This window comes from Equus caballus, chromosome X (assembly GCF_041296265.1).
Source record: "Equus caballus isolate H_3958 breed thoroughbred chromosome X, TB-T2T, whole genome shotgun sequence".
NCBI lineage: Eukaryota > Metazoa > Chordata > Mammalia > Perissodactyla > Equidae > Equus > Equus caballus.
In genome coordinates, this window is record NC_091715.1 from 100,096,457 (window position 1) to 100,168,545 (window position 72,089).

At 40.6% G+C, this 72,089-nt stretch overlaps 1 protein-coding gene across 20 annotated transcripts; it reads left to right on the forward strand.

The window, feature by feature from the left end:
• The first annotated feature begins 7,375 nt into the window (after positions 1-7,375).
• ARMCX4 (armadillo repeat containing X-linked 4) lies at positions 7,376-43,364 on the forward strand. Of its 20 annotated transcripts, none has more exons than XM_070258261.1 (8): positions 7,376-7,589; positions 8,889-8,978; positions 9,323-9,406; positions 9,696-9,786; positions 20,739-20,925; positions 22,442-22,535; positions 23,211-23,318; positions 41,445-43,364. In XM_070258261.1, exon 8 carries the CDS (start codon positions 41,584-41,586, stop codon positions 42,958-42,960), a length of 1,377 nt encoding a protein of 458 aa, XP_070114362.1. In that variant the 5' UTR covers positions 7,376-7,589; positions 8,889-8,978; positions 9,323-9,406; positions 9,696-9,786; positions 20,739-20,925; positions 22,442-22,535; positions 23,211-23,318; positions 41,445-41,583; the 3' UTR covers positions 42,961-43,364. The 20 variants fall into 20 exon arrangements, with proteins under 20 accessions (XP_070114362.1, XP_070114356.1, XP_070114360.1 ...); XM_070258255.1 differs by lacking the exon at positions 22,442-22,535 and adding an exon at positions 40,121-40,281 and having other exon boundaries at positions 7,459-7,589; XM_070258259.1 differs by having other exon boundaries at positions 7,459-7,589; positions 8,889-8,966.
• Positions 43,365-72,089: the final 28,725 nt, after the last annotated feature.

Consider the following 72,089-nt stretch of genomic DNA (forward strand, 5'->3'; position numbering starts at 1 on the left):
CATAGTAAATAGAAAAAGTAAAAACACGTGACAGGAATAAATCCAAATATATCATAATCACAATGTGAATTGGTTAAATCACTTAAAAAGAGACAGAGATTCTCAGACTGTGTTAAACATAGAAATAAAACTCCATGGCCTGCCTGGTGGTGTAGTGGTTAAGTTCGCATGCTCCACTTTGGCGGCCTGGGGTTCACAGGTTTGGACCCCAGGCGCAGATCTACACGTTGCTCATCAAGCCATGCTGTGGCAGCATCCCACATACAAAATAGAGGAAGACTGGCACAGATGTTAGCTCAGGGGCAATCTTCCTCAAGCAACAAGAGGAAGATTGACACAGATTTTAGCTCAGGGCCAATCTTCCTCACACACACACACACACACACACACACAATCCACCTCTATGTTGTACTAAATAAAAAGATAAACCAGGCAAAAACTAATAAGAAGAAAGCAAATGTAGCATTATCAATATAAGGCAGAGTAAATTTTCAGACAGAAAGGACTAAAAGGGTCAAAGAAGGATATTTAATATTAATAAGTATGGTTATATTACCTAGAAAACATAGCACTAATAATCTCTTGTGCAATTAATGATATAACTTCACAAATGCAATGCAAAACGATATAAATATAAAGAAAAATTGCTACATACACAATTATAGTCGAAAGCTTCTCATACGTCTTTCAGTAATCCACAGATTAGCAAGTATAGAGAGGATTTGGATTACACAATCAACGAACTTTCACTAATCTCTCAAATACAAACAACTTTGCACACAACAGAAAATAACATTCTTTTCAAATGCGCTTGATTTATAAAATTTGTTCATGTATTAGAACATGCTCATTCAACAGTTAAATCCCACCAATTTCTAAAAAAAAATGTAGAAATAATAATCATAGGGTTCACATTTATTGAACATAATTTATTTATTCAGCAAATATTTATTGAATGTCTACTGTATTCCAGGCCTGTTTTGGGTACTGAAAATGTGGAGATGAATATGAGACAATGTCCCTCTTCCCAAGGAGCGTACATCCTAGAGAAAGGAATCAAATAATACATAAACAAAAAGACAGGTGTTAAGTCCTTTAATGAAAATTAAACTGGATGATGTTATAGAGGCTGGAGGGCTATTTTAAACTGCAAGATTAAGGAAGGCCTTGAAGAGGAGGTGACATGACATGATGAAATAAACTTAAACATTAATACAAAGAACTCCCACCCAATCGAAAATGAAAAATGACTTTTCTAAATGACTCTTGGGTTAAAGAGGAAATAAAAGTCATCACTTCTAATTACGTAGATGAGAATAAAAGTGACAACGCCAGATGTAAAACCTGTGGGATGTGGTTAGAGAAATTTCAAGAGGGTAATTTATAGACTCAAATACATATTAGGAAACAAGAAAGATTTAAGATAATAGAACTAAGCGCTCAACTAAGAATGCAGGAAAAGAATAATAAACTGAATCCCAAGAAAATAGAGGGAACGAAAAAATAAAGATAAAAAAAGAATTGAAAACGGGATAAGAAACAAAAAACATCACGCTACAATTGATTGATAAAACCTGAATTTATTCTTTGAGAAAAAAAGTTTGCAAATCTGATCAAGAAAAAAAAAAGAGAAAATAAACAACACTGGGAATCATAATTACAAACACAGAAGACATTTGGAAAAAATACAGGAAAACACATCACATTTTTTACCACTAAATTTGAAATTTCAGACAAAATGGATGATATTTTAAGAAAATATCTTATCAAAATTGGCTCAAGAAGAAGTAGAAAACTTGAATAAACAAATAACCAAGGAAGAATGTTAAAAGATAGTTAAAGAGCTACTGCTTAAAAAAAAAAACAAAAGGAAAAAAAGACATTTACTGTTCTCAGACATTTTCTAGCAAAGTTCTTCCAATCTTCAATGTGTAGAAAATTCTCTTATTATATAAACTATTTTCAGAACATAGAAAACTTGACAATTCATTTTATAGGGCTAGTATAATCCTAATACCAAAAATTGGAAAAGGATGGTGCACAAAAAAGAAACCTATGAACTGATTTCATCAACAAACGTGCAAAAATGGGAAATCAAATATAAGCAAATTGAAATCGAGCACGGTATTAAAAAATAGCCATCATCATGTGAGATTTATCCCAAGGATTCAAGTGTGGTTCAATATTTGAACAGTTTTATTGTAATGCACTATATTAAAATAATATTAAAATCATATAAAAATATGATCATCCTAATTGGTGCTATAAAATGATTTGTTGAAATTAAACATCCATTACTGATAACAACCCGTAGCATTCTAAGAATGGAGGAAGTTTCCTTAACTTGGCAAAGAGTTTGTGGCAGAGATGTACAGAAACATTGTGCTTGATGAAACACTAAGTATTCCCATTATAGTCAGGAGCTAGACCCTGACTATAAAGATGTCTGTTATCACCTTTACTATTCAACATTATTCTGAAGTTCTTGTTCCGTGCATAAGCCAAAAAGAAGAAATAAGCAGTATAAAATAGCAGAAAGGAAAAATATTAAGCTGTCATTTACTGACAACACAATTGTCTCTCTAGAAGATCAGAGAGAATGAACTGACAAACTTTTAAAACTATTAATAAAGATTACTATGGTGGCCTGTTATCTTGCACCAAAAATGAACAGCTAGAAAATGGATTAGAAGAAGCTTCTGTGCTGGAATAGAGGAAAAGACACCGCCTCACAGAATCTTTCCTAATACTTAACAAAATGCAAAAAAAGAAAAACGGAGCAAAAAATCAGTGGGTGTGGAGTGGGGGTCATCATCAGCAATCGAAGAAAGAATAGGGCACATTTCAATTACACAAACTTCAAAAAGTCACAGGCAAGTAAAGAAAAGGAGATTCCAGCACTGAGCATAGTGGTACAGGGTGGCCAGGTTCTTAACCTTGCCCAGCCCCTCAGAAGCCACATAAGATAGATTATGAGAAAGACAAAGAACCTAAACAAGAAGAAAACATACCTCAAAGCACAGAAGGAAATTTCCAAGTACTTTAAGCTATAGAAGAACTTAATAAGAGTATAGATTTAATAAAAAAAGAGCTCAAAGATGAGATGATAAACAGCAGAATTAGATAAAAAGGAAGACTGCAAACTAAGAAACCAATTAGGCCCAAATAACATTACCATAGAAGTAATAAATTATAAACAGCTGAAGTAGAAAAACATTGCTAAAAGTTGGATTATGGACAGAGAAGGGGCTTGAGATAATCACATTGACTGGAGATGAAAAAAACAGAAGAAATTAAAGGAAATAGGGAGATATTATATCTATATTTGCACACACATATTATGAATATATATATTCTTAAGAAAGAATGAAGTGTTCAGATCTAAAGAACATATAATGTTCCACGAAGTTTGATTGTTCTTTGAAAGTTTGATGGTTATTTCACAGTGCTGGAATCTGAGTGATATTTTATCTTTCTTCATTGTACTTTACTGCATTGCATTGCTTCTTGTAATGAGCATGCATGATTTGTATAAAAACTGAAATTATTTTCATAAAAAATGGAGAAAGAATATTATGTGCAAAAAGCCACCATTCTCAATATTAACAAAAACTATGAAATATTTGGGAATAAGAAACATGTGAAATCTACATGGAGAAAACTGTACGATTTTATTGAAGGGCACAAAAGAAGATGTGAATAAATTTTAAAAATACTACATGACCTTGTATGAAAATAATAATTTATTATGATGATTTTAATTATTCCCCAAGTTAATCTATAAATTCAATGCAATCCTAATAAAAGTCCAAGAGGATTTTTTAAAAATAAAACTTGGAACTTTACTTGAAATGCCCAAGCATATCCAAAAATAGTTTGATAAAGTGGAGCAATGAAGGATACCAAAACTTGCTACAAAGCTGTACCAATTAAAAGCATGCTATTGAGACAGTCATATATACATACGTCAGTGGAACAGAAAAGTCAATCCATGAAACATATCTGAGCATAAGTGAGAATTTAACACTTGATAAGTCAGCTTTTTGAATTAGTTGAGGAGTGCTGGACTGTTATATGAATAGTACTGGAATTTGGCCATACATTTGAATACATATATACGCAGATACATATGTATTGTACATACATATATACACATGTACATGAGATATATATATATGTATATGTATGTCTGTATATATATATACAGAATCCAGAAGCCATACAGGAAGAAGTTAATATATTTGACTACATCAAAATGTAAAAATTCTGAGTATAAAAAATATCATAAAATTAAGATGTCAGTGACAGATTGGGAGACTATATGTGTAACCTATATAGCAGAAAAATATTATGTAGATATGCATAAGGAACTACAGATCAGTGAGAAAAATACTGCTGAATAGAAAAATATTGAAAGGATATTAACTAATTCTTAGAGAAAAAATGCAAATGACTAATAGGCATATGACATGATGCTCAAACTTATAGATATTTAGGAAAATGTGAGTTAAAAGGATGATCTCATACCTTTTTTTATCTCTTAGATTGGCACTAATTGCTAATTTACAGTGTGCATGAGAACATGGAGAAGGGGGTCCTGTCACGTGCTTGACAGGAGTGGAAATTGCCCAGCCTCTTGGAGGGCAATTTGGTGGTCTATCCATTAACTATACAAAAGCTCATACCCTTCTTTGGGCGGTATCAAATGTATAAAATTTCATACCCTTAGCTGAACAATTCTATTTATAGTAGAATATCCTAAGGAAATTTTTCCCCTTGTGGGCAAAGCTGTATGCACCGGGTTCTTCATTGTAGCCTTGTTTTTCTTAGCCCCAGATCCAGAACAACTTTAGTTCATCAATCGGCAAGGGGTGGTGGTGGAATGGGATTAAATAAACAATAGTATAACCAAGCTATGGAATAGTATGTAGAAAAAGAACAAAGCAGCTTTAAATGTACTGGCATGAAGAGTTCTCTGAGATATAAGTTTAAGTGAAAAAAAAGTTGCAAAACAGTATGTTAAATATGATCCCGTTTATATATTTTCATAAGTCGTGTATGTGTATATAATGTACAGAAAAGCATTTAACAACAAATTTATAACAAAGGAGGATAATTGTACTTTGGATGAGGATAGTGGAGTCAAACCAGCACTAGTGCTTCTGAGTTTGAATCCTATCCTAGAATGTATTCTCATGAAATTTGTGTGTAATTACAGAAAATAAACAGCAAATAATAAAATGCCCTAAGTATCTTTCCATCAGGATACATAGAGCTAAATCTTTTTTTAATCAGCCTTATTGTATAAATTTAACATAATGTATTTAATCTTTCCCCTGTCGATGGACATTTCATGTTTCAGTTTTTTTTTTTAAAGATTGGCACCTAAGCTAACAACTGTTGCCAATCTTCTTCTTTTGTTTCTTTTCCTTCTTCTACTCTCCAAAGCCCCCCAGTACACGGTTGTATATTCTAGTTGAAGGTCCCTCTGGTTGTGGCATGTGGGATGCTCCCTGAGCACGGCCTGACGAGCAGTGCCATGTCCACGCCCAGGATCCGAACCACCGAAACCCTGGCCCCGAAGAGGAGCGCTGGAACTTAACCACTTGGCCACGGGCCGGCACCGTGTGTCAGTTTTTAAAAACTTTACAGGTAGTACAATAGATATGTAAGTATATAAAGATTTTAAAAAGTTGTTTTATGTGAAACTGTGTTGGTATATAGCCTTGCCAAATTCCTAGGAATAGAATTGCTGGGTCAAAGAATTCGTGAGATATTATAATTATTGTTTAATAGAATTTGCCAAATTGCCCTCCATAAAAAGGTTGCATCAGAGTATCTGCTTCCAACAGTGTGGGAGTGCCCGTTTCTCCACAAACCAGTCAACAATGTTATCAAATTTCTAAATTTTGATAAACTCCTAGGTGAAACGGTAAGACATAGTTGTTTTGATTTGCATTTCTTTGAAGTTGAGCATCTTTTTGTATGTTTATTGGTCATTTGTATTTCTTTCCTGTGAACAAATCCATTCATGTCTTTGGCACCTTTTTCTATCGGGTTGTTATCATTTTATTAATGATTGTAAGAGTTTTTACAAATTAGCCTTCTGACATCTCATGCTTATGGTTTTTTTGTTTGTTTACCTTAAAGTTTTAAATGTTTATGTAACCAATATCTGAATCTTTCTATTTAGTGGAGAACAGAAGCTGGTCACGGGCAATTGAGTTCTGAAAAGCCATTAGTGAGGTTCTATGGCTCTCTGGGCTCTCTGGCTCCTCCTGAAAGGGCCTCCTGCACGCAGGGGCCCCTCACCCAGGGAGCTTCCTGCTGGGTGTCATATTTCAACGTTCTAACAAAGAGGCTGCCTGAAGGGTCTATATTTAGAGTAACTCCCCAGCCGGAACAGCTGGATGTCTGGGGACTAATTTCTGCATACTTTGTTCCTGAGTTCTGGGATTATTCTGAGGGGCTCGGGGTGCAGTGAAATTGTGACAAGGCAGGGAATGAAAAGGCTTCTTTCTCCTGGTGACTGCTTGGGATCCTGTAAACTGTGCTTTTTGTGAGGGAAAAATGACATGGATCTCAGGGGTGCTGCAAGGATTCACAGTCACCCACAGACCCGCACCACTGTCTCCGCTGGAAGATGCATCATCTACGAAGTTCTCAGACATCTGACATGAGGTCATAAGTTCAGCCAGAACTTCAAAAGGTTGTAAATCACTTGTGGAAAACTGCCAAGATTAGAAAACTGAATGTCTTTCCAAAGATTAACTTACAGATCACATTGAAAACGTGCGGTCTCGTATAGCAAAATTTTGTGTTTAAAATGTCAACAATTACTAGTCTGTTTTGAAAGCTGTGAAATAGTTTATAGCAACTAGAAAACATTTTTTAATGTGGCAAAAAACACTGTAAACAAATGAGTCTTTTGTTATCTTTACCACATAATTTTTCAGTGTTGAATGAAAATGGCTTGGCTGCATTTCCCAACTACAAAAACATTGAATGCGATGCTAAAAGAAAAGAAAAAGGAACATAAGAAAGTTAAGCCTCTACATGCACTCTCTACTTTCTTTCCTGACATCCCTTCCCCAGCTCATTTTGACGCAGCAAGGTACCCGATGGTGAGCTTTGGTCTTATAGCCTAAGAAAGAGAGAATTCCTCAAAATAGCAGCAGAAAGCTTGGAGCTAAGACCTGGGGGTGAGTGAGATGCAGACCCTCCCTGGTAACCAGAGAAGGGCAGACCCCAACCACAGGGCGGTGAGGCCACTTGGGGGCCCTCAGATTGGAGAGGACCGAGCTGAGTGACAGGGCGCTGCGCGCTGGGGCCTCGTGCACAGACGGGTGGTGGAGGAAGTCGTATGTGCGGAGGTGGCGAGGGGGCTCCTGTTGAACTCCCCGCCGGCCCGCCGGCCGGCCGGTGGGGGTGTGGGAAGGAGGGAGAGCTCGGCGGTGACGCGGGGCCCTCACGTGACCGGGAGCTGCAGAGCGACGCAGCCTTCGGAGCAGTCGTCACTCCCGTCTGGGTACCAGCTCCCCGCTGCCCTGCGCACGGCGGGCTGGCATCAGGCCCGGGAAGCGGAGCAGGTAAGCGTCCGGGCGCCCGCCGAGGCCAGCGCGGCAGCGGACGGCCGACCCTGTTAGTGGTCCGGGGGTCGGGGACTAAGCGGGCTCAAGTTCTAGGAGCCTTCGCCCCTGATTCTCCCGAGCTCCCCTCCCCCTGCCTACGTCTGTGCAGGGCTTTGACCGGGCGGATGCTGGAGGGGAGAGTCTCAAGAGGGAAATACAGAGATTGTATCTCTCTCTGACTCTAATCGCTGACCTCACAAGTCTACTCAGCTTCCTGCTCATTTCAGTGGAAGGGACATGCCACAGTGGCGTTTGCGGAGAAAATGGTGGGCCTTGGGGACTGGACGGCGGGATGGTGGGGGTGGCATGTTGGAATGCGGGGAGGGACGTTTGATAACCTGGTTCCTGAATCCAGAAGGGCGTGTATTGGGATCTGTGTCCTGGGTGATGGTCCAAGCAGTCAGTGCCTTTACTCTCTCCTGTCTGACGGACAGTAGTTCGGTGTGGCACTGTTTGTTGCGAGGCGAGGGAAGAAAGAGAGGAGAAAACTGCACAGGATCTGTGGAGGTTAGTGTGAGCACGGGCCCTGTCTGTGAACTGTTGAAGTTCTATGTGAATTCTCTATGACAGGAACTTAGGCGCCGAGGCTCGGGATATGGGGCGGGGCTGGCTAGGGGACTTTCCCTAAACTGCGTTTACTTACCGAGCTTCGGATTTTTCACTTAAATTGTGTTGAAGACCAATAAAGACAGCGAACTTTGCTACAGATGCTGTTATTTGCACTTCAGATAATGTTGAGAAAGTACAAATTGTTGTATCAAAGAACATTACTATTTTTTTTGAGATAGCCTTTGCAAGGGAAGGATAGTGATTTTGCAGAAGCAAAAGCCTTCCCCCACACCTTGTCTCATCTGCTGGAGACGCCTATGAATTGGTTTAAGGGGAAGTGGATGGCAGTAGGCTATGAATCTAGAGTATGGGATCTGGGGGCCTCCATCTATCTCGCAGTTTTCCAGTTTTCCAGATTCCTCCCGCCTGTCTGATCATCTTGGTGAAGGAAATAATGGACTTTTGGGAGAAGCTCTAGAATCCTACAGGTTGTTTTAAAACAATTTGCCTCTGTCTCCACCCCCCCTTTATTTTTCCTGCCTCCCTTTCCCACCCTGCCCGGTTCAGTGCTGGGGAAGCCCCAGGTTCTGCCTGCCTATGAGTGGGTCTTTAAATCCAGTAAGACAGACACTAGGACCTGTGTCTTAGATGCTGGGATGTCACAAGCACTCAACACTCACCTTCTCCTTTTTCTCTGTTTGTTCCTAGTTCTTCCCATGGGCCTACCGTAGGGCTGTTTACCAGTGGAAGCAAGGGAAAGGGGGAGACTGGCCTGGAACCATGAAGGTTGGTGTGAAGGTGGGCAGTGCCTGGGGACGACAGAAGAGGGTGGGCACAGAAGGTGGCAGAGACTTGAGAGGATCTCAGTGAAGGGTACTTCTGCCTCTCCTATACTCTGCCGGGTTTCCACAGTGTTACCATACTCCCTACCAATTTCAGGGCAGGAAACAGTAGGAATGTTGGGGTAAAGGTAGGCTGAAGTGTGACTGAGAGAAGACTTGGGGGGGGACCACAAGATGGGACACATTAGCAAACTGGACATGGGCTCTGGCAAGGCAGCTACTGGGGTCGGGGATCAGGGTGCCTGTCTGTTCTACGAAGGACTCGGTCTCTTAACCTCCTGTTTGTTTACTTGTCCATAGATCTACCTGCAGGTCTGCTGTAGGGCTTGAGATCACTGAAAGCAAACAAATAAGGAAGAAATTGCCCCTGATCTGTAGAGACGGGTAAGAAGATGAGGACTGCCTGAGTAGGCCTCTGGGGTGTGTTGGTGGAGACCAGCATGCATCCAGTAGGGCCAGTGTCTAGTCTGGAGGATCCTCAGCCTCTCCCTTTCTCAGCCATCTTGCCCGCCATTCCTGTCACTTACCCTACACCCTCACCTTTATTTTGGTACAGGGAGTGGGGTGATCTGAGGGGGATAGAGAGGTAGTTTGCTAATAATATGCCTGTCACATCAAGAACAAAATCTCCACTCCCATCTGTCCCTTCATCAGTCTGTCTGTCTGTCTCTAGGTCCGCAGATCTCGTGAGTTTATAGATCTACTTTAGGGTGTGTCACCAATCAAGAGAAGGAAAGAGGAGGGAACTGCATCCATCATTACAGGTTGGTATGAGGGTGGGGGCCTGTGGGAGTGGTGACCAAAGTAGGTCCAGTAAAAATCATGGTCTGAGGGCTTCTCAGTCTCTCCTATTCATAGTCAGCCCTCTCACTATCCTATCCACTGTTCTTTTGGTGTAAGGAAATGTGTACGGAAGTACCTAGGGGGAAAATTTTGAGGCACTGGGGAAGATGGGGAAGGGATAAAATAAATGGATGGAGAGAGAGTTTGCTAACCATCCTTTTCTTCCACCAAGCGCATCATTTCTACGCTTTCCTGTCCTTCTGTGTATCTATCTGTATGATGCACAGAATTAGAAGAGAAATTTTAGTCCATTTCCTTCCTCCACTTCTAGGTCCACCTCCAGTGGCAGCCGTAGTGGCCTTTGAGTTGCTGAAGACCAACACCCTCACAGGCCTACACCCAGACCTACTACCCTCTTTCCCCAGCCTGATTGAGCCCCCCTGTACCTTGTTCGTGCCTTCAGGAGGGGTGATTACATGGGTCGCATTCAGGAAGTGGGCTGGGTGGCTGCAGGACTGGTGATCTGGGCTGGTACCTGCTACTACATTTACAGATTAACCAAGGGAAGAGCCCAGAGTGTGAGGAGACTTGCCAGAAATGGGTCCAGAGTCAAGATGGAGACTGTGGTTGGTGTGCAGAACCAGACCTTGGCCGTGAGTGAAGCCATGACTAAGACAGAGATTGAGACTAGACCCAAGTCCAAGTCTGGAGCAGAAACTGGAGAAGGAGGTGGGGTTGGACCTGAAGTAGGGACTAAAGCCACTGCTAAAGCCAGACCCAAAGCCAGATTTCAGGCCGAGGCAATGGCTGGGGTGGAGACAGAGACCCAATCTGAGGCCAAAACAGTAGTCGGAACAGTGGTCATGACAGAGCTAGTGACTCTGACTGAGGCCAAGGCCAAAGCCAAGGAAGTGGCCATGAAAGAGGCAGTAACCCAAACTGACTCTGAGGCTGGGAGAGTAGTCAAGAAGGAGGCAGTGACCCAGACCAAAGCTAAAGCTTGGACATTGGTTGCCAGGGCAGAGACCAAGAAAGAAGCAATGACTCAGACCAAAGCAGAAGCTCGTATATTGGCTGAAAAAGAGACAGAGGTGAACAGAGTAATGGTGACACAGGGTAAGGCCTTGGCAGTGACCAGGGAAGTGGCCAAGATGAGTGCCATAAACAAGACTGAAACTGTGGCTGAGACCAAGGCAAAAGCCCTGGAAGAGACTATGAGTGTGGCCAAGACTCAGTCTGAAGCCAGGCGTGGTACCACAATTGATAATAAGGGAAATCCTAATACCATGTCCAGGACAGAAGCTGGAGTGGATGTGAGGTCCTGTGCACCGTCTCATACTGTGGCCAAGATTCAGGATGATGACATGCCTGGTGCTGAGGTTGAGGCTAAGGGGAATTGCAAAACTTTGTCTCAGGCAGGGTCTGGGGCCGACATGAGGCCTTCTGCCCAACCTCAGATTGTAGCCAAGGCCCAGGCTGAGGCCATGTCTGGGGCAAGGGGTGATGCTGGGAGTAATACCAATGCCATGTGTAAGGCAGGGGCTGGGGCAGGTATGAGAGCTTCTACACAACCTCAGACTGTGGCCAAGAAACAGGCTGAGGTAATATCTGGTGTCAAGGTGGATGGCAGGGAAAATACTAGTGTCACATCTAGAGCAATGATTGGAGCTGACATGAGGGCTGCTGCTGAGCTTCAAGCTGTAAGCAGTCCTCAGGCTGAGGCTATACGTGACGCCAAGGTTAAGGGTAGAAGCAATTCCAATGCCATGTGTAAAACAGGGGCCAAGGCAAACGTGAGGGCCAATTCCCAGGCTGAGACCTTGCCTAATGCCAGAGATAAGAGCAGAGGCAATCTCAATGCCATGTCTAAAGTGGGGGCTGGGACAGACATTGAGTCCTATGCACAGCCTCAGTCTGTGACCAATGTTCAGCCCGATGCCTTGCCTGATGGCAAAATTAAGGCTAACAGCAATGCCAACACCATGTCTAAGGAAGGGACTGGGACAGACACAAAGACACAGTCTCAGGCTTCCACCAAGAGCCAGACTGAGGCTTTACCTAGTACTAGAGGTAAGACTCGGGGCAAAGCCAAAGGCAAGTGTAAGGCAGGGGTCGGGACAGACACAAAAATCTGTGCACAGCCTCAGGCTGGGGCCAAGACCCAAGCTGATGCTTTGCTTGATTCCAGGGTTGATGGCAGGGGTGATTCTAATGCCATTCCTAGGGCAGGGGCTGAGGCAGAACAGAGGGTCTGTGGTCAGCCCCCAGCTATGGCCGATTCCCAGGGTGAGGCCTTGCCTGGTGCCAAGAATAAGGTCAGGGGGGGTCCCAATGCTGTGTCCAAGGCAGAGACTGGGTCAGATACAATAGGCTCTACGCAGACTCAGACAGATACAATGGGCTCTGCTCAGCCCCAGGCTGTGGCCAGCTCCCAGGGTGAAGCTTTGCCTGGGACTAAGAACAAGATCAGTGGCGATCCCAGTACTATGTTTAAGGCTGGGGCTGGGTCAGATACAACAGGCTCTGCTCAGCTCCACACTGTGTCTAATTCCCAAAGTGAAGCCTTGCCTGGTGCCAGGAAGAAGGTCCGAGGCAATCTCAATGCTGTGTCCAAGGCAGGGGCTGGAGCAGATAAAGTGGGCTCTGCCCAGCCCCAGGCTGTGGCTAATTTCCAGAGTGAGGCTTTGTCTGGCACTAAGAATAAGGTCAGGGGCAATCCCAAAGCTGTGTCTAAAGCAGGAATTGTGCCAGATACAGTGGGGTCTGCCCAGACTCAAACAGATACAATGAGCTCTGCCCAGCCCCAGGCTGTGGCCAATTCCCAGGGTGAAGCCTTGTCTGGTGTCAAGAATAAGGTCCGGGGTAGTCTCAATGCTGTGTCTAACACAGAGACCGGAGCAGATACAATGGGCTCTGCCCAGCCCCAGACTGTATCTAATTCCCAAGGTGGAGCCTTGCCTGGTGCCAGGAGTAAGGTCCAGGGCAATCCCACTGCTGTGTCCAAAGCAGAAGCTGGAGCAGATACAATAGGCTCTGCCCAGCCCCAAGGTGTGTCTACTTCCCAGGGTGAAGCCTTGTCTGATGCCAGGAAGAAGGTCCGGGGCAATCCCAATGCTGTGTCTAAGGCAGAGACTGTAGCAGATACAATGGGATCTGCCCAGCCCCAAGGTGTGTCTACTTCCCAAGGTGAAGCCTTGTCTGGTGCCAGGAAGAAGGTCCGGGGCAATCCCAATGCTGTGTCTAAGGCAGAGACTGGAGCAGATACAATGGGATCTGCCCAGCCCCAGACTGTGTCTAATTCCCAAGGTGGAGCCTTGCCTGGTGCCAGGAAGAAGGTCCGGGGCAATCCCAATGCAGTGTCAAAGACAGGGCCTGGGCCAGATACAGTGGGCTCTGCCCAGCCCCAGTCTGTGGCCAGGTCCCAGGGGGAAGCCTTGTCTAGTACTAAGAATAAGGTCAGGGGCAATCCTAATGCTGTGTCTAAGGCAGGGGCTGGGCCAGATATAACAGGCTCTGCCCAGGCTCAAACAGACAAAACAGGTTCTGCTCAGCCCCAGGCTGTGGCCAGTTCCCAAGCTGAGGCCTTGCCTGCTGTCAAGAATAAGGTCAAGGGTAATCCCAATGCTGTGTCTAAGGCAGGGGCTGGGCCAGATACAGTGGGCTCTCTCCAGCCCCAGGCTGTGGCTAACTCCCAGGGTGAAGTCTTGTCTGTTACTAAGAATAAGGTCCGGGGCAATCTCAACGCTGTGTCTAAAGCAGAGACTGGGCCAGATACAATGGGCTCTGCCCAGCCCCAGGCTGTGTCTGATTCCCGAGGTGGAACCTTGTCTGGTGCCAGGAAGAAGGTTCAGGGCAATCCTAACGCTGTGTCTAGAGCAGAGGCTGGAGCAGATACAGTGGGCTCTGCCCAGCCCCAGGCTGTGGCCATTTTAAAGGGTGAGGCTTTCCTTGGTACTAAGAAAAAGGTCAGGGGCAATGCCCAGCCTCAAGCAGATAAAACAGTTTCTGCTCAGCCTCAGGCTGTGGCCAGTTCCCAGGATGAGTCTTTGCCTGGTGCCAAGAATAAGGTCAGGGGGAATCTCAGTGCCGTGTTTAAGGCAGAGGCCAGGGCAGATACGACAGGCTTTGCCCAGCCCCAAGCTGTGTCTGATTCCCAAGGTGAAGCCTTGCCTGGTGCCGGGAATAAGGTCCGGGGCAATCCTAATATTGTGTCTAGGGCAGGGGCTGGGCCAGATACAACATGTTCTGCTCAGACTCAGACAGTAGGCACTGCTCATTCCCAAGTTGTGGCCGGTTCTCATGGTGAGGCCTTGCCTAGTGCCAAGAATAGGGTCTGGGGAAATCCCAATGCTGTGTCCAAGGCAGAGGATGGAGCAGATACAATGGGTTCTGCCCAGCCCCAGGCTGTGTCTACTTCCCAAGGTGAAGCCTTGTCTGGTGCTAGGAAGAAGGTCAGGGGAAATGCCAATGCTGTGTCTAAGGCAGGGGCTGGGCTGGCTGCAACAGACTCAGCCCCGCCCCAAGCTGTGGCCAATTCCCAGGTTGATGCCTTGCTTGGTGCCAGGAGTAAGGTCAGGGGCAATCTCAATGCTGAGTTTAAGGTAGAGGCTGGGGTAGCTATGATGGACTCTGGCCAGCCTCAGTCCATGGCCCATTCCCAGAGTAAGACCTTGCCTGGGACAGCAGACAAGGCTATACCTAAGTCTGAGGCAGAAGCCACAGGAGAAGATGAAGCCTATGCAAAGCCCAAGGCTAAGGCCATGTCCACGTCTGAAAGTGAGGGTGGGACAGACACTCAGGCCTGCAGAAAGACTCAGTCTAGGGTCCATGACTATTACTGGAGTGGGATTGGTATTGAGGATTGGATTGCTTCTGAGCGATGGATCAAATTTAGGTTTCAGGCCAGGGATGGATACTGGGAGAATAGCATGTCCTGGGCTGATGATGAGAATGAAGCCAGTATTGAGTCCTGGGGTGGGGCTTGTGATGAGGTCAGCATTAAGTCCTGGCCTGGGGCTAGGGCTGAGAGTGAGGTTAGTATTGGATTCTGGGCTGGAGCTGGGGACCAGGCCAGTGGGGGTATCTGGGCTGGGAATAAGGCAAGTGAAGAGTCCTGGGCTGGGGGCAAGCCCAGTGGGGGTTCTTGGGCAGAGGTTGGGGGCAAGGCCATTGGAGGGTCCTGGACTGGGGCTGAGAACCAGGCCAGTGGGGGGTCTTGGGCTGCTACTGGGAACCAGGCTACTGGGGAGCCCTGGGCTGGAGGTCAGGCCAGTGAGGGTTCCTGGCCTGGGGGCCAGGCCAGTGGAGTATCCTGGGCTGGGGAAGAGGCCATTGGAGGGTCCTGGACTGAAACTGAGAACCAGGTCAATGGAGCGTCCTGGACTGGGGCTGAGGAACAGGTCAGTGGAAGGTCCCAGGATGGGGCTGGAATTCAGGCTAATGGAGGATCCTGGGCTGAACTTAGGGCTGGGAATGTGGCTAATATTGGATACTGGGCTGGAGTTGTGGACCAGGCTAGTGGAGGGAGCTGGATTGGGACTGGTGATCTGTCTGGAGGGGGATCCAAGCCTAGATTTGAGGATCAGGCCAGTGGAAATGTGTCCTGGGCTGGGGCTGGTGGGCAGGCCAGTGGAGGGTCTAGGCTGGGGCCTGAGAACCAGTCCAGTGCTGTGTCCTGGGCTAGAGCTGGGGAACAGGCCAGTCGAGGGTCTAGGCCAGGGTTTGTGGACCAGTCCAGTGTTGGATCCTGGGCTGGCACTGGAAACCAGGCCAATGAAGGATTCTTGGTTGGAGCAATGGGCCATGCCAGTGGGGGCTCCTGGGCTGGGACTGGTGATCAGTCTGCTGGTGGGTCCAAGCCCAGATTTGAGGATCAGATTACTGAAGAAGGGTCTTTGGCTGGGGCTGGTGGCCAGGCTGGTAGAGTGTTCAGGTCGGGGCCTGAAGATCAGTCCACAGGAAGGTCTTGGTCTGACTCTGAGGACCAAGCCAGTGGAGGGTTCTTGGTTGGGGCTATGGACCAGGCCAATGGAGGGTCCTGGACTGGACCTGGGGATCAGGCTGGTGGTGGGGCAAAGCCTAGATTTGAGGATCAGGCCAGTGGAAGAAGGGCTTGGGCTGACAGTAGGGACCAGGCTGGTGGAGGGTCTAGGCTGGGGCCCAGGGACCAGTCCACTGGAGATTCCTGGGCTAGTACTAAAGACCAGGCCAGTGGAGGGTCCAGGCTGGGGCCTGAGGATCAGTCCAGTGGATGGTTCTGTGCTTGCAGTGGGAGTCAGGCCAATGCAAGAGGGTCCTGGGGTGGGGCTGGTGGCCAGGCCGTTGGAGGGTCTAGTCTGGGGCCCTTGAACCAGTCCAGTGGTGGGTCCTGGGCTGACACTGGGAGTCAGGTCAGTGGAGGGTCTTGGGCTGGGGCTGGGGAGCAGACTGGTAGCTGTCTCAAACCTGGCTTTGAAGATCAGGCCAGTGGAGGAGGGTTCTGGTCTGGTGCTGAAAATCAGGCTGTTGGAGAGTCTAGTTCAGGGCTGACAGATCTGTCCAGTGGTGGGTCCTGGGCTGGCACTGGGAGTCAGGCCAGTGGAAGGTCCTGGGTTGGGGCTAGGGATCAGGCTGTTAGCTGTTCCAAAACTGGGTTTGAGAGTCAGGCTGGTGGAGGAGGCTCCCAGGCTGGCACTGGGGATCAGATTGGTGGAAAGTCCTGGGCTGGGTCTAGGCTGAGGCCTGAGGACCAGGCAAGTGGAGGATCCTGGGCTAGGGCTGGGGACCAGGCCAGTGGAAGGTCCCAGATCAGTGCTCGTACAGAGGCCAATGAAGGATCCTGGTTTGGGGCTGAGGGTGAGGCTAGTACAGGGTCCTGGTTCTGGAGAGGGGAAGAGGTTGGTATTGTATCCAGGCCTGGAGCTAAAAATGAGGCCAGTGTTGAATCCACATCAGGGGCTGGGGAGGAGGCCATCATTAGTTGCAGATTTGGGGCTAAGGACAAGACCAATATTGGGTCCTGGATCAGATCTGAAGAGATGGCCTGTATGGATTCCTGTGTGGGGCCTGAGGCTGGGCCTGTGGCTGGGGCTGAGGCCAGGAAAGAGTCTTGGCTCTGGGATGGAAATGCAACCACTACAGGTTCTAGGCTTGGGGCTGGGGAAAGGGCTGGCATGGGGTCCTGGACTTTGGCTGAGGATGTAGATGAGGATGAGCTAAGTAGAGCATCCAGCCCTGATATTGAGGAGATCAGTTTAAGGTCTTTGTTTTGGGCTGAGAGTGAGAACAGTAATGAGTCCAGATCCAAGAGTGAGAAAGATATCAATTTTGAGCGTAAGGCTGGCATCAAGGATAAGCTTGAGGCTGCTGGTGGAGTTGATGAAAGGTCCTGGTTCCGGGATGGTAATGAAAACAGAAGTGAGGACAAATCTACACCTAACACTAAAGCCAAAAAGTCAGCTGAGTCAAGAGGCACATATCCATCCATGGTCCCAGGGGCAGGAATGGGGTCATGGGCAGGAGCCATGATCTGGACGGAAATGAAATTTCCATACCAAAATGAGTCCTGCTTCCCACCTGAAGATGAGCTCAGAAAGCAGATCAGGTCTGGGGAGAAAACTCAGCCCTGGGCCTGCCGCTGTAAACGCGAAGCTAACATGGATCCAAGAGAGCTTGAAAAACTCATTTGCATGATTGAGATGACTGAAGACCCTTCTATTCATGAAATAGCCAATAATGCTCTCTATAACAGTCCTGATTATCCATTTTCCCATGAAGTCATTCGTAATGCAGGCAAAATCTCAATTATTGAAAGCTTGCTCAATAATCCCTACCCCAGTGTTAGGCACAAGGCTTTAAATGCACTGAATAACATCTCAGTGGCTGCTGAAAATCATAGGAAGGTTAAAACATACTTAAATCAAGTATGTGAAGACACCGTCACTTATCCCTTGAATTCAAATGTGCAGCTGGCAGGACTAAGATTGATAAAGCACCTGACTATTATCAGTGAGTATCAGCATATGGTTACAAATTATATTTCAGAATTTCTTCGTTTGTTGACTGTGGGAAGTGGAGAAACTAAAGACCATATTTTGGGAATGCTTTTGAATTTCTCTAAAAATCCATCTATGACAAAAGATTTGCTAATTGCTAATGCACCAACATCACTGATTAATATCTTTAGCAAGAAAGAGACAAAAGAGAATATTCTTAATGCTCTTTCTCTATTTGAAAATATAAATTACCATTTTAAAAGAAGAGCAAAAGTATTTACCCAGGACAAGTTCAGCAAAAATTCCCTTTATTTTGTATTCCAAAGGCCTAAAGCATGTGCCAAGAAACTTCGAGTCTTAGCGGCAGAATACAATGACCCTGAGGTGAAAGAAAGAGTTGAGCTATTATTAAGTAAACTCTGATTAGTTTTGTATTTCCAAAAAATTTGAGTAATATTTTGGTTTTGCAGCCTGGAAGTAATGCACATTGTAAATTGCATTATAACTTCAAAACTCATGTTACTTATGATGGTCTATAGTTGGACCATTTTATGAACACCAAATGAATTCAAACTTGTACTGAAAATACATGTGTTGATTTTTACTTTGTCTGGATTGAGATATTTTTAGTATGCTTCATGAGCAGGAACTGAACAGATTCTTCATAAGTAAGGTAATCTTTGGTCCTTTGTGTGGACTTATGTTTATACATTTGAGACTTTATTTTTATGCCATCAATAAAGTTGTGTGTTTTAAGCATAAAAAAAGAGACATGTCTTTGTCCTTGAGTTGATGATGTATTTGAAAAGACAAGATGTATGGAAACAAGAAGATATCAACAAAACCAGGAGCCTCTGATCACGGCCAGCTGCTTCCTATTAGTGCTTAGGGGTGGCAGAAACTTCCGTGGGCAACAGGGCTCAGGGAAAGTTTTACAGAGGCGGGGACACTTAAGCAAGCTGGGCTTGAAGGACTGGGGAATAACGGGCAAAAGGGCATTGGAGGAGGGAGGAGTGGTGGGAAGAAAGGCATGGAGGTGGGAATCCTGCTCCAGAGAGGAGGCTGGCCTGCCTGGAGCACAAAGTGTGGGGAGGGGAGTGGTGGGAAATACAGTCTGGCAGTTGGAGTGAGTCCCATTCGTGGAGGACCCCTGATTGCTAAACCGAGGTGTCTGCATATTATTCTCCAGCCCTGGGAGACCCCAAAGGCTTTCGTGACCAGAGAAATGACAGGATGAAAAGAAAACGATGTGGTTGATTTGTGTGCAGGATGGGTCGGAGTTGGGGTGGGGACAGGAGTGACCACTGGAGAGTGGAACACCAGTTAGGAAGTTACCAGATGATAAAGGCATGAAATTTGAGTGCTGGCCATGGGAGTGGTAAGGGGAGGGAGGAGGTGAGAGGCCCTTTGAAGGAAGAAGTGCTGAAACCTATTCTGGGGGCATACAGTGAGGGACAATTTTCTTTTGGGGTCCTGGGGGCATTTGATAGGAAAACATCCTCTTTCTTGGCCAACTCTGGTGTCCATGTAAGTGAATACGTTAGTTACTATTTTGAAATAATAAAATATACTAGAAGAATGAATAATTTTTAGTGCTTCTATCAGATTACTTTCATAAGGTTGGTTGGGGCAGGACTTTTACGGAACCATCAGGAGGGCTGTTGGTAACCTTACTGGAGAAGATCCATGTCTCTCCCAGAGGGCGGTGAGGGTGTGGGGGGAGGGGCACTCTCAAACTGTGCTGGTGGGAGCCTACACTAGGACGAGGTCCACTTCGACACACGTTTCAAAAGCCTTCAAGATGTGCATGCTGTTCGACTCAGTAATTCCACTTGTAGAAATTGATCCTTAGGAAATAATCAAATAATTGGCTTATACAAGGCTGTGCATCTTTTCACTGTTTTGAAGACTGAAAAATCGTGAATGACCTAAGCGTCTCAGAATAGGCACTTGGCTAAGCAAAGTAAGGTATGTCTGCACATCGACACATTGTGCAGCTCTTAAAAATGTTTATGGGTATCTACACCTATTTACTTGGAAAAAATTCTGCATATAATCTTTTTTTTAAAGATCTTACTTTTCCTTTTTCTCCCCAAAGCGCCTCAGTACATACTTGTATATTTTAGTTGTGGGTCGTTCTAGTTGTGGCATGTGGGATGCCGCCTCAGCATGGCTTGATGAGCGGTGCCAGGTCCGCACCCAGGATCTGAACCCACGAAACCCTGGGCTTCCGAAGCGGAGCGTGTGAACTTAACCACTTGGCCATGGGGCCGGCCCTGCATATAATTTTAAGTGAGGAAAATAGGCTGCCAAAGCACATGCTATACTTTTTGTGAGGAAAAAGTATATATTTAAATTATTTCTATGTATACACTTTGGTGTATACACTGAGAATGTTAATAGTTTCCTATGGGTGTTAGATTAATAGGTGATTTTATCTATGTTTTACTTATCTCTATTTTCTGGTTTTTATATAATAAACCAGGATTTTTTTTTTGCATAATTTACCAAAAGGAAATGGATGGATTCAGGCTAAGCAGGCCTGTCAATAGCATTTCAGGGGACTAGAGAAAAAGTGTAAATGGAGGCTCACATATTTATGTGTAAATATTTGGAAAGTATAAATGAAAATGCTAAATAAAGCTGTAAATGTTTGAAAATTTAAATCTTATTAACTATTTTAAAAGTAAAGCTGTTCTCAATTCTAGCATTCAATGGCCACCAACTTTCCAGTGGAAAAAATGTCAAACTTGTGATGGATTCTGCAATCTGCTGCCATAATCTCCCTTCAGGAATAAAGATATTATTATTTCAGTTGCTAAGAGAGCTCCCCCAAGGTCATACCCCCTTCTTGGGGTACTTCCCATCCAATGACTGATCGACATGGCTTTCTTGCCCCAAATGGGAGAGCTTAACTTTTCCCTCTGTCCAATCCTTCTTCGTTCTTTTCCCTTCCACAGGTGTTGATCCCAAGATCATTCCCTAATCAAAGCCCTTCATGCTGAACTCTGTCTCTGAGTCTGCTCTCCAGGAAGCCAACCTACAACAGTTGGTACAAGAAGTGGTTCAGGAGAGCATACACTGTGATGACATTTTGGAGATGGATCACCTGCTGCCCAGCTGGCAATGAGGACCCCATCATTGGTGGTAGGTGAAGTAGACAGGCAGCTAGAACAGGTGGCAGAGGAATTGTTAGGGCTTTCACTGTTGGTGAACTGGGATGGCACTGGTGGAAGGGAATGCATTCACTGGTACCCGGTAGCAGCTTTGAGAAATATATGGGAGATATTAAATATAAAGAAGCCTGGAAAATTGGGTGGCTATGGCTGAGCTTGATTGATCTTCAGAAAAAAAATAATGAAAAACTGAATTATATTAATCAACAATTAATTAAAAGCTATGTGTGAAAGCCAGAGGGCTTTATTCATAGCATATAAAGAGGTCCTCATCTTTTCCAGGTAGAGGATAGAAAAATCTGAAGATCAGGCTGAAGACTTATTGAAAGCAGGCTTCAATAAATGTTAAAATCCCAACCAAGTCAAATCTGCTATGCCAAGATGAGGGTCCTAGTTAGGAAGGAATGGGGATCCTGACACATGGTATGGGAACATCTGAATTGATGTCCCTAAAAATCTTGTATCCTGAGATTTCCCTGAACCCCTTGAGCATTCAGAAGTGTCTCACTCCTTCCTATTAAGGGCTAGAGCTTCATTTTGCTTGAACACACAGAGGTCTTTCCCTTGTAAGATGATGTATGTTTCCTTCAGAATCTGCCTCCACCTCCCCTCCTGGCCACTGGGCCTTTATCTAGGGTTAAGTCACAGTGTAACCTCACTGGGGATGTGCTGGGCCTAATAAGGAAGGAAAGGGATTACCCCAAGAAGGAGTCGCAGGTCCTAGCCAGCACGTACTAGCAGGTGCTGAGGGAGTAAGCATGGGGCTGAGTTCTGAGGGCCTTCATCCAGGGAGCTGGATTATAGAATTGGATAAGAGAGAATTAATTGATGTGAGAGTTCTCTCCCAAGATACAGGATTTAACACCCTGGGAAACCACAGGAGATCATATGAACTTACTACTACACCATTTGCCAAAGGTGTAAGGAATGCACTGGTGAGAGGGGCACCAGCCTCACTAAGAATTTCACTGGTGGCTTGCTCTTCAGGCGAGGGCTCAGAGTAGGAGAGGATGTTACAGGACGAGGATCACTGATAGAAATGGTGGTGGCCCTGAAACAATAGAGGCAGGATGACTGCATTCAACTGTCAGAAGTCAGGTGGATGCAAATACCATAATGCACTGCAGGCTCAGAGTGGCAGGCGGGGAGGCCTGACCTGCAGAGAGCTGTGGAGATGATTAATAGAATACAGTGCCCCTGGTGAATAGATGGTTAAGAGGTAGCTGAGAGAATACAGGTGGTTAATATAACACAGCGCCTTGGGGAAAATAGGCAGCCAACAACCTGTACAGTCAAAGTAAATCAAAGATGATCAGGAGTCTGAGGGAAGTTGCCTCAATAAAAAGTCAAAATCCCCCACCCAGCTTCTGGTCCTAAGTCAGTTTTTGATCTAGAATGCACTGTTTGAAGGAGAGGCTGGGTGCTCGGGAAGAAGGACCCTACAACACATACATAGTAATGATCCTCCTCTTTTTCCATTTACTCAGGTGACTGTGCACTGGAGAAAGAGGAATATCCAGACATTTTGAGGACTGATGGCTACTGGTTCCGAGTTGATATTGATACCTGGAGACCTAAAGTGTCATTACAGTCCTCTTATTAGAATAGGGGCAGATGGGAGCCTGGTATTAAATGGGCTCCTGGCCTAGTTCACTGTGGTTCTGTGGGTCCACAGACTCACCTGTTAGTTATTTTCCCGGTCTAGGAATGTATAATTGGAATAGATATTTTGATAGTTGGTGCAAGCCCCACACTGGTTCCTTGGCCTGTGGGGTCAGAGCTATTTATAGATGAGAAGACCTTCTACAAGCTTTTGAAACTGCCTTCCATCTCCTCGGCCAAGATAGCACATGAAAACATATAGCATCCCAGGGAGGATGGCAGAAGTTAGTGCCACCTTTAAAGACCTAAAGAATGCTGGAGTGTGGTCACAATCATATCTTCATTTAATGCACCAGTTTGGGCCCCTGCAAAACGTGGGCAGAGCCTGGTAGATGACAGTAGACTAGTGCCAACCCAACCAAGTAGTGACACAAGTGCAGCTGCCACGTCAGATACACTATCTTTGCTAGAGCAGAATGACATGGCCTTAGGTACCTAGTAATCAGCTATTGATTTGGAAAATGTGTTTTTTTTCTACCCCTATAAGAATGGAACATCAGAAAAAGTTCACATTCACATAGAATTGGCAACAGTATACATTTATAGTTTTTCCTCAAGGCCCTACTAACTCTCCTGTCCTCTGTCATAATATAGTCTGAAGAGATCTGGACCATCTGAATATAATACTAGTTCACCATGTTGATGACATCGTGCTAATTGGACCAAAAGGAGTAAGAAGTGGCTAGCAGATTGGAGGCCTTGGTAAGACACACGTACACCAGAAGATGGGAGATAAAACCTACAAAGATCCAGGGGCTGGCTACATGAAGTGTAGTTTTTATGGGTTGAATGGTTTGGGGCATGCCAGGAGATTCCCTCCAAAGTAAAGGACAAATTATTGCATTTTTCACCTTCCCTACAAAGATTGAATTCCAACGTGTGGTAGGCTTCATCAGGTTCTGGAAGCAGAACATTTCATACCTGTTGAAACAAATTATTGTTTCAACCCATGTACTGCGTGACACAAAAAGCTGCCAGCTTTGAGTGGGGCTTAGAGCAAGAGAAGGCCCGAGAACAGATCCTGGCTGCAGTTTCAAGCAGTCTGCCACTTGGCCCATACATTAGATAGACCCTAAGGTATTAGAAGTATCTGTGTTGGCAAAAGATGCCATATTGAGTTTTTGGTAAGCCCTAATGGGAAAGTCACAACTTTAGTCCAGAACTTCGGTTCTGGAGCAAAGCCACACCACATGCAGTAGAGAATTATATACCTTTTAAAAACAGCTTCTGATATGCTACTATGCCCTGGTAGAGATGGAATACCTGGCCATAGAATATCGAGTGACCATGCAAGTGACCATGCAGCCAGAACTGCCCGTCGTGAGCCGAGTTCTGTCAGGTCCACCAAGGTGTAAGGGTGGGCAGGCCCAGCAACAAGATGGAAGTTTTATACACAGGGTCAAACCCGAACAGAACTGGAAGACACAAGCACCTGCACAATCAGCTAGAGCAGATGCTCCATGATATTCATCACTGTTGTTCTAGCACCTTTCATTTACCTTACACCTGTGGGCTCACGGAGGATCTCTTTTGATAAGTTGACTGAGAAGGAAAAACCCAAGCATTGTTCATAGTTTGGTGGGCTTGGTATGTGGATATTAGCAAGTATAGTAACTTCGGTCTGAGAAAGCCATAGTTACCAGGAATGAGGGTCTAGGTTATACCACCAGCTAAACTGCCAAGACCCTAAGAGTGATGGGGATCTATACTTGATAGTGGAAGAGAGAGAAAATCATTTGCGGCTTGGAGACCAGCTTGAGTGTTGGGGTGTGTAGTTTGTCCTAAGTTTCCCCCAGAAAGAGAGACCCACCAGACCCCTAGAAGAGCTGATTTCAGGACTTACATGAAGTGAATCTGGGAGGCACAAGGGGTGGACTGTGGTGGACACTGCAATACCCTGCCTAGAACTCCCTTTAACAATAAGGCTCTTATTACTTCAATTGTTAGGAATGTTGCCATCAGAAAGTCCTTGACTGTCAGCCTCCTTCAGGGATTGCTTCAGCTGAGAATTGTCTTGTTCAAGATCACATCCCATTCTCAGGGTGGCCCACATCCAATGACTCACTGATGCTGTATACAAAGGCCCAGATCTCTTGCCCCTACTAGAGATAGCTTTGAAGTTTCAGCCTATCTTCAAAATTTCTTACAGGGTGTGCTAAAGCATTCCATTGATAGTGCACTGAAATTTCATTTCTTTAGAACTCTTTTTATTCTTGCTTCTTTCCTCCCTTTCCTTCCATGAGTGTTGACCCTGGGAGCACTCTAATAAACCTCCTACACTCTAATCTTTGTCTCAGAATCTGCTTCCTGGGGAATCCAATCTATGACAATGCTTTACACATGTCATATCTATCACCTATCAACTCTCTCTCTATCTACCTATCCATCCATCCTAAAATCAGGAGTAATATGAGTTGCTTAATATTGTGAAATGTTCTTTAGCCTCCATATGCAGCTGTTGTAAATACTGCACTAATTTTCTATTACCTCTGAAACTAAAAACTGGAAAATAAAGACAAGCAAGAAAATGGACACTACTGGGAAATGATAGTTTGTTGAGAAAAACCCTGTTAGATTCATGTATCTGAGAAAAGGCTTTGGCAAGTTAGCTTATTTTTTCTCTAAGTGTTTCTACTGCTCGAATCTTCCCTACACTCTGAAATAATGTCTTTCTCTTATGTCAGCAGTGACACAATCCACAAGTCTTCAAGGCATTAGGACACAGTTGCTTTTTGTTTAGAGGATACAGGGAAACAGATGTGGAGAAGCATTTTGCTCGAGCCTGAACAGTGTTAGTCAAAGTGCAGATGTTTATGGTTATGAATTGCACTGTGCCAACAATGAGCACCAGATCCCATGTGACACAGGCACCCATGTATTCTTTAATGTGTGCTCTCTGTGTGTGTGTGTATGAGATATGCAGGACCCTTCAAAACTTGGGGTTTAGGAGGGGCACTTGTGCTCAGTTCTAAGGGTAGCACTGAAGCTTGGATAGCAACGATACCGTTTCTAGAAGTTTTGGAGAGTTAAGTGGTATAGCCGGTTCTGGATCTGACTGTGGCCCCAGGTCCTCAGATTCTTATTCTAGCGTTGTTGTTGTAGCGGATTCTGGGCTCAGGGGTTGTTTTAAGGTTTGGGATACAGTGGCTTTGCTGGGTCATGCACGTATAAGGAATAATTTAACATCACTGTTTGAAGATGAAAATGCAGTCCTTCTTTTGGGCAAAAAGGCCCATTTCTGGGAAACACATGAACTGATTGGCCCTTAAGGCAGTATAGTGTAGAGCAAAGAGGACAATCTAGAGTAGTGGATGAAGGAGGGAGGGTATTAACATTTCTCTTCCTCTTCTATTTTTCAAACATGAAGAAGCATATTTGGGAGGGGAAAAGAATGAATCTGGTTTGAACTCTTTGAACTTGAGGTGCCTATGGGACTTCCAAGCGGAGAGGATCAGTGTTCATTTGAAAAGTATGGATCCAGAGCTCAGAAGAAAGGTCTGACTAAAGATATGTATTATAGGTGATAACTGAATCCAGGGAGTGAGTCACGTAGTCCCAGCAAGGGATATAGATTGAAAAGCTGAGGACAGAATGCCGAGGAAGCTCGATACAGGTTTGACATTGGCGGGGGGGCAGTGCAGAATTGAAACTCAGGGGATAGCCTCCCATCAATATTACAATGCATATCTCTGTACATTCTTTTTTTTCCCTTTTAAAAAAATTGTGGTAAAGTACACAAAACAGTCACTATCTTAACCATTTTTAAGTGTTCAATTCATTAAGTACATTCACATTGCATAACCATCATGACCATCCATCTCCAGAACTCTTTCCATTTTCCCAAACTGAAATTCTGTACCCATTAAACAACAACTCCTCATTTCCTCTCCCTTCAGCTCCTGGCAGCCACCATTCTATTTTCTGTCTCTGAATTTGACTATTCGAGGTACCTCATATAAGTGGATTCATACAGTATTTGTCCTTTTGTGACTGGCTTATTTCACTTAGCATAATGTCCTTGGATTAGTCAGCTTGGGCTGCTAGAACAAAATACCACAGACGGGTGGCTTAAACAACAGAAATTTATTTTCTCACAGTTCTGGAGGCTGGGAAGTGCAAGATTAGGTGCTGGTAAATTTGGTTTCTGTGAGAGCTCTCTTCATGGCTTGTAGACAGCTGCCTTCTTGCTATCACACCTCACGTGGTCTTTCTGGTCTGTGCATGTGGAGAGAGAGTGAGTGAGCTCTCTGGTCTCTCTTCTTATAAGGACACTAATTCTATTGGATTAGGGACCCACCCTTATGACCTCACTTAACCTTAATTACTTCCCTAGAGGCTCTGTCTCCAAATATAGCCACATTAGGGGTAAGGGCTTCAACATATGAATTTTTGGGACACACACACACACACACACACATTCAGTCCATAACAGTCCTCAAGTTTTCTGTACATTCTTTATGCAGAATTGGAGTCCTATTCTATGTTCAGTTTTAGAACCTGGTTTTTAAAAATGTAATTTTCATAGTTACAGAGTACCATAGACTTATAACAGCAACAAGAAAAAGTCCACCAGAACTTTGCTTCGTCCTTCCCCACCCCAGATTTCTGTTCCTCTGAGACAATCACTTTCAAATCTTTTAACTATTTCTTCTGATATCACCTCCATATTTCTATATGACCTGTTTATACTTTTATTTCTTGATTTTTAGTTTTTATATATCAGTTATGACTCCCTACAATGGAAAGGGTCACTTATCTTACATTGCCACCCCATATACTATCTCGTACTCCCAATATATTGTTATATCACTATATTTTATTAAATCAATATTTAGTGTTTATATCATGTCTACATAAATATTATTCATAGCTGAGCCATGAGTAGTTAAGAGTGTAGACTCTGCCACTGGACAGCTGGGCTTCGAATCCTGGTTTTGTCACTTAATAGTTATGTGATCTTGGACAAATCTCTTCATCTCTCTCTACCTCACTTTCCCCGTATTTAGAATGGGAATAGCAATAATACCTATTTTTTAGGATTGCTGTGGTGAAAGATTAAGCACACAGATTAGTACTTGGCACATAGTAGTTGACATAAATGATATATTATTGTTATTCCTTGTATAAATTTTTGTTTTTCCTTCAATTCTGTCTGTTTTTGCTTTATGTATTTTTCAGCTTTATCATTAGGTACATATATGTTTATAATTGTTATATCTTCTTGATGGATTTACTCTTTCATTGTTATAAATGAACCTTCTTTGTGTCTAATGCTTATCTTAAGGCCTAATATTTCTGGTATTAGTATAACCATTCCAGATCCCTTTTGGTTACTGTTTGCATGGTATATCTTTTTCTGTATTTTTATTTTCAACCTACTTGTGTCTTTGAATCTGAATGCCTTTTGTAGAGAGCATATGGTTAGATCATATTTTTAAAATCCATTCTGCCAATCTCTGCCTTTAAATTGGAGTGTTTAATCCATTTATGTTCAATGCAATCACTGATAAGGTAGGATTTATATCTGCCATTTTGCTATTTGTTTTCTATATGTCTTATGTCTTTTTTGTTCCTCAAATCCTCTATTATTGCCTTCTTTTATATTAAATAGGTATTTCCTAGTGTACTATTTTCATTCCCTTGTCATTTCTTTTACTATATTTTAAAACGTATTTTCTTAGTGGTTGCCCTGGGGATTATAATTAACAACCTAACTTAAAAAAAAATCAAGTTTGGATCAAACCAACTTAATTTCATATCTTTGCTCCTAATAGCCTCATTCCCTCCCCACTCCTTGTATTGCTATTATCATACAAATTACATTTCTTTATACATTGTATGTACATCAACATAGATTTATTCATATTGCTTTATGAAGTTGTCTTTTAAATCAGATAGAACAAATAGTTATAACAAAAAATATTTGTACTGTCTTTTATATTTACCTGTGTAGTTGTTGTATGTATTTTAATTTTTTGTTGACAGCTGGATATTTTAGATAATATATTATAGCAACCCTGGGTACTGATCCTCCTCCCAGTGGTTGTTGTTATTATTTTCTCAGTCATTTGTTTATTTGTTTGTTGACTTGGCAGGACTAATTCTGTGAAGTCTATTTCCCCCCATAGTGTTCACCTCTGGTGTCCCAGGTCAGATCTTTTCCTCTTGTTTTTATCTTTTAGTCTGGCTTCCTAGGTTTCTCCCCTGCGTTAGCATAAATAACTTATTGGTCAAAGGTTGTGCTTAATCCCCCTTAGCCAATTAGATATTTACCCTTTACAATTGGATATATGTGTAGCTTGGAGGCTGCTGTCACAATTTGGTGAGTTTACATATTTTGCCCCACCTCCATTCAACCAGGGACAATTAGCTTGGAGGTTCCTTCTCTGATTGCTCCTGAAAGGGCATAGCTTTGGGGATTCACATATTCTTCCACACTGCCAAGGATGACTGTGATTTTATTTTATTTATTTTTATTTTTTGGTGAGGAAGATTCGCCCTGAGCTAATATCCGTTGACAATCCTCCTCTTTTTTTTTTTTTTTTTTGCTTGAGGAGGATTAGCCCTGAGCTAACATCCATGCCAATCTTCCTCTGCTTTGTATGTGGGATGCCTCCACAGCATGGCCGATGAGTGGAGTAGATCCACACCCAGGATCTGAACTTGTGAACCTTGGGCCTCTGAAGCGGAGCATGCAGAACTTTAACCACTTGGCCACAGGGCTGACCCCTCTGTGATTTTATTTTTAACCTTGGCTTTCTGGGATTCACCCCTCTGTCAGAGTAGCTTACGGTTCAATCAGTGCTTGGTCAGAGTTTGGGCTTGGTCAGTTAGTGCTTGTGTTTAAGCTCCTTGTGCCAGTGAAGCTTCTGCCCTGTGTTTATGGATCTGTGTGTGGCTTGGGGAATCCCTTCAAGCCTGTTCCATGCCTTTTTCTGATTCTCCTAGGTGGATGCAGCCTAGCATATGCACACACACTTCCTGACCTCTGCAGTTGTATATGATCCCAGGAGGGCTCTTATTGGTTGTCTCTTTCCCTTGTTCTCTCTGGTAAGCTTGTGACTATTCTGAAATTTTTCTTGTATTAGTGCTACCAGCCTCCTCTTAATTCTTCTCTACTGAGATCTCCATTGTTTTTGACAATGCTTGTAGGCATGGAATTTTCTACTACCTTTTCCAAATTCAGTCAGTTCCCTCAAGCAAAGCTGCAGAGTTCTCCATCCTTATATCCTGTCTTTCCTCTTGGGAAGAACTCCTGAACCATTGGACTAGGGATCTGCTTTTACCTGAGTGACACTCCTGCTCTGTGAAATGATGCTGGGAAAGGGTGGCAGCTTCTGCTCTTCTTGGCGTGCCTCTCCTGGAATAGAACAAATATTTCAGGAAATACCTGTCAAAAATTTCCCAGATTTGTTGAAAGTCATAAATTTACAGATTCAAGAATTTCAATGAATCTCAAGCAGGATAAACTCAAAGAAAACCATCCCTAGATACATCTTATCAAATTGCTGAAAACCAAATTGAAGAAAAAAACCCTTGAAAGTAGCCAGAGGAATACAACACATTACCAATACAGGAACAACAATTTGAAAGACCGTAGTTTTCTTTTAAAAAATGAAGACTAGAAGACAGTGGAACAACATCTTAAAGTGTTGAAGGAAAAGAATTGCCAACACATAATTCCATATCCAGCAAAAATATCCGTCAGGAATGAAGATGAAATAAAGATGCTCTCAGATGAAGGAAAACGAAGGAATTTGTTGCCAGCAGACATGCTTTAAAAGAAATGCTAAAGGAAGCTCTTCAGGCTAAAGGGAAATGATACCAGAGGGAAATCTGGAATTCAGAAATGAAAGAAAAGCAATAGAAATGGTAAACATCTGGGTAAATATAAAAGACTTCATTCTCTGTTCTTTTTTAAAAAACAACAACATATTAGTTTCTTATTGCTGCTATAACAAATTACCACAAACTCAATGGTGTAAAACAAGACTGAATTATTATTTTACAGTTCTGGAGATCAGAGCTCTAAAACGGATTGACAGAGCTGTGTTCCCTCTGGATGCTCTGGTGGAGAATTCATTTTCTTGCCTTTTCTAGGTTCTAGAGGCTGCCTGTATTCCTTTGCCCATCATCCCATATCACTCTGACCTCTAATTCTGTCATCACATCTTCTTTGACTCTTCTGCCTCTATTTTTCCCTTATAAACACCCTTGTGATTACATTGGGACCACCCAGTCAATCTAGGATAACCTCCCTATCTCAATATCCTTGACTTAATCACGCCTGCAAAGTCCTTTTTGGCATATAGGGCAGCATAGTCACAGGTTCCAATATGTAGACATGTTTGACGGAACATTATTCTTTCTACCACAACAATCATCAAGGATCCAATAATTGTTATATAATTTAAAGTGTTTTAGAGCATAGGAAAAAGTGGAAATCTAACCAATTAATTCTATAAGGCTTTATAAGACTTATACCAAAACAGAGAATAGAACTAAAAAAGTAAACCAAAGATCAATCTAACTTATAAATATAGATGCAAAAATCCCAAATAAAATATTAGTAAATTCACTCTAGCATTGTAGTAAAAGAATAGAATAGTGATAATGGTCCCTATTTTTTTTTTCTGTGCTATCGTTGTCAGATTAGCATCAATGTTATGAAGGGTATGCATGGGCTCAACAACATGGACTTCCACTCACCAAGGCTGATCTTGTACTAACACTGCTGACTGCCCAACCTGACAACAAAATAAGATGATGATGAACTGTTCAATATAATAAAGCATTTTTCTCTCGGGGTGCCAATCAGCCCCATCATGGTAGGATTATTATATGGTATGCCTTTCATCATGGTGAGAACAGAAATTTTTCCTCATGGAAATAAATATATATTCCAGACACACATTTACCTTCTTTGCTAACAATGATTTTGTCAGTGCCACCATCCACGGACTTCCAGAATGCCTTAATCATCACCAGAGTATCCTATACCATATTGTCTCTGACTAAGGAGCTCATTTAATGGTAGATGAAGTACAATAATGGAGTCATATCCACAGAGTCACTAGTCTTTATCACTTACTCCATCATGCAGAAGCAGTTTGCCTGATAGAAAAGTAAATGATGTACTGAAGGCTTAGTTATGGAGTCAGCTGTTCCGGATTGAGAGTGCTGTACTACAAGGATACAATAGCTGCTTTAAAACCAGTGACCTGTATAAGGTACTATTTCACTCATAGTGAAGATACACAGGTCTAGGAATGGAGAGGTGGAAGAGGGAGTGGCCCCTCTAACTATTATACCAATTAACCCAATGAAGAAATATATTTTTTCGTCTCCACAACCTCGGGCTCAGCAGGTTGGAGGTTCTATTTTTCCAAGGAATGAATACTTCCACCAGGGAATAAAGCCATGGTTCCATGAAATTGAAAGCTGAAACTGCACCCTGGCCATTTTGGTCTCTTCATGCTATTGAACTGCCAGGCAGATAAAGGGGTTACTGTACTGGCTGGAGTGATTGGATCTTGTTATTAAGAGGAAATAGTGTTGCTGCTATACAATGAGAACAAGAAGTATGCTTGAGCCCAGAGATAGTCACTGGGGTACCTCTTAGTACTAACTTGCCCAGTAGTCCTGGTCAATGATGCAGAAATCCAATACAGACAGGATTGAAGGTTAGGATCACTACATTAGGGACAGAACTTTGACAAGCTAAGGGGAATATGAAATAGGTGGTGGAAGAGTGAAGTTATGATTATTGACTTTTGGCCTCGTGACCAGCTACAGAGGGGAACTGTAGCAGCTAGGTGTATTTTTGTTGATAATTTATTGTTTTTTCCTTCCTTTCTCTGATATATGAAAAATGCTGGAGATGGTTGTTATAAATTAGGTTTCGGGTGGAGAGTATGAATTAGCATTGCTCCATGACAGTACAGTGGCTAATGGGACTTTTTGTTCCTGCCTCCCTGTCGGAGATGAGAGTTTCTTCATTGGAGCAAAGGGCAAGAATGGATGCTGAGTGGCAAAAAGAATGGACTGTGTTGGTTATTCTTTATTTTGCTCCACCTCCTGACCCATTTTCTGCCTTTCTCTGCCCTCTTATATGCCCTGAGAGGCTGACCCTTATGGATTGTATCCCCTAGGCTCCATTCCTGGTTGGAGTCCCTTTGGATTTGGCCAATAGAATGCACTGATAGAATTTTAGAGGGCAGAAGAGAGAAAACAAGGTATTTCTTCCATGCTCCCTCTCTGATTTGGGCTGTGTTTTCTTGGCAGTGACTGTCAATAAATATTGGCAGTGATGGGTCAACACTTCAACTCTTGCCAGAAGGTCCCTCCTCCATAGCTCTAGCTCTCACTAGGCTCCAGTAGTACTATTTCTTTCTCGTGTCCTTTTAGGCCTGAGGTAACAGCTTCCTGCTATTGCTAATCTCTGGGTGCCTCAAAATCCCCTGTTTGGTCTCCTAACCTTGCATATACCTTTTCGAGTAGCCCCTACATTCAAATATCTTGAACCAGCTGAGTTGGATTCTTTTTTATGCTGGGACTCTTACTGTTAAAGATATGATGATGTAAAGCCTAGAACTATTATAGCTATTTTGGTTCTATCAGAGTGACCAGCTTGAGGACGAAGTTTATATGTAAGGAAGGGCATTGCAGAGAGAATCGTAGAAAAAAATGAAGCTAGAATCTTAATCAAATTGTACTTGAAGCCAGATGCCTTCTGGATACAACATATTGGCATAAGAATAGGTGGATACTTCTTTAATATGATAAAAATATACAAATTTCTAATAAGAAGCCCTTCATGCTTGAGGGATAAACACTAGAAGCATTCCAATAAAAATGAAAAGACACGGAGCCAGTTTTTCCACAATTATTTAACATTGTTCTGGAAGTACTGGTTAATGCGATTATCCAAGAGAAAAAAGTGTGACATTGATATTGGAAAAGAGGAGGCAAGGTTATCTAAAAGAATCAACTAAAAACTATTTGAAACTTTAGGAACTCCATATAGAGGCTGGTTATACAATCAATACAAAAACCAATCGCTTTCATATATAAATACAATAACAGAAAATATAAGATAAAGAAAATGTTCATCTTACAACAGCCATGGGAAAGGGTAAGCTACTTAAGTATAAACTTAACAAAAAGTCTGCAAGACATATTTGTTCCCTCAACAAATATTTGTTGATAACCTAGAGTGTGCCAGGCAATGGCCTAGGAGTTATTTTTTAAAAATTTAGAAATTCTGCTGAGAAAAATAAATGAAGACAAATAATTAGAAAAACTGGGTTTTTGGATAGGTAGATATTCTTTTTTTCTCAGCTTTACTGGAATATAATTGACATATAACTGTGTAAGTTTAAGGTGTACAGCATGATGATTTGTTACACATACATATCATGAAATGATTATCACAATAACACATCCATCATATCACATAATTAAGTTTTTTGTTGTAGTTGTTGTGGTGAGAACATTTAAGATCTACTCTCTTAGCAACTTTCAAATATACCATACAGTACTGTTAACTATAGTCACCATGCTGTACATTGGATCCCCAGAACTTTTTCATCTTCTAACTGGAAGTTTGTACCCTTTGACCAACATCTAATTTTTCCCTCCCCCCAGCCCCTGGCAACCACCACTCTACTCTCTATTTCTATGAGTTTGGCTTTTTTTATTCCACATATAAGTGATGTCGTACAGTATTTGTCTTTCTCTGTCTGACTTACTTCACTTAGAATAATGCCCTCAAGGTCCATCCATGTTGTCACAAATGGCAAGATTTCCTTCTTTTTTATGGCTGAATAATATTCCATTATCTTTTTGTCTGTCTATATATCACATCACATTTTTTTATCCATTCATCTTTTGATGGATACTTTGGTGCTTCTTGGCTGTTGTGAATAATGCTGCAATGAGCATCGGGGTGCAGATATCACTTTGAGATCCGGATTTCATTTCCTTTGGACATGTACCCAGAAGCGAGATTGCTGCATCTTGTAGAAGTTCTATTTTTGTTTTTTGGAGGAATATCCGTACTGTTTTCCAAGGTGGCTTCACAAGTTTACATTCCCCTCAACAGTGCACAAGGGTTCCCTTTTCTCCACATCGTCACCAGCACTTGTTCTTTCTTATCTTTTTGATAATAGCCGTTCTCACAGGTGTGAGGTGGTAAGATATTCTTGTAAAGATGCCAATTATTCCTCAATTAACTTATAAATTAGATGTAATCCAAATTGAAATAAAAACAGGATTTAGAGAGGAATTTAACAAAATAATACATTTTATCTCTAAATAAACACATGTGAAGAGGCAGATAAATTATGAAAAAGAAGAGTAATTAGAGAGGCCTTATCTTCCCTGATAGTAAAGATATTGTGAAGATAATATAACTAAAACAGTTTGATACATAAAAAGAAATAAAAATAACAGACAAAAGGAATATAATAGAAAACTGAGAAATAGATCCAAATGTATGTGGATATTTAGCTTATGATAAAGGTGGCATTTTAAATCAAAGAGCTAGAGAGGGATTATTTGATAATTGGCACTAGGACAATTTGCTAACTATTTAGAAAAGAATAATTCCATATGCTCAATAAAGCTGGAAAAAAAATGTATTCATAATAACACTGAGATGTTATTTGCTTTTAATACTATGTTAACATTCATACAAATGGTACAAAAACAATGGTGTGTAAAACTGCTGGCACCTTACTGATAATAAAGGCAGTGACACACACACACACAAATTTCATATGGACCAAAAATTTATCAAAATACAGGCCTTCCTAAGCAGGACACAAACCCCCAAAAATGTTAAGACAGAATTGATAAATTTTGTATCATAAAGTTTAAAAAATTCTCTATAGCAGAAATCCTAAGAAAATTATAAACTGGGAAAATATAACACTTATGACAAAGCAGTCATTTCCTCAATTTACAGAATGTTTTTATATATTAATAAGGCAAGGATGAAAACCTAGTGGAAAAATGAGAAATACAAATGGTTAACAAACCTGTGAGAAGATGCTTCATCTCACTTGTAATTAAAGAAATCTAAATTTTTTAATTTAGAGAACAACATGGAATTAATATATATCAAAATTTAAGAGTTGAAAGTTGGCAGCACGGATAAAATTTAAAATGAACATCCACTTTGACCCAGTGATTTCACTTCTAGGAATTTATCCTAAGGAAATAATGCCACAATTGCCAACATATATGTGTACAGAGGTCTCCGTTGTAGCATTTTTGTGATAGACAAAGATTGCAAGGAGGCTAAATATCAATCAGTAATAGATTGGTTAAATTTTTGGTAAATCCACACTAGAGAATATTATTGTCTTTGATAAAACAATGTACATGATATCAATATATCAGGTGAAAAAATAGTTTGCACAATAGTATGCATACTATGATCCCAAATTATTTTTAAAAGATACATATGTACCCACACTCCCATATAATGTATCTACATATGTATTTTTTTGTTGGTATATATAAAACAACAACAAAACCTGGAAAGAGTCCATTGAAAAGTTAGCACTGGTTTTCACAGGAATCATCCTAGGACTGAGGTAGATGGGTTATCATGGTGGTTATCAGAAGGGTGGAGAATTTGAACATTTTTATTTTCTACTCCTCTCATTTCCTAGTTAAGACCTACTTTTCTTCATCTCAGCTCAAAACTTTACTTCCTTTCCCCTCTCAAAGGAAGCCTTTTCTGATCCCCAGACTCTGCCGCTTCTTTTTCTCTATTAACAGTGTTCCTTTCCTTCACAGTATTTCTCCTGGTTCGTATGTCTGTGTGATTATTTCATTAAGGTCTTTTTTCCACCATGAGAGCAGAGTCAGTGCGTTTTTGCTCACCAACATATTCACAATAAGCATAGCAATTGTGGCAATTGCCCCCTGTCTTCTCCCCTCCCAATATTATGATGTGGACAACTGAATTTTTCTCAGTCTTATATAAAGGGCTACGAAAGTGCAGCCTTTAACCATCCCCCCGCCAATCAAACAAATGCAGATAAAGAACACATTAGAAACAAACAGCAAATGTCTTACTAAATGGTAAAATATGAAGCGTGTTCCCATTTCTTTCAAGAATAAGATCAGGAGGCCCTCAGCCACCACCATTACTCAACTAGTCCTAGAGGTGCTGGTCAATGCAGTACATCCAGAAAATGAAAGAATAAGAGATATAAATATTGGAAAAGAAGAAATAAAAAAATCATTATTTGCAGATGATTATGTATGCATACCTAGAAAAACCAAAGGTATCAAGTGAAAAAGTATCAGAAAAATTAAGAAAGGTCACTAAAAATAAATATATCATAGTTAATTATTTTTCCTTAGAAGGCAATAACCTGGTAGAAAATGTAATCATAAAAGGAATGTCATTCCCAAAAGCAACAAAACAATAAAATACCTAGGAATAAATTTAACAAGTAATGAGTATGACCTACCTAAAGAAATGTAAAATTTGTTGAAGATCATAAAAGTTGACATGGATAGAAAGACTCAATTTTTAAAGATGTCAGTTCTCAAATTAAAGGGCAGATTCATTGCACTTTATGTCACTAAATGTCACACGTTTCATTCTGTATATTGTTGTTCAATTTGAAACTTGACACATATGCATACAGACACTCTTTGTATTTGCATGAAGAAAGATGGAAATTGTTAAAATGGTTACTGGTGGAACAGGCATTGCAGGGCACTTTCACATTCTACTTTATACATTTCTGTATTGTTTACACATTTAAAAAAATTAGGAGAATGTATAACAAGAGAGCGAGAGAGACAGACAGAGATAGATTTTTATTGAGGGAATATATATCTTTTTTTCCAGGCAAGTAGTTCTTAGTATTTTTTTAAAGTCATAGATGCCTGTGAGAATCTGATGAGAGCTGTGACCTCTCTCCTCATTAAAATAAACATACTATGTATGTGCATAACTTTGATACAATTTCAGGTAGACCACAGAGGTGGCCAGTTGAGCACGCCTACTCCAGGTTAATCATTATGGTCAGTGGGGAGAGTCCAGTGGGTCAGAGCATACATTTGAGCGGGCACCGAGGCGGGCGTGGGCTGCAGGTAGTGGCCCTGCAGCAAGGCTAGGTTCTCTCTGAGTGCCCTGGGTAAGGAAGCCAGAGCTGAGAGGCTCAGCAGGCCGCACCTCTCAGGCCAGGTGGTAGTAGCAGCAGTGTTAGGAGCAACCTTAACTCGGGCACCATGAATGAGGGCAGAGCGGGCTGACCTGGGTGCTTCCCCCAGCAATCACTTCTCCAGGCTTCCTGGAAACCCGCAGCTGCAGTGTTATGTGGGAGCAGCAATCCCTCTGTGCACCCCTGAGTTCCCTCTGTGGGAATGTGGGGGAGGGAGGGCGGAAAGAAGCCAAAGGCATTTACCCAGGTTGGTCACCTGAGTAAAGGCGACATTTCCCACCCTGGTCACCTGTCCGTGTCTACTTTTGGAGTGAGCAACAGAGTCAGGTGCCTGACTGCAGGCGATGAGAGGTTCTGGGATACGGGAGAGGGAGGGGGTAGAGGGACAGCACCTTCCTCCCTACCCTCTTGACACAGGGCAGGGAGCATTGGACCATCTCCGCATCCCTCACACACTCAGCTGCTTCCAGCTTAGTAGACTGCAATGTAATCCAGGGGCAGGTGTTCAGAACAGCTATCAAATCACAAGAGGCTTGCAGGGCAGTCAGCCAAGATTTTGAAACATCAAATACATGTCTTTCTTTAATCAAGACAGGATTGTGTTGCTTTTGTTTTATCAAATTGTAATTTGATCTAAAAGTAGAAAAAGAAATAGATCATTTGCATAAAATGGCCAAGATTACATGACTAGTCATCTCTTTGTGAACTGATTTATAGATCATATGAAAAAGTCCAGTTTTCAATTTTAAAACAGGTTAGTACGTCTTGAACGCTGCTGTTTGGCTATAACCAGTAGAAACATTTTCCCTGTGATATAAATAAATATAACGAAATTAATGAGGCCTTTTGGGTTTCTCTCTCCCACTTACATTCTTCTTCATCCAAATGAAAATAGCATCATTTTATTTTCCCAATGTAAAAGTAATGCATTACTGATTTTTTAAAAAAGGGACAGAAAAGTTTAAGAAAGTAAGACACTCCCACTACCTACATCCTTTTCTGAGATCTTTCCTCCCATTTCGTATAGGGGTGCAAGAGAAATGCTGGACCTTCATGGCTGGCGGTGAGAGCGTAAAGGGAGAGATGGTTGGACCGGGAGAAGGAAAAAGATTAGTCCTCAAATAGGAAGAAAAGACCAGTAGACGTGGGAGCAGATCAGTCTCTCTCCCTGTTAACCAAAGAAAGGCATATCCTAACCACAAGGAGAAGCTACTTCTGGTCTCTGGGATTGGCAGAGGAAAATGAGTGGCAGGTCCCGACGCGGTGGGGAAGGAAAGGAGTGGGCTGGCTCCTGCCGCACTGCTGGTGGGAGTGGTAATTGGGGTCCTGAGCTCACGGGTGACGTGGCCTTCACGTGAGCGGGAGCCGACGTGTGCAGACGTCCTTCTAATCCTGGTCTTCGTTCGGTCCGGTTGCCATCTCCCTATTGCCCCGAGTGCGGGCGGGCCTGTGGCCAGGAAAGGAGGAGGTGGTAGCTGCCCGGATCCCAGCAGGTCTGTGTGTGGTTGGGCGCTGCCTGGGAGATCTCTGCGGTGCGGGTAGCAGAGGAGGGTGGAGACAGAAGAGGGACAAAGCTCCACACTCTTGCACTATCCCCGGCCCTTCCAAGAACAAAAATGGTGGACGTTGGTGGTCGGATTCCAGGGGCGACCCCAGACCAGAAGGGAAACCCGAAACCTTTGGCATCCAGGGCTTTGTAGCGGGAAGGGGGGAAGGGCAGAAATTAGGAGTCGGGTCCTGTGTGTTCGTCCATCTACCAATCCAGAATCTGGGGCCTGTGTGCCTGTCTGTCCGTTATTCCCCACGTATCTCAGTAGGGCGCTGTAGCACTCGGAGCAAAGGAATAAAGAATCTGCCCCAAATCTCTGCAGGGCAGTGTAAAGGTGGGATTGCCCCGCCACTCCTGGAAGCGGGGCGTTGGCTGAGGTCCTTGCTTTAACTTGGGCCCATTACTGACTCTCCAGTTATCTGCCTGCTATTTTATGTAGGAAAAAGGATGTGACAGCTCCTGCACGAAAAATGGTGGTCCTTAGGGGTCGGAATGAGTCGGGGAGGGGGATCGAAGAGATCATTTGGTCTCCTTTCGCTCCTCTGGTTTTTCCATACTCCCTCGCCCCGCCTCCCCCCTTTCCAGTAGTTCGAAGGGGGTGTGGTTTTTGCTTGGAAAATGGCCGACCGCCGGGGGTGGGGGCTGTGGTGGGGGCTGGGGTAGTGGTGGGTGGACGCCATACAGGAAGAGGGCTGATGTCAGCGGAGTCCTGAGATGTGGGGGTAGAGAGAGAGACTAAAAGGTGAAATCCCTTTGACAACCAGGACCTTGCTTCAGAAAAGCTGGTATCGGGACTCTCCGAAGTGCTGTTCTATCCTCCCAGCCATCCGTCTCTCCCGTGTCGCCTGTCTGTGTCAGTAGATCTTGCGCCTGAAGGCAATTCAACCCTAGGAGCTGGAAGAAGGGGAAAATTGTCCAGAAACAAGTAGGTCACAGTGAGGGTGGTGGCACGATTTGGGCTCCCCTGGGGTGGAGACTGCAAACTCGAGCGGGCTTATGGACCTCCTACGCATCCTGCTCCTTCTCTTGCACTATACCACTTTGGAGCTTGCAAAAGAAAGTGCTCTGTAGGTACACGACAGGGAGGGAAGTGGCTGGGAGGAGGAGGGTGTCACCAGAGTCCTGGGGTGGGAGTAGGGAGGACCTTGCTCCAGATTACTCTTTGGGGTACAGTGTCCTCGGTGTTGATACGTCCATCAAGCGCTTAGTCCCAGAGTTGTCAGTCCTTAAGTTTGGTGGAGGCGGAAACCGAGATGAGGGAGGAAGGAAATTGCTCCCGAGCAGTGGAAGTTGATCTAACGGGTCAGGGGAGGAGCGTCCTGGTACCTCTGAGATGGTGGGAGTGGCGGAGGCAAGGGCGGAGTTCGAGACCTTTGTGCTTATGATGCCTCTCAGGCTTCTAGACTCTTCACCAGCATCCATTTTGTTACAAGGAGTGGGGTATGGCGTCACCTTCGAGGAAGTGACTTTCGGGGGTTGGGGATGTGGTGGAAGATTGGAGGCGATCAAAGGAGGCGGGGGAGGGAGATAATGAATTTCAAAGCCGCAGCTCTGTTAGGAGAGGAGGGTAACTGAAGATGGGAAATATTGGGCTACACAGTGCAGGACGAGGGCCAGGGATCCAGGGATTTGGGATAGGGACATGTGTCCTGTCCTGGGTGAGGACCCTCTGTCCCCTGAGCGCTCAGCATCCCCCTCCCCATCCCTTTATATGCAGGTTTGCGGGACGCAGTGCAACATTGCACTTAAAGGCAAAAAGAAAAGCAAGAAGCTGCCTGGACGCGGGCAGTGTATGTGAGAACGCCACTGCCCCCAGGACATCTGGAGGGGCAGGGGAGGTGGGGAACTGATTAGATACCTTAAATTAACATACTCAGGTGGGTGGTTGAACAAGAGGTTGGAGCATCTGAAGATGGGGAAAATTTTCAAAATTACCTTCCCCATAGAGGAAAGGAATCAGTGATCTAGATGCCATGCTCTGAGTCCCCGCTATGTTCCCCTCCGATCGTCCATCTGTAGTTCAGTCTGTCTGCATGCAAAGGCACAAAAGGAGGAGACTGAAGCCTCAAATCTTTCTTTCATTCCTAGGTCTGCTGTATCTGCAGCTGCAGCTGAGCCTGCCAGCTGTAGCTGAAGACTCTCCTCTCTGACGTGGGAGCACTCCTCTGGGCCAGAGCAAGTCTTCTCTGCCTGAGTTCAGACATTCGGTTCTGACCTTCACCCGAGAATGGGCCGTACTCGAGAAGCTGGCTGTGTGGCCGCTGGTGTGGTGATTGGGGCTGGTGCCTGCTACTGCGTATACAAACTGACCTGGGGAAGAGATGAGAGTGACAAAATTTGGGACGACGACGAAGACGACGATGAGGAGGAATCTAGTGATATTGCAGAGACTCGGGTCCAGACTGGGAAAGGAGCTAAGGCTAATGCTGGAGCAGGGGCCGGAGCTAGAGTTCAGGGTGACTCAAAGGCCAAGGCTGAAGTGGGCGTGGAACTTGAGAGAGGTTCAGATGTAAAGGTGGAGGCCCATCTGGGGGTCCAGAGTGGAGGTGGTCTAGAGGCCAAGGCCAAGGCCCTTTTCAGCACCCTGAAGGAACAGGCAAGCGCAAGGGCGGGTAGAGGAACCAGGTTGGGTACCATCTTTGGGACCAGGCTCCTTGCACCGAGTTTACCCTGCCCAGGAGGTCGGGGTGGAGGCTGCCACCCTACCAGGAGTGGGGCTAGGGCTGGGAGCAAGACAAGTGGGAAATCCAAGGGAAGGACCCGAGGTAAGAGCACCAGGACTCCAGCTACAGCTTGGCCTGTTCGCAGGGGCAAGTTCAACTTTCCCTATAAAATTGATGATATTCTGGGTGCTACTGACCTTCAAAAGGTCCTTAATATCCTGGAAAGATCAAACGATCCTTTTATTCAAGAAGTAGCCTTGGTCACTCTGGGTAACAATGCAGCATATTCATTTAACCAAAATGCCATTCGGGAATTGGGTGGTCTCCCAATTATTGCAAAAATGATAAAGACGAAAGATCCCATTATTAGGGAAAAGGCTTACAATGCTCTTAATAACTTGAGTGTGAATGCTGAAAATCAGGGCAAGATTAAGACGTATATCAGTCAAGTGTGTGATGACACCGTGATCTGTCGCCTGGACTCAGCTGTGCAGATGGCTGGACTAAGACTGTTAACCAACATGACTGTCACTAATCATTACCAACATTTGCTTTCCTATTCTTTTCCAGACTTTTTTGCTTTGTTATTCCTGGGGAATTACTTCACCAAGATTCAGATTATGAAACTAATTATAAACTTTACTGAAAATCCAGCCATGACAAGAGAGCTGGTCAGTTGTAAAGTACCATCAGAATTGATTTCCCTCTTTAATAAAGAATGGGACAGAGAGATTCTTCTTAATATCCTTACCATATTTGAGAATATAAATGACAACATAAAAAACGAAGGGCTTGCATCATCCAGGAAAGAATTCAGCAGAAGTTCACTTTTTTTCTTATTCAAAGAATCTGGAGTGTGTGTTAAGAAAATCAAGGCATTAGCAAATCACAATGATCTGGTGGTGAAAGTAAAAGTCCTGAAAGTATTGACCAAACTCTAACTGGGGGTCTGTCGCAAACAATATGGAGGTTATTTTTTTAGTTTGCACTTGGGAACAATGCATTTTGTAAATTCTTTGTTTTTCACTGTGCTTATATGGCAGAGATCCTTTCAGCTTCTATTTTGGAATAATGAATATGACAGATCATCAACAGTGATGCTGGTTGTGATGGTTGGTTTTAGGCTGGACCATTCTAAAGACGCCAAATGAATACTAGAGCTTGTACAAAGAAAGCATTTATTGATTCCATCTTGCTACCTAGATTGAGATATTTTTACTCTTTCCTCTAACTAAATGGACAGCAAACTAATCATGAATATGCTACACTTTTGTATTAGTTTACATTTGTTACTCTTAGACTTGTGTTTAATCAATAAAGTTGTGCCTTTTAACTGGCAAAAAAAGAGAATTTTATCATGTCCTTGAGTTTATGATCTGTTTGGGAAAACAAGATGTATGGAAACAGGAAGATATCAACAAAACCAGGAGCCTCTGATCACGGACAGCTGCTTCCTATTAGTGCTTAGGGGCGGCAGAAACTTCCGTGGGCAACAGGGCTCAGGGAAAGTTTTACAGAGGCGGGGACACTTAAGCAAGCTGGGCTTGAAGGACTGGGGAATAACGGGCAAAAGGGCATTGGAGGAGGGAGGAGTGGTGGGAAGAAAGGCATGGAGGTGGGAATCCTGCTCCAGAGAGGAGGCTGGCCTGCCTGGAGCACAAAGTGTGGGGAAGGGAGTGGTGGGAAATACAGTCTGGCAGTTGGAGTGAGTCCCATTCGTGGAGGACCCCTGATTGTTAAACCGAGGTGTCTGCATGTTATTCTCCAGCCCTGGGAGACCCCAAAGGCTTTCGTGACCAGAGAAATGACAGGATGAAAGGAAAACGATGTGGTTGATTTGTGTGCAGGATGGGTCGGAGTTGGGGTGGGGACAGGAGTGACCACTGGAGAGTGGAACACCAGTTAGGAAGTTACCAGATGATAAAGGCATGAAATTTGAGTGCTGGCCATGGGAGTGGTAAGGGGAGGGAGGAGGTGAGAGGCCCTTTGAAGGAAGAAGTGCTGAAACCTATTCTGGGGGCATACAGTGAGGGACAATTTTCTTTTGGGGTCCTGGGGGCATTTGATAGGAAAACATCCTCTTTCTTGGCCAACTCTGGTGTCCATGTAAGTGAATACGTTAGTTACTATTTTGAAATAATAAAATATACTAGAAGAATGAATAATTTTTAGTGCTTCTATCAGATTACTTTCATAAGGTTGGTTGGGGCAGGACTTTTACGGAACCATCAGGAGGGCTGTTGGTAACCTTACTGGAGAAGATCCATGTCTCTCCCAGAGGGCGGTGAGGGTGTGGGGGGAGGGGCACTCTCAAACTGTGCTGGTGGGAGCCTACACTAGGACGAGGTCCACTTCGACACACGTTTCAAAAGCCTTCAAGATGTGCATGCTGTTCGACTCAGTAATTCCACTTGTAGAAATTGATCCTTAGGAAATAATCAAATAATTGGCTTATACAAGGCTGTGCATCTTTTCACTGTTTTGAAGACTGAAAAATCGTGAATGACCTAAGCGTCTCAGAATAGGCACTTGGCTAAGCAAAGTAAGGTATGTCTGCACATCGACACATTGTGCAGCTCTTGAAGATGTTGATGGACATTTCATTTATTTACATGAAAAAAATTCAGCATGTAATCTTAAATGGGAAAGCCAGTTACATGACTGTAGCCATAGTATATCCCTTTTTGTGAAATACAAAACATTTATGTGCATTAAAACTTCTGAAAGGCTATATACTAAAATAAGAATGATTATGAGTAACAGAATAATGCATGAATTTAATATTCTAATCTTTTTCCTCATTTGTGATTTCTTATCTGTAACATATGTGTTGATTTTTTGTGTAATTGTTGGGAAAGAAAAATGTGTGTAGGCTAGGTTGGAAATGAGGGAGATGATAGAATGGGAGAGTGGGTGGGGTTTATATGGCTATGTTTGGAGCACATAGCAGGAAAATATTTAGACCAAAATGGGAGATGTGTTAAAATGATAGATGAGTTGTCAAGATGTGGATAATAAAAAGTCCTTATATTATGTGATTAAATGAGGTAATGTATGTAAAATGCTGAAATAGTGCTGCAATGTAGCAGTTAATCAATACGAGTGAACACCTTTAATTAGCTAAAAGACAGGTGGATAATTTTTGGTTTACCTTTTTTCTAAGGTGTCATTCTACCATATGCTAGTGGATTTTTCTCCCAGTTTTATTGAGATATAATTGATATATAGCATTGTGTACGTTTAAGATATACAACCTATTGATTTGATGCATTTATATATGTCAAAATTACTAGCACCATAGCATTAACTACCACCTCCATGCTGTCACATAGTTACCATTTCTTCTTTGTGGTGAGAATGTTTAAGATCTACTCTGTAGGAGCCGAACCTGTAGCCCAGTGGTTAAGTTCACGTACTCCGCTTCAGCGGCCCGGGGTTTCGCTGGTTAGGATCCTGGGTGGGGACATGGCACCACTCATCAGGCCATGCTGAGGCAGTGTCCCACATAGCACAACCAGAAAGACCTACAACTAGAATATACAGCTATGTACTGGGGGGCTTTGGGGAGAAGAAGAAGAAAAAGAAAAAAAAGAAGATTGGAAACAGATGTTAGCTCAGGTGCCAATCTTTAGGAAAAAAAAAAAATCTACTCTCTAGCAGCATTCAAGTATACACTACAGTATTAGCTATAGTCATCATGCTGTACATGAGATCCTCAGAACTTATTAATCTTCTAACTGGAAGTTTGTACCCTTTGACCAATATCTCCTCATTTCCCACCCCCTCGCCCCCCAGCCCCTGGTAACCACCACTCCACTCTTTGTTTCTCTGAGTTCGGCTTTTTTAGATTCCACATGTAAGTAATATCATACAGTATTTATCTTTCTCTGTTCGATTTATTTCACTTAGCCTAATGCCGTAAAGGTTTATCCAAGTTGTCACAAACGGCAGGATTTCCTTCTTTCTCATGGCTGAATGATATTCTATTGTATTATATGTATATGTACCACATCTTCTTCATCCATTCATCCATTGATGGACACTTAGGTTGTTTCCTTATCTTGGCTATTGTGAATAACGCTGCAATAATCATGAGCGTGCAGGTATCTCTTCAAGATCCTGTTTTCATATCCTTTGTATATATACCGAGAAGCAGAATTTCTGGATCATATGGTAGTTCTATTTTTAAATTTTTTGAGCTATTGTGAATAACACTGAAATGAACATAGGAGTGCATATATCTTTTCAAATTAGTGTTTTTGTGTTCTTCAGATAAATACTCAGAATTGGAACAGCTGGATCTTATGGTAGTTCTATTCTTAATTTTTTGAGGAAACTCCATACTGTTTTCCACAGTGGCTGCACCAATTTGCATTCCCACCAGCAGTGCACGAGTTCCCTTTTCTCCATGTCTTTGCCAACACTTGTTACCTCTTCTCTTTTTCATGATACCCATTATAACAGATGTGAGGTGGTATCTCATTGTGGTTTTGATTTGCATTTCCCTAAGTGATGTTGAGCACCTTTTCATGTATCTGTTAGCCTAGTGGAATTTAATAAACTGATAAAATAATTCCTCTGAGGAATAGAGTCTTTGTTCCCTTCTAAGAACCGGAAAATGCTTCCTTGATGTGATCTCATCAATTTTTACAACATTCCTGATGCCTAAGTGATGTTACTGTGGTTTAGACGTGAAGCCTAAGCCAATATTTCTCAAAGTAGGAGTGGTGGAATTCTAGGAATACAGGTACATGTTTTTGGGTCCCACAAATTCCCTATAAATGTTTTGTTTTCATTAAATAAATTCATTATAAATATATTCTGTATTTTCAAGTGTCACCCAATGACTTGGGAGCCAAATTTTTTGTGTTTATGTTAAATATTGTCAAGGCACTAAGTAGCACTACTGTATTCATTGATCATAAGGTAGACTTTTTTCCTGCACTATAATATCTCTGAAGTTATGATGCATCTTACAGGCGATGGCACCTTAGCATTGTGTCATAATTTAACTAGAAATATTTTTTCTTTCTTAGTGGTATATAAAATAATCATGCATCTAATAATCAAAGGCATCTTAGATCAATAAAGTTCTGTTTCTAGTCAATGAGAAAAATGTGAAGATGTACTTAATACATAAAGGATGCATTTGCTCCATAGTAAGTACATAATTTTGTCCTGATAGAAGTTTTGCAGTAGTTTGAGTTAGGAAACTGGCAGAGGGTTGAGGGGGAGTCATCACTCTCCCTACTGAAGCAATGTTTCAATCAAGAGGACCTGTCCTGTTGCCATTAGTACCATATTCATGTTGCAAATTGTGATTTAGAGCCACCAAAGCAACATTATCAATCTTGTGGAATTAAGGTTAAATTAAATTTGCTTGCTTTTGTAGCTTGATTTATTTAATTTTTTAATTTTTATTTTTTCTGAGGAAGATTAGCTCTGAGCTAACATATGTGTCAAGCTTCATCTATTTTATACGTGGGTCACCAGCACAGCATGGCTGACAAATGGTGTAGGTCTGTGCCCAGGATCCAAACCTGCAAACTCAGGCCACCAAAGCAGAGCATGCTGGACTTAACCACTAGGCCACGGAGCCAACCTCTGATTGTTTTATTTTTAGTTTGTGACTTTTTTTGTTTAATATTTTGTATGAGAGTGAGGGATCACAGAATATGCCACCCCAAAATATGCCACTTTGATGTAAGGATTATTTTGAGCTAAAAGCACTTGAAAAATAGAAGGATGCTCTGATCTCCCCTTTTCTTCCTGAAGGCAGAAGATAAAGATCCCAAGTGAAAGATGTCCTCTCTATGCCAGGAGAAAAGACACATTCTTATCACCAGAGACAGGGAGTTGAGACTCAGAGAGTTCTGTACGAACAGATCTTATTAAAATAACTTTTATCTTCTTTTAGTCTCCCCATATTTGAGTTACCTTTATACAATCACCTCTCTTCCTTCAACCTAATATATAAGCATTTACTTATAGAAGCCAAGGAAAACTTACGTTAGATAAATTTGTGTGCTTTTCTCTTGTTAATCTGTCTTTTGGCACAGTCTCAGTCCATATCTCAAGATGGATAGAGGAAAGATTTTTCCTCTCCTACCAGAGCTATAAGCAAAGTTTATGCCTAGTTTTAGGTGTGTAAATATTTAAGTAAGATTATAACAATAATAACTTCAGAAAATATTAGAAGCCCTTGAGTTTTCTTCTTTTTAAATAATATTACTCAGGTTAGATAATCAATGTATTTATGCCAAAGACATGTATATTGTAGAAGAAAAGAAGTGGGTGGTACCTAATATTTGTCAGACAGTGTTTGGCATTTTTCATAGTTTCCTCCCCCCATCCCCGTTAATCTCCTTAACATTCCTGTCAAGTAAATATTATTATACCTTTATTGCAGAAGAAATGAGATTTGGAGAAGTAAGGTAAGATTCCCAAGATCACTCCATTAGTAAGAGGCAGTGCCAATGGCCTTGAAAACTTGAGCAATTGGTTGCTTTAAAATTGATTAGTATGGAGCCAAACATCTGTATTAATGCCTCCATATATACTCAACACAAGACTCCCCTTGATGAAGACAGTGATGGAAATGATATTCTTCATGTTGAGTCCATAAATTTATAGATACCCACACAACCAGGTGCAGAAGAAGGAGTAAAGTCTTAGGAGTTGCCAATAGGTGAGGCTTAGGTGAGCAATGGACAAACTGATATTTATCTTGCTATTCCTATGTGTCAGGTAGGATAAGCAGTTTGGGTATGGAGCAAATAATAATAACTTCTGTATTGATATATTGAACTCGGGGTGCTGAGTGACTTTTATGCCTGGGGTGAAAATGAGGTTCACTTTGAGTAATAAAAAGCCTCCGTGTGGCAGGGGCCCAGGCCTGACCAGCTCCATCTGCTCTCACAGGTCTCTTCTCCTTCCTTCCCATTCTTCTTCCCTCTCCCTCCCTCGCCCTTCTATCTTTATTTCCTCCTTCTGGGAGATCTTTGGCAGTAGTCTTTGTGCTTCTGTGTCTTTTGGGGTGGCCATTGAATTCCCACAACACCAGGTCATCTGCTAGTGGGCATTTAGTACAGAATAATAATTGCTGTTGCTGTGGTAACACGGTGACCCTGGATGTGACTGGATGCCACGATTGTTTGGAACGCTTGTTGAACAGAGGCTGAGAAGGAACCAGTCTTAGCGTGGCGCAGCCCTATGTGCACTGCATGCACTTTTGATGTCGCACACCTGGTATTATTTAGAACTGAATCACCCGGAGGTTGGGAAGTGTGAGACAGATGTGTGACTCCTGGTCCAGGCAAGCCACATGCTGATGTCCCGATGTTTTCACATCGGAGGTTGCCACTCAATCATTTTGGGAAGGGCACAGTTCTAGGATTGTGGCTGTGATTGTGGTAGCTGATGGGGGCAGGGAGGAGGCAGTGTCCTCCCTTTAGAGAGGATGGCAGTGTTACCGAACCAGGTTCATTTTTGCCCGCCGCCCAGAAAGCCAAACACTGAGATGAGACTGCAGTAGAGAGAGAGTCTACTCACAAGGCAGCCACGTGAGGAAGCGAGAGCGTGAGCCTCAAATTCACTTCCCTGAAAATAAGGACTCAGGGATATTTACGGGATGGGGGCAAGGTGGTCTGAAATGTGGAGAGAGGTGATTGGAGGTGAGGAGAGGTGAGGTAGTTGATGATCTGCACAAGGGTAGTCAGACTCCACGCCTCTTCATAGGACCCATGCTCACAAAATGGTGGCGTTAGCATGATCTCAGGGTGGAGTTTTCAGCCTCTTGACGTCAAAAGGTCACCTATCGGACATCTGCGTGGGCCCAGTTGATGAGTTGGTGGTCTCAACTGGCCTCAAGTGGACTAGGGGTTCTAATTCCTGAAAAACCGCTCACACACCCATTACCATGGTGACCCAGGCTCTAGGGAGATGTTATCTATAGGAGCCTAGTGGGAGTCAGATGGCGTATTGCTTAAGCAGCACAGTTAACAATGGGTGGGTTAAACAGCTAAAAGGTATAATCAGTAATTGCAGAAAGGAAAAAACTTTAGTACCTAGATACTTAATCATCAATGGCTGTTTGCTGGTTTCAGCAGCTCCTGGGAAACTGAGGAAGTTAGAAAGTCGGAGGTTATCTTGCTCTTTTGATTTTCTTCTTATCTAATGGTTTTAGGAATATAAGTGGTCTATCCTAGGCAAATGTGTTCAAAGGCGATTTTACAAAGATGGAGTATAGTTCTCTTATAAATTGTCACCCAAAGCATAATATTTCAAGGTTCAGGAAATTGTTTTTTTTTTAACTCATATTTTACTTGCCTTGTTTCTAAAGAGATTCGAAGTGTAGGTTTAGCAAATTGATGCGGTTCAGGGAAATTTTGTGTTTATGCCTGTGTTTGGTTAATTTCTCTGCTAAGCTCCCTTGAGAATGGCTTTTCTAGGAATGATTGTGACTATTTTCAATGCTGTCTTTGTACATTCCTTTTACATCACACCCCAGGCTGGAGGTTTTGTCTGGGTTCTCTGTTTAAACTGTGGCTCTTCCTTGCCTCTACACCAGACCTATCTTGCTGCCATCCTGGGGTGCAGAAAACTAGGAGAATGGCCCCTGGTCTGCCCTGCCCTGAGGTATGTGTGAAGCAGGGTAATGTGTAGTTACTTTCAGAGTGCCATAGCTCCACACTTGGCCTCTCCATTGGGTCCCTCTGGGGTCTTGTGTGAAGAGCTTGGGCAATGTGTGTGTCTAGGGACAGGCCTGGGGGGAGGGAGAAGGAAAGGGTCGGGAAAGAAGCCTTGTTGAAGGGGTAACTTTATCCTGAAAGATTCATGCAAATGTAATTCAGTCCACCATTGAGAGTGGGCTAAGTGTAACTCTCTGGCCCTGTTGACCATTTGCATTTTAAAATGTGAAAGAGTAGGTGTAACACAAGCATCTTTGTTTGGGCCTAGAGCCTCCTGCTTGTTGAGCATTTCTAAGCTTGCAGAGGACATGTTATCAAATGGGGTGGAATTTCTTTTTGAAGATAAAAAACCAGAATGATAATTTATGTTACTATAAGAAACGTAATACCCAGTAGACCAGATTATTATGTTGGCTGCTGAGAACATTCTCTCCTTAAGCTCAGTCTACATCAGAAACCAAATTATCATCAGAAGATTGTTTATTTAGAGCTCAGGGAATCAGGGCAAACTGACTTAACTAGATGTCCATGCCATCAAAGTAGGTGGATATCTAATTCATTTAGCATTGCTCATGTTTTTTTCCCCTCCTTTATAGATGATCAGGTATAGATTAGCAAATCTTTCATATTTTTTCCTTTATGGCTTCTAGGTTTTTGGTCATGCTGAGGAAAGTCCTTCCTACCTCTAGTTTATACAAATAAACTCTTATTCCTTTCAAACTTTTAATAAACACATTTCAATGTTTTTTATTTTTCTGTTAGATATAGTTGTGTGCATTATGAAGTAGATGTCTATTCTCAAAACTTATCTTTTCCCCAACAGCGTACTTTGTGGAAGGCCTTTTTATATTCTATTAACCTTTGGTTACTTACAAAATGTTATTCTTCTCCATAAGTAAAAACATTATTATTTTTTTAGGTTAATGGTCTTTTTGTTATTGAATTGTAAGTGTTCTTTAAATATTCTAGAAACTAGACCCATACCAGGTATATGATTTGCAAATATTTTCTTCCATTCTGTGGGCTGTCTTTTCCCTTTCTTGGTAGTGTCCTTTGAAGCTCAAAAGTTTTTTAATTTTGGTGAAATCTAATATATCTATTTTTGTTGTCATCGTTGCTTCCATTTTTGTTGTTATTTCTAAGAAATCTAATTGCCTAATTCAAAGTCATGAAGACTTATGCCTATATTTTCTTCTAAGAGGCTTATAATTTTTGCTCTTACATTTAGGTTTTTGATCTATTTTGAGTTAATTTTTGTAGGTGGTATGAGATAGAGATCCAACTTCTTTCTTTTTTAAAATTTTATTGAGGTCATAATAGTTTATAACATTGTGAAATTTCAGTTGTACGTTATTATTTGTCAATCACCATATATATGTGCCACTTTACCCCTTATGCCCACACCCCAAACCCCTTCACCTCTGATAACCACGAATCTCTTCTCTTTGTCCATGTGTTTGTTTATCTTCCACATATGAGTGAAATCATATGGTGTTTGTCTTTGTCTGGCTTATGTCGCTTAACATAATACCCTCAAGTCCATCCATCTTGCTGCCAATGGGATGATGTTCTCTTTTTTTATGGCTTTATCCATTCATCGGTCGATGGGCACTTGGTTGCTTCCACGTCTTGGCTATTGTGAATAATGCTGCAGTGAACACAGGGATGCATAAGTCTCTTTGAATTGTTGATTTCAAGTTCTTTGGATAAATACCCAGTGGTGGGAGAGCTAGGTCGTGTGGTATTTCTATTTTTAATTTTTTGAGAAATCTCCATACTGTCTTCTCTAGTAGTTGCACCAGATTGCATTTCCACCAGCGGTGTGTGAGGGTTCCCCTTTCTTCACATCCTCTCCCACACTTGTTGTTTGTTGTCTTGGTAAGTATAGCCATTCTAACAGGTGTAAGGTGATATCTCATTGTAGTTTTGATTTGCATTTCTCTAATGATTAGTGATGTTGAACATCTTTTCCTGTGCCTATTGGCCATCTGTATATCTTCTTTGGAAAAATGTTCATATCCTCTGCCCACTTTTTGATCGTGTTGCTTGTTTTTTCTTGTTGTTGAGTTGTATGAGTTCTTTATATATTTTGGAGATTAATCCCCTGTCAGATATATGATTTGCAAATATTTTCTCCCAGTTGGTGGGTTGTCTTTTCATTTTGATCCTGGTTTCTTTTGCCTTGCAAAAGAAGCTCTTTAGTTTGATGAAGTCCCATTTGTTTGTTTTTTCTTTTGTCTCCCTTGCCTGAGTAGACATGGTATTCGAACAGATCCTTCTAAGACTGATGTCAAAGAGCGTACTGCTTATATTTTCTTCTCGGATTTTTATGGTTTCATGTCTTACCTTCGAGTCTTTGATCCATTTTGAGTTTATTTTTGTCTGTGGGGAAAGATAATGTCTGCTTTAATTCTTTTGCATGTGGCTGCCCAGTTTTCCTAACACCATTTATTGAAGAGACTTTCCTTCCTCCACCGTACATTCTTAGCTTCTTTGTGAAAGATTAGCTGTCCGTATGTAGATGTGTGGTTTTATTTCTGGGCTTTCAATTCTGTTCCATTGATCTGTGTGTCTGTTTTTGTACCAGTACCATGCTGTTTTGATTACAATAGCTTTGTAGTATATTTTGAAGTCAGGGATTGTGATGCCTCCAGCTTTGTTCTTTTTTCTCAGGATTGCTTTAGCTATTCAGGATCTTTTGTTGCCCCATATGAATTTTAGGATTCTTTGTTCTATTTCCATGAAGAATGTCATTGGGATTCTGAAGGGGATTGCATTGAATCTGTAGATTTCTTTAAGTAGTATGGACATTTTAACTACATTTAGTCTTCCAACCCATGTGCATGGGATATCTTTCCATTTCTTTGTGTCATCATAGATTTCATTCAATGATGTCTTATAGTTTTCATTTTATAGATCTTTCACCTCCTTTGTGAAATTTATTCCCAGATATTTTATTCTTTTTGTTGTGATTGTACATGGGATTGTATTCTTGAGTTCTCTTTCTATTAGTTCATTATTAGAGTATAGAAATGCAACTGATTTTTGGATGTTGATTTTGTACCCTGCCACTTTTCTATAGTTGTTGATTATTTCTAATAGTTTTCCGAGGGATTCTTTTGGGTTTCCTATATATAAAATCATGTTGTCTGCAAACAGCAAGAGTTTCACTTCTCCATTGCCAATTTGCATTCCTTTTATTTCTTTTTCTTGCCTAATTGCTCTGGCCAAAACCTCCAGTACTATGTTGAATAAGAGTGGTGAGAGTGGGCACCCTTGTTTTGTTCCTGTTCTCAGAGGGATGGCTTTCATTTTTCTCCCATTGAGTATGATGTTGGCTGTGGGTCTGTCATACATGGCCTTTATTATGTTGAAATACTGTCTTTCTATACCCATTTTATTGAGAGTTTTTTTTTTATCATAAATGGATGTTGGATCTTGTCAAATGTTTTCTCTGCATCTATTGATATGATCATGTGTTTTTTGTTCCTCATTTTGTTAATAGGGTGTACCACATTGATTGATTTGAGGATGTTGAGCCATCCCTGCATCCCTGGTATAAGTCCCATTTGATCTTGGTGTATATCCTTTTAATGTATTGATTCATTCTGTTTGCCAATATTTTTTTGAGGATTTTTGCATCTATGTTCATCAGTGATATTGGCCTGTAATTTTCCTTCTTTTTGTTGTCCTTGTTTGGCTTTGGGATCAGGGTGATGTTGGCCTCATACAATGTGTTAGGAAGTGTTCTGTCGTCTTCAATTTTTTGGAATAGTTTGAGAAGGATAGGTATTAAATCTTCTTTGAATGTTTGGTAGAATTCTCCAGAGAAGCCATCTGCTCCTGGACTTTTACTTTTTGGGAAGTTTTTGATTACTGTTTCAATCTCTTTATTTATGATTGGTCTATTCGGATTCTCTTTCTTCTTGATTCACTTTTGGAAGGCTTTATGAGTCTAAGAATTTATCCATTTCTTCTAGATTGTCCAATTTTTTGGCATATAGTTTTTCACAGCATTCTCTTATAATCCTTTGTATTTTTGTGGCATCTGTTGTAATTCGTCCTCTTTCATTTCTAATTTTACTTATTTGAGCCTTCTCTCTTTTTTTATTAGTGAGTCTAGCTAATGATTTGTCAATTTTGTTTATCTTCTCAAAGAACCAGCTCTTAGTTTCATTGATTCTTTCTACTGCTTTTTGGTTTCAATTTCATTTATTTCTGCTCTAATTTTAATTATTTCCCTCCTTCTGTTGACTTTGGGCTTTATTTGTTCTTCTTTTTCTAGTTCTGTTAGGTGTAGCTGAAGATTGCTTATTTGAGATTTTTCTTGTTTGTTAAGGTGGGCCTGGATTGCTGTGGATTTCCCTCTTAGGATCACTTTTGCTACATCCCATATGAGTTGATATGGTGTATTTTCATTTTCATCTGTCTCCAGATATTTTTTGATTTCTCCTTTAATTTCTTCATTGATCCATTGGTTGTTCAGTGACCTGTTGTTCAGTCTCCACATATTTGTCACTTTCCCAGCTTTTTTGTTGTAATTGATTTCTAGTTTCATAGCATTATGGTCACAAAAGATGCTTGATATGATTTCAATCTTCTTAAATTTATTGAGGCTTGCCTTCCTTCCCAGCATATGGTCTATCTTTGAGAATGTTCCATGTGTACTTGAGCAGAATGTGTATTCTACCCTTTTTGGATGGAGCATTCTATATATATCTATTAAGTCCATCTGATCTACTTTTTAATTTAATTCCACTACTTCCTTGTTGTCTTTCTTTCTGGATGATCTATCCATTAATATCAGTGGGGTGTTGAGGTCCCCTACGATTATTGTCTTGCTGTTAATTTCTCCATTTAGGCCTGTTAATAGTTGCTTTATGGTTAGTTGCTTGGTGCTCCTGTGTTAGGTGCATCTATATTTATAAGTGTTATGACCTCTTGGTGGAATGTCCCTTTTGTCATTATATATTGCCTCTCTTTGTCTCTCATTGCTTTTTTATTTTGAAGTCTACTTTGTCTGATCTAAGTATGGTGACACCTGCTTTCTCTGGTTTGCTATTAGCTTCAAGTATCATCTTCCATCCCTTTACTCTGAGACTGTGTTTGTCTTTAGAGCTGAGATGTGTTTCCTGGAGGCAGCATATTGTTGGATCTTGTTTTTAATCCATCCAGCCACTCTGTGTCTTTTGATTGGAGAATCCAATCCATTTACATTTAGAGTGATTACTGCTATATGATGACTTAATACTGCCATTTTATCACTTGTTTTCCGGTTGTTCTGTATTTCCCTTATTTCTTGTCCCATGTATTTCTGACTGCCAGTTCAGTTTGGTGGTTCTCTATGATGGTTTTCTCCTTATTTATCATTAGTGTCTCTGTTCTGATTTTTTGTTTAGTGAGGTTTGTATAAAAGATCTCGTAGATGAGATAGTCCATTTTCTCATAGCCTCTTATTTCCTTAGTCTAAGCAGGTTCCATTCTTTTCCTCTTCCCTGTCTAAGTTATTATTGTCACAACTTATTCCTTTTTATGTTGTGAATTTGTGGTTCAAATGAAGTAATTATAGTTATTTTTGATGTTTTTCTTCCCTTTAACTTTAATGTTATAATTAAGTGTTTGCTTATCTGTTCTGATAGAGAATTGCAATTTTCTGATTTTGTCTGTCTATTTATCTCCTTGCTCAAGGCTTTGTAAACTCTTTCTTTTTTTTCAGGTATAAGGGCCTTCTTGATCATTTCTTGTAGGGGATGTTTTGTGGCAATGAACTCCCTCAGTTTTTGTTTATCTGGAAGTTTTTATTGCTCCATCATATCTGAAGGATATTTTCGCTGTATAGGGTATTCTTCGCTGAAAATTTTTGTTTTTCAGAATTTTGAGATATCATTCCACTTTGTTCTAGCCTGTAAGGTTTCTGCTGAGAAATCCGCTGAAAGCCTGATAGTGGTTCCTTTGTGGGTTATTTTCTTCTGCCTTGCTACCCTTAATAGTTTTCCTTTGTAATTGACTTTTGTCAGCTTTACTACTATATGTCTTGGAAAATGTCGTTTTACATTGATGTAATTAGGAGTTATGTTAGCTTCATTTACTTGTAATTCCAGCTCCTCCTTCAGGTTTTGGAAGTTCTCAGCTATTATTTCTTTGAACATGCTCTCTGCTCCTTTCTCCCTCACTTCTCCCTCTTGAATACCTGTAATCCTTATGTTGCATTTGCTAGTTGAGTGGGATATTTCTCGGAGAATTTCTTCATTTCTTTTTTGTTTTGGTTCTCCATCCACCTCCATCTGAAGCATTTCCAAATTTCTGTCCTCTAAATTACTAATTCTGTCCTCCATAATATCAGCTCTGTTATTCAAGGAGTCCAGATTTTTCTTTGTCTTGTCCATTGTGTTTTTCATCTCCAACATTTCTGATTGTTTTTTTTATAGTTTCAATCTCTTTTGTGAAGAATTCCCTCTGTTCATTAATTTTATTCCTGAACTATCTTTCTGAGTCTTATAACTCATTGAGTTTTTTTATGATGCCTATTTTGAATTCTCTGTCATTTAGAGTGTAAATTTCTGTAACTTCAGGATTGATTTCTGGGTATGTGTCATTTTCCTTCTCATCCGGAGTGTTAATATACCTCTTCATGCTATTTGATGGGGTGCCATCGCATAGTGGTAGTATCTGATTGCAGATTCCACCTGCTGCCATGGGGGAAGCAGGGGGCAGGAGCTGTGTATTCTGAGCCCACTGTGATCACTGGCAGCTGTGCCTGTCCTTTGGAAGCTGTACTGACAGGGCCTGTCTGTGTTTGCCCACTGGCAGACACTGCTTTACACCTATAGGCACACAGATGCTCTGGTGGGGATCCCCTGCTCTGACCGACTGACTGAGCTGGTGCACCAACTTGGGGGGCACTTTCTCTCATGTGCATGATCCTGGGCACTTCTGCTCTGCATTCACTGTGTGCCCTCCTGGGCTGCTCAGCTTGGTGAAGATGCCCCTGTGATTACTTAGCTTCCTCAGAGTGAAGTGTTCCCATGGGGTAGGAGGTAACTCCAAGAGTGAAGGCATTCTTGAGGAGGGCTGCCCTTTACCCCCTCTCCTCTCAGAGTCAAGCAACAGCTGCCGTGTGAGGTCTTGCACCCTAGATCACTGCTGTTTGGGAGGGAGAGGAGATCCCTTTACCTCCTTCCAATGCCTCCTGGGATGTCCAGCACTCCACCTTGAGACATATGACTGTGTGGATCTCTCAGACATCTATTGTATTGGGTGAATGTCCTCTGTTGGTTTATGAATGTCCTTTTCATTGGCTCATGGGGGGAGAGACTAAGGGAAGAGCTCACTCTGCCGTAATGCTGACATCACTCTCAGAAACATTATTTTTATGTTTATTACTTTTGAGGCATGGTGTACTGAGCTACTATTGGTAATGTCTTATATTACAGAACTCATTTTATTAAAAATAGAATTAATAGTTTGGGTGGTTTCTTAGCTCAGGACTAGGAAAGAGAGCCAAGGGCAAAAGTTTCCTGGTGATACTCTATTGGGATGTGTAATACAAGGAAGCGTGTGTGAGGGGGAAAGGGAAGTGAGGTAAGAAAAGAGAGTAAGAAAATACAAGGGTATGAGTTTCCCATCCGGATAGAACTTTTCAACAAAACACAATGGATTACTTTATGTGACATGATCCCTTCAGTGAGGGCATATAAAATTACTGCAGCTAAGAACAGTCTGTCTAAGTGGGATGAATGAAAAAGAGTTTATCTGCCAGCTCTCTTGAGTAGCCAGTCTTCATTGGTCAAAGTCTACCCCCTCACCCAGAGCATTAAGTCCACTGTACTTTGGAGGGTCTAGTCTGGCTAGTTTGAAGCTTTTCTTGTTAGGTGACAGTATGTTAGGTCATTCCTCAAGCTGTGGTTCATACAGCAGTGGCAGTGGGAGAAACAGCATGGATCATTGCTGTGTTTCCCTCTGGCTAGGAAGTAAGGCAGTTGGCAGGGCCCATGATGGTGGGTGGGGTGGCAGTTGGACCAAGTGGATTTGAGATGACACATAGAGTCTGAAAACGTTGTGATAGTAATAATTGTGTTATGAGTCTATTATGAAGGACCCCAGAGTACCATGGGGATAAGATACAATATACTTTGGACTATGAAAATTATATAATTTGTAAAAGGTGATCTGGACCCAAAATTCTGAGTCAGCAAGTGAAGTACTCATAATACACTTAGTCTCAGGATACCTGACAATGAATGAGCTAAGCAGTGCATCTGAACATTTTCAAATATGCTGCTTAATCCTGTTCTCCAAGTTACGTATTGTCATTTGTGCCTTGCGACCAAGGACAGGACATTGGTGTCCTACAAATACAAAACATAGTATTAGATCTTGAAGACATGAACAGTACTAATCAAGACATCTTTGTCAGCACCTGCAAGAGAAAGTTACAATTTGTCTGGCAAAGTGGGTTAGATGTAGATATAGCTTTTAAAAAATTCTTGAGGGGGCTGGCCCCGTGGCCAAGTGGTTAAGTTCACGCGGTCTGCTCCAGGTGGCCCAGTGTTTCGTTGGTTCAAATCCTAGGCGCGGACATGGCACTGCTCATCAAACCACGTGAGGCAGCGTCCCACATGCCACAACTAGAAGGACCCACAACGAAGAATATACAACTATGTACCGGGGGGCTTTGGGGAGGAAATGGAAAAAAATAAAATCTTTAAAAAAAATTCTTGAGCACAAATAGAGAAAATAATATAAGGATAAAATGAAATACAAGTGAAGAGGGACATTGGGACTGAGACAATTGTTTGAATTCTCATTGTAGCAATTGATTGATTTGTCATGGTGTGTTATTTCTTTGCCATAATTCTAGATTCTATTTATTATTCTCATATTTAGAATTTTTGCTTGTACATTCATTGGTGGAATTAATCTATAATTTTCTTTTATATCATCTTTAAGTTTTGATATTAAGATTGTGTGGCTTGATTTTTCACTTACATAATGATGTCTTGATAAAGAGAAATTTATCAATATTTTCCTTCATTTTATTGCATTCTTTTTAAAGAAAATTTCCCATACTATAAGATCATGAAGATTATCTACATTATCTGCTAGAAACTTTGTTGTTTTACTTTCACATTTAGATATACAATTCACCTGGAATTTATTTTTTTCCAGTTTTATTGAGAAATTATTGACATACATCACTGTATAAATTTAAGGCATACAGCATGATGGTTTGATTTACATATATTGTGAGATGATTACCTAGAATTTATGTTTGTATGTGGTGTGAAGTAAGGGTCAAGATTCCATTTTTTCCCCATATAGATATCCAGTTGACCCAACACCATTCCTTGAGAAGACTATTCTTTCCCCAGTACACTACAATGTCATCTTTCTGATAAATTATGTTGCCATATATGTGTGGATCTATCTCTGGACTTTCTATTCTGTGCATTGGTGTATTTGTTTATCCTTGCACCAATGTCTTTGAATCCTGGAATAATTACTGTAGCTTTATAATATACCTTGGTATTTGGTAGTATAAATCCTCTTTATTGTCCTTTTTTAAGATTGTCTTGTTTATTCTTGGCCCTTTATATTTCCATATAATTTTTTAAATAAACTTTCCAATTTAAACACACATACACACTTACCTGTTTGGATGTTGATTGAGATTGCACTGAATTCATGGATAAATTTGGAGAGAATTAACATATTTATAATACTGAGTTCTCCAATTCATTAATGTGGTATACCACTTCATTTATTTAGGTCTTCTTTAATTTCTTTCAATAGTGTATGGACTTTCATCTTCAGACTTGCACATATGTTTTTGGAATTATCCCTAGAATATTGTGGGTTTTCAATGCTATTCTAAATGGCTTAGTTTTTAAAATTTTATTTTCTAATTGTTTGCTACTGGTATATAGGCATAGAGCTGACTGTTAAAAATATATTGCCACCGTCTCGAGCGACCTTGTTGAAATAATTTATTAATTGTAATAGTTTATTTATAGATTCTATTGGATTTTCTACATATGTAATCATTTTGTATATGAATTATAATTATCTTTCTTCCTTTCCAATTCTTGTAGCTTTGGTCTCTTTTTGTTCCCTTATCGCACTGTCTCGCATCCCCAGTATGATGATGAATAAAAGTGGTGATAGTGGCCATCCTTTTTTTGTTGCCGATCTCACGTGAAAGCTCCCAATACTTCAACATTAACTATAGTGTTGGTTTGTTTGTTTTTGTAGATAGTGTTTATCGGATTACAGAAGCTCTGTTTTATTCCTGGCTTGCTGAAAGTTTTAAATCATGGAAGTTGAATTTTATCAAATGCCTCTTCTGCATCTATTGTGATGATTATGTAAGTTTTTTCCTCTGTTACATTAACATGGCTAGTTACATTGATTAATTTTTAAATGTTAATCCAACTTTGCATTCATAGAAGAAACTACATATGACTGTTGTGTGTTGTTTCCTATATCTCTCAATTTGGTTTGCTCTTATTTTGTTTAAATTTTTTGCATTTATATTCATAAGAATGATTGACCTGTAATTTTATTCTTTTTGGTAGTATCTTTTTCAGGTTTGGTATCATATTTATGGCAGGATCGTAAAACAAGGTGGGTAGTGTGATGGATAATCTTATGTGTCAACTTGGCTAGGCCACAGTACTCAGATGTTTGGCCAAACACCAGTTTAGATGTTGTTGTGAGGGTATTTTTTAGGTAAGATTACCATTTAAGTCAGTAAACTTTGAGTAAAGCAGATAATTCCTCACCATGTGAATGAGCCTAATCCCATCAATTTCAGGCCTTGAGAAAAAACAGACTGAAGTTCCTTGACTAAGAGGGAATTCCATCTCCAGACAGTCTTCAGACTCAAGCTGCAATATCAACTTTTTCCTGAGTCTCTAGCCTTCTGGCCTACACTATAGATTTTAGATTTGGCACCCTCCACAGCTGTGTGGGCCAATTCCTTAAAATAAAATCTCTCTCTCTTTATATACATATCTATATCTATATATCCAAATCTATATCTATAGATATCTCCCATTGGTTTTGTTTGCTGGAGAACTCTAATACAGGTAGTTGTTCCCTTTTTTCTCTTCTCTGGAAAAGTTTGTATAAAATTGGTATGATTTTTTCTTTAAATATTTGGATGTATTCACCAGTGAAGCCATCTGTAGCTGGAGTGTTTTTTGTGGGAAGATTTTTTTACAGATTCAATTTAAAAAATAAGTATAGGACTAATCAAATTTTGTATTTTTGCTTGCATCTATTTATTTTTATATTGAGTTTTTAATATTTGTGGGATCTGTAGCAATGCCTACTTTTTCATGCCTGATATTGTGCTTCTCTCTTTTTTCTGCCTTAATCACTCTTGCTGGGGCTTATCAATTTTTTAGCCTTTTTATAGAACCAACTTTTGGCTTTGTTGATTTTCTCTGTCATATACTTGTTTCCTATTTCATTAATTTCTGCTCTTATCTTCACTAGTTACTTCCTTCTTTTTTTCATTTGGGTTTAATTTGTTGTTCTTTTGCTAAGATGATTGATTTTTAACTTTTCTCCTTTATAAACATGCATTATACAAAGATTATATCTATAAATTTCTCTCTATGCACTGCTTTAGTTGCATCCATAAATTTTGATATTTTTTATTTTCATTATCATTCAGTTCAAAATATTTTTAAATTTACATTGACTCTTTTTCTTTAATCCATAGATTATTTAGAAGTGTGTTGCTTAATTTTCCAGTATTTGGGGATTTTCTAGTTATCTTTTACTTATTGATTTTTATTTTAATTCCACTGTAGTCAGATAACATACTCTGTTATCTTTTAAATTGAATTGAAACATTCTTTATGATTCAGTATTTGATTAATTTCTATAAATGTCCACATGCTGTCAAAAATCATGTATATCTCGTGATTGTTCAATGAAATGTTCTTTATATTTCCATTTAGTCAAGTTTGTTGATCATGTTCTTCAAATCTTCTATATCTTCACTTTTTTTAATGTTTACTTGCTCCATCAATTACTGAGATAGGTATATTAAATCCCCTATTATGATCGTGAATTGGCCTATTTCACCTTTAATTCTATCCATTCATGTATTTGAAGCTGTGTGATAGTTACATAAAAATTTAGAATTATACCTCCTTGGCTGATTGATCTTTTTATCATTATAAAATTCTTCCCTTTGTCTCAACTAATGCTTCTTATCTTTCTTTTGGTTAATATTTGTATAGTGTATTTTTTCCCCTTCATTTACTTTAGATATTTATATGTCCTTATACTTGAGTTGCATCTCTTGCTAGCAGAATAGAATTGGATTTTGTTTTTGTCCAGTGTGACACTCTTTTTCTTCTAATTGGAGTATTTACTTTAATTTTTTCATTTACTCCTCACTTTATTTACTCCACTTATATTTAGTTTAGTTACGGAAATATTTGTGTTTAAGTCTACCAATTTACCATTGCTTTCTATTTGGCCAATCTGTTTTATGTTTTCTTTTCCTTTCTTTCTTGTCTTTTTCTCTGTTTGATTAAACAAGTATTTTTATTTCATATTGTTCACACATTAGCTTTTAAATTATATTATTTTACCCTTCTCATAGTGCCAATCCTAGATCAGAGGTTAGCAAACTCTGGCCTGTGGGCCAACCACTTGTTTTCATAAATAAAGATTTATTGGAACACAGCAGCCTTCATTTGTTTATGTACTGTCTGTGGCTGCCTTTGCTCTGTAAAGGTGAGATTGAGTAGTTGCCATATAGATTATATAGCCCGCAAAGCCTAAAATGTTTACTATCTGGCCTTTACAAAAAAGTTTGCCAACTGTATTTTTATTTCTTTGTCTCTCTTGCTTTACTCTGTATATTTTCTATGGATCTGTCTTTTGGATCACTAATTCTCTCTTTCAACTGTTTCTAATTTGCTATTAATCCCATCAATTCCCTTCATTTCAATTACGTATATATTTTTTATTAATAGACTATTTTTTTAGAACAGTTCTAGATTCACGGAAAAATTGAGCAGATAGTACAGAGAGATTCCATATATCCCCTCGCCTGCCAGTTTACCCTACTATTAACATGAAACATTAGTGTGGTACATTTTTTACAATTAATGATCCAATATCGGTACATTACTATTAAGTAAAATCCATTGTTTACATAAAGGTTCACTCTTTGTGTTGTACAGTCCATGGGTTTGACAAAAGTATGTTTTATATTGCCTATTATGGTATCATACAGAGTAGTTTCACATCCTAAAGATCCATGGTGTTTCACCTATTTGTCCCTCCCAGACCCCTGGCCACTACTGATCTTTTTACTGTACTTATAGTTTTGATTTTTCTAGAGCACCATATATATGGAATCATATAGTATGTAGCCTTTTTATGTTATTTTATTTTTGAAGATTTTATTTTTCCTTTTTCTCCCCAAAGCTCCCTGGCACTTAGTTGTGTATTTTTTTTAGTTGTGGGTCCTTCTAGTTGTGGCATGTGGGACACCACCTCAGCATGGCCTGTTGAGCAGTGCCATATCCGTGCCCAGGATCCGAACCAGCGAAACCTTGGGCCACTGAGGCGGAGTGCACGAACTTAACCACTTGGCCACAGGGCCAACCCCATATGTAGCCTTTTTAGACTGGCTTCTTTCACTTAGTAATATGCATTTAAGGTTCCTTCTAGGGTGTATTTTCATGGCTCGATAGCACATTTCTTTTTATCACTGAAGAATATCCCATTGTGTAAATGTACCACAGTTTGTTTACTCATTAACCTATTGAAGATCATCTTGATTGATTCCAGTTTTTGCCAATTATGAATAAAGCTGCTGTAAGAAATCTTGTGCAGGTTGTTGTGTGTATATACATTTTCAACTCAATTGTGTAAATACCAAAGAGAGTGATTGCTGAGTTATATAGCAAAACTGTGTTTCACCTCATAAGAAACTGCCAAATTATCTTCCAAACTGGCTGTACTATTTTGCATTCCCACCAGGAATGAATGAGAGTAGTTCTGGTTGCACATTCTCACCACCACTTGGTATTATAAGTTGTTTGGATTTTTGCCATTCTAATAGGTGTATGGTGGTATCTTGTTGTTTCAATTTGCAATTCCCTTCTTTTTGTTCTATTTTGTTTTATTTTTTTCCAACTTTACTGAGATGTAATTGACACATAACATTGTGTAATTTTAAGGTGTACAACATGTTGATTTGATACTTTTATAAACTGCAAAATGGCTATCACCATCATATTAACTACCACCTCCATCCCATCACACAGTTATCATTTCTTCTTTGTGGTGGGCACAATGCCCTCCTGACATTTCATGTTGAGCCTCTTTTCCTACACTTATTTGTCATTTTGTATATTTTCTTTGTTGAGGTACCTGTTCAGATATTTTGCCCATTTTTTAAATTGGGTTTTTGTTTTCTTGAGTTTTTAAAAAATTTTGAATACAGGTCCATTTAAGACATGTGTTTTGCGAATATTTTCTCCCAGTCTGTGGTCTGTCTTTTTGTTCTCTTTCTTTTGCAGAGCAGAATTTTTTAATTTTAGTAAAGTCCAACTTATCAACTTTTCTTTCATGGATTATGCTTTTGGTTGTATCTAAAAACTCATCACCAAACCCAAGATTACCTGGATTTTCTCCTATGTTATCTCCCAGAAATTTTATAGTTTTGCATTTTACATTTACGTCCATGATCCATTTGGGGTTAATTTTTGTGAAAGCTGTAATATCTGTTTCTAGATTCTTTTTTGGAGGGCCTATGAATATCCAGTTGTTCCAGTACCTTTAATTGAATTTCTCCATTGGATTGCCTTTGTTCTTTTGTCAAAGATCAGTTTACTACATTTACGTGGGTCTATTTCTGGGCTCTCTATTCAGTGACATTGATCTATTTGAATATTCTGTCACCAATACCATGCTATGTTGATTACTGTAGAGTCACAGTAAATCTTGAGGTTAGGTAGTGTCAACCTCTGACTTTGCTGTTCTTCTTCAGTATTGTGTTGGCTATTCAGGATCTCTTGCATTTCCATATAAGCTTTAGAATAGTTTGTTGATAACCACGAAATAACTTGCTAGAATTTTGACTGGGATTATGTTGAATGTATAGATCAAGTTGGAAAGAACTGACATCTTAGCAATATTGAGTTTTCCTATCCATGATCATGGAATATCTCTCCATTTATGTAGATTTTGTTTGATTTCTTTCACCAGAGTTTTATAGTTTTCCTCATATAGATCCTATACATATTTTGTTAGATTTATGGCTAAGTATTTATTTTTGGTGTTAATATAAATGGTGTTGTTTCTAATTTAGATTTTCAATTGCTCATTGCTGGTATATAGGAAAGCAGTTGAATTTTGTATATAAACCTTGTATTCTGCAACCTTGCTATAATCAGTTGCTTGTTTCAGAGATTTTTTTTGGTCAATTTCTAGGAATTGTTGCGTAATCATATTATCTGTGGACAAAAGACAGTTGTATTTCTTCTTCCTAGATCTGTATACATTCAATGTTTTTCTTATCTTATTGTACTTCAAGTACAATGTTGAATCGGAGTAGTGGGAGGGGTCAACTTTGCTTTGTTGCTGATCTTAGGGGGGATGTACTCAGTTTCTCACCATTAAGTATAATGTTAGTGATACCAAACTTGAAGTGAGTTTTCTCACTCATTGCACAGCAAGCCAGTCTCTGACACTGGGTGTGGTGGAAGAAAGTAGGAATTTTATTATTGCACAGCGCTGAGCAAGGAGAGAGGGCAGCTAACACTGAAATCCCAAACTCCCCAAAAAGCTAAAAGGAAGGGTTTTTATTTGGGGTTTTAGGCAGGGGGGGAGCATATGGCCTTGCTGATTGGAGCTTTCCCACCAGCCTGTGTTTGTCCTTGAGACAACTTGCAGAGAGGAGGGAGCCTGTGACCTTGCTGGTCAGCAGCTTTCCCACCAGTCTGTATCTCTTTGTGGGAGGAGATAATGAAGCCAGGTGCTTGTCCTTGGCAGTGTCTGTCTTCATGGAGGATAGTGGATTCTGGAGCCAGGATGCCAGGGAGTAAGCAGGAAAAGAGTGTTTTGGTTTTAACCCCATATATGCTGGGTTTAATGTAGGGAAACTGATATCAGGGTTGATATCATTAGGTGTAGAGTTTTTGTAGATATTCTTTATAAAGTTGAGGAAATTCCCCTCTATTCTTAGTTTTCTGCAAGTTTTTTTTTTATCATAAATGGGTGTTGGATTTTGTTAAATGCTTTTTTTGCACCTATTGATATGATCACATGATTTTTCTTCTTTAGCCTGTTGATGTGATGGATTATATTAATTGATTTTTTAATGTTGAGCCAGTCTTACATACCTGGAATAAATCCTACTTGGTCATAGTGCATAATTCTTTTTATACATTGTTGGATGCAATTTGCTAATATTTTGTTGAGAACTTTTGCATCAATGTTTATGAGAGGTAATGGTCTATAGTCTTTCTTTCTTGTAATGTCTTTATCTAGTTTTTGCATTAGAGTAATGCTGGTTTTGCAGAATGAGTTAGGAAGTGTTCCCTATGTATCTATTTTCTGGAAGAGATTATAAAGAATTGGTACCATTTCTTCTTTCAGCGTTTGATATAATTCACCAACGAAACCATTAGTAGCTAGTCTTTTCTTTTTTAGAAGGATATTGATTATTGAGTCCATTACTTTAATAATAGGCCTATTTAAAAGATTTATTTCTACTCGTGTGAGTTTTGGTAGTCTGTGTCTTTCAAGGAATTGGTCAATTTCATCTAAGTTATCCAATTTTGGGGCATAGAGTTTTTCATAGTATTCCTATATTGCCCATTTAATATTCATGGGATCAGTAGTGATGACCTGTCTCCCATTTCTTATATTAGTAATTTGTATCTTCTCTCTTTTTTTCTCAGTTAGCTTGGTTAGAGGTTAATCAATTTTATTGATTCTTTCAAAGAACCAGCTTTTGGTTTCATTGATTTACACAATTAACTTCAGTTTCCAATTTTATTGATTTCTACTCAAATTTTGATTATTTCTTCTCATGTGTTTGCTTTAGATTTACGTTGCTCTTTTTTTCTTGTTTTCTAAGGTGAAAGTTTAGATTACAGATTTTATATCTTTCTTGTTTTCTAATATATGCATTAAATTTCATAAATTTCATTTAAGCACTATTTTCACTGAATTCCACAATTTTTTATAAGTTGTATTTTCATTTTCATTTAGTTCAAAATATTGTAAAATTTCTCTTTAGAGCTCTTCCTTGACCCCTGTTTTACTTAGGAGTGTGTTAACTTCCAAATATTTTGAGATTTTGCAGTTATTTTTATGTTATTGATTTCTAATTTAGTTCTATGTGGTCTGAGAGGATATTTTGTATGCTTTCTACTCTTTTAAACTTGTTAAAGTGTGTTTTATGGCCTAAAATGTGGTCTATCTTGGTGAGTATTTCATGTGAGCCTAAGAAGTATGTGTATTCTGTTGCTGTTGTTGGGTGAAGTATTCTACAATGTTAATTAGATCCAGTTGATCAATGTTACTTTTTTCTCCCTTTATATGAGACAGTAAGTCTAGATCAGCTGGAGCTGGCTAGGTGTTCTTCCCCCAGGTCAGATAAGGCCCTGGTAAAGTAGTTTCTCTTTCAAGACAGGCTTTCTTATGGAGAACGCTCTAGACATATTTCAAAATGGTTACTTTTCCCCTGAGCTTAATTCACCATGGCTATCTTCTCCTCTCCTGCCAGGGGATTTTTCTCTGATCTTCATTGTGAGAACCTGTTGGGGTTCCTTGAGGTAAAATCAAAGTGTGGGACTCTCCCCAAAAGTTCCCTCCTACAAATTTGTAACTCTTAAGCTAGTCTACACTTAGCAATTAATCAAAATTACCATTTAAATGTTCTAACCAGTTATTGGCTCCAGAGCCTTCCGCTTCAAGTAAGATTGTCATAGCTGTGATTCTGCCTTTATTTCTAGGTTCTGAGGTGTTGGTTTGTCCTGTGGCCTTAATTCTCTGACAGATCTTAGAAAAGCTGCTGATTTTCCATTTGTTCAGCATTTTTTTTATTGTGAGGAGGGTAGTGAGGACTTCCAAGCTTTTTATGTTGAAGCTGAAAGTGGAAGTCACTATTATAGTTTTTAGTTTTAGAATTTCCATTTGATTTTTTTCCTCCACATTTCAGTTCCCGGTTGAAATTATTTGTCTTGTAATCCATTTTCCTGAACATATTAATTGCAACTATTTTAAAGTCTATGCTTGATACCTCCAATAGCTTAATCTCCTATAAGTCTATTTCTATTGTCTACTTCTTTCTCTCTGGTTTCTCTTCTTCCTTTAAGAAGTTTTCTGTTTTTCTTGTTTCTTGGTATGCTTTTGTTTGAATGCTTAACAAAATGAATTTAAAAATTCTAGAAAATCTAGATAACATTCTCTTGATTTGTAGAGAATTCTCTTTAACTTTGGGAGGGAATTATAGAAGTAAATTACCTTAAGCCAATCAAGAATCGAACTAATTTGAGGTTGGATTTCAATCTTTGTCAGACCTATTCTATTTCCAGTTCACCCTTACTCCTAGGGCTTCTAACCAACAGCATGGGGAACTTATCAGGCCCTCCAACCTTGGAAGTCCCCCAAACTCCAATTTCTATCTTCCCTCCACTAGGAAGCTGACAATAGCGCTATCTTCCCACCCTCTTAATTGCCTCCTTCTACTTGGCTTCTTTGCTTCTAGCTCTACACGTATTAAGAATTGGGAATGCCACAAGGAGAAAATTAGCTCAGACTGCCCATTTCATTTCTTTGTAATTTCCTTTTCTCCAGGATCTTAGCCTATCAAATCCTGGCTGTCTAGGTAGCCCTGAGTTCTAGATTTTGAATCCTTAGCTCTGCATAAATGCTGAAAGCTCTATGCAGGTTTTCTGCCTCTTAGCAGCTTATTTTTCAGTCTCTTCACCCATGTTGATAAAGAATTGATAAATGCCTTGAAGGGAAAATTGGTGTCAAATGTTGGTTTCACCTCATTAAGTTTCCCTTCTTTCCGGGATTTTGGTACCTCAAATCCTGGCTGCTTTGGTAGCTCTCCAATGTATTTAAACAATTTTATTTGTTTAAACATAATAATTTATTTTTCAGCTTTTCTTGTCCTTCTAAGTGGGAAGATTGGTCTTCTAGTAGTATACCATCATTGCCAAAAGCAGACCATTCTCCAGAACTTTGAATGTAATATTTTCATTACCATCCCACGCAAAGTGTTTTCTAATTTTAATTATGGTTTCTTCTTTGACCCATGCGTTATTTAAAAATGCATTTCCTAATTCCAAAAAATGTGTGAATTTTTATTTATATTTTTATTATTGATTTCTAGTTAATTGCACCATGGTTAGAGAACATACTCTGTTTGATTTTAATCTTTCAAAATTTGTTAAAACTTGCTTTATGGCCCAGTATATGATCAATTTTTATGCACATTCCATATGTTTTTGAAAAGAATGTATCTTTTGTAGTTGTTGAATGTAACATTATACCAACCAGGGATTGAACTAATTAAGTCAAGCTTGCTAATCATGTTAAAATCTTCTATATCTCTGTTATTTTCTATCTGCTTATTCTGTCAACCGTGAAAAGAAGTATGTTAAAATCTCCCACTATAATTGGGGACCTTTATTATTTCTTATAGTTCTGTCCATTTTTGCTTTTTATATTTTGAAGTCATGTTGTTAGATGCATACATTTGGAATTGTTCTATCTTTCTGGTGAATTATACTTTTTTTTCCTCATGGAGTATCCGTCTTTATCTCTAGTAATGCTTTTTGACTTGAAGTTCATTTTATTTGATGTTAGTATACCTTCACCAACTTTCTTTTGGTTAGTGTTTTCATGGTATATATTTTTCACTCTTATACTTTCAAGCTTTCTCTATGTTCAAGTTTTAGATGTATCTTTTGTGAACAGCATATAACTGGGTTTTGTTACTTTTATCCAATCTTGCAGTATTTATGTTTGAAATGAAGCATTTAGCCTGTTTTCATTTAATGTAATCTCTGATACATTTAATCTCTTATCTTATTTGATGCTTTCTTTTTGACCTGTCTACTCTGTATTCCAATTTCTTTCCTTTCTTATCTTCTATTGGATTTATTGACTTTTTTTCATTATTTGCTTTTTCTCTGTTGTTTTGAAAGTTGTACTAATGTTTAGTGGTTAGCCTATAAATTAGAATATACATTCTTGATTTTTAAAAATCTGCTATGAATTGGGCCTTTTACCCTCTTCCAAGATAACTCACAAGACTTAAAATAATAACTCCACTTATCCTCATCTCAATTTATATGCCATTGTCATCATATATTCCAACTTTCTATATATTTTCAACATAATTCTCTCTATATTTCAATATTTGAAGACATATTTATCATTGTTAAATATAGTCAAGAATTGTTTAGATCCTCTCACATATTTATTCTTTCCCTTGTGCTTCTTTTTTTCCTGCTTTGTAGGAAGATACATTTTTATTCTGCCTGAAGGACAACTTTTAGTATTTCTTCTAGTGTGATTTTTTTTTCGTCTGAGAAGGCCATCATTTCACCTGTATAGGTGAAGGATATTGTCTATGGACATATAAATCTAAGTTGGCAGTAATTTTCTCTCAGCACTTTAAAAATATTCTTTCATTGTCTGGCTTCCATTTTTTCCTGTTGAGAAGTCAGCTGTTGGTCTAATTGTTGCTTCCTGTAAGTTAATCTGAGGTTTTTGTTTTATGGTTGATTTTAAGATATTTTCTTGTCTTTGGTTTTCAGTAGTTTTTATAAGGTGCATAGATGTGATTTTTTAAAATTTATCTTGCTTGAGATTTGAAGGGCTTCTTGAATATGTGGCTTGGTGTTTTGGAAAGTTCAGAAAATTCTCAACCATTATTTCTTCACATATTACTTCTGCCAAAAAGTCTTGAAATTTGGTCCTGTCCAAAATGTCCATTGAGACATTTGGTCCATGATTAGTTAAATAATACAAACATTTAACTTCGTTAAAATTTTATTTTTGTTATTTTTTATTGTAGTTCATTATGAATTTGGGATTTCACATTTGTTCTTGTTCTTCCTTGTCATGAAGTTTGGTAGGGTTACTCTTAAGTCGATGAACAATTGCTCTCAAGTATGTATTGATCCGATTATTGGCTTTATATTTGTTATATCCATCAACAGTTTCAGTTACACGAATTTGATTTTGTCAGTGTCATTGTGAAGTTGGTGGCTGTATTTGAGTGTGACCACTGAAAACCTGGGTGATAACTTGTTTATTGCTGTTCTTTTACCTCTTCAATAAATCTCCAGATTAAATGATGATGCACTACCATCAGC

Bases quoted from the DNA above. Each gene is read 5' to 3' on its own strand.
- ARMCX4 (XM_023634335.2), top strand. From the start codon at position 10,282: ATGGGTCGCATTCAGGAAGTGGGCTGGGTGGCTGCAGGACTGGTGATC.